At 34.3% G+C, this 60,482-nt stretch overlaps 4 protein-coding genes and 1 pseudogene across 5 annotated transcripts; 2 read left to right on the top strand and 3 right to left on the bottom strand.

The window, feature by feature from the left end:
- Positions 1-11,992: 11,992 nt before the first annotated feature.
- LOC132047578 (nicotinamide adenine dinucleotide transporter 1, chloroplastic) lies at positions 11,993-21,423 on the bottom strand. Its single transcript, XM_059438608.1, has 9 exons — positions 20,988-21,423; positions 20,157-20,252; positions 19,718-19,824; positions 16,154-16,202; positions 15,921-16,030; positions 13,195-13,289; positions 13,013-13,101; positions 12,787-12,881; positions 11,993-12,525 (listed from the first exon to the last, which is right to left on the bottom strand). Exons 1-9 carry the CDS (start codon positions 21,055-21,057, stop codon positions 12,289-12,291), a joined length of 948 nt encoding a protein of 315 aa, XP_059294591.1. The 5' UTR covers positions 21,058-21,423; the 3' UTR covers positions 11,993-12,288.
- Positions 21,424-30,187: 8,764 nt separating this feature from the next.
- On the top strand, positions 30,188-40,021 carry LOC132047569 (uncharacterized). Its single transcript, XM_059438600.1, has 6 exons — positions 30,188-30,763; positions 31,998-32,209; positions 38,487-38,772; positions 38,856-38,941; positions 39,047-39,138; positions 39,253-40,021. The coding sequence occupies exons 1-6, from the start codon at positions 30,407-30,409 to the stop codon at positions 39,513-39,515; spliced, it is 1,296 nt and encodes a 431-aa protein (XP_059294583.1). The 5' UTR covers positions 30,188-30,406; the 3' UTR covers positions 39,516-40,021.
- Positions 40,022-41,426: 1,405 nt separating this feature from the next.
- On the bottom strand, positions 41,427-47,100 carry LOC132047559 (protein DEHYDRATION-INDUCED 19-like). Of its 2 annotated transcripts, none has more exons than XM_059438588.1 (5): positions 46,913-47,100; positions 45,362-45,555; positions 44,540-44,615; positions 43,531-43,786; positions 41,427-41,963 (listed from the first exon to the last, which is right to left on the bottom strand). In XM_059438588.1, the coding sequence occupies exons 1-5, from the start codon at positions 46,959-46,961 to the stop codon at positions 41,855-41,857; spliced, it is 684 nt and encodes a 227-aa protein (XP_059294571.1). In that variant the 5' UTR covers positions 46,962-47,100; the 3' UTR covers positions 41,427-41,854. The 2 variants fall into 2 exon arrangements, with proteins under 2 accessions (XP_059294571.1, XP_059294574.1); XM_059438591.1 differs by having other exon boundaries at positions 41,427-41,960; positions 46,913-47,097.
- A 3,997-nt stretch (positions 47,101-51,097) lies between these two features.
- Positions 51,098-57,538, top strand: LOC132047553 (tlg2p-like protein a; annotated as a pseudogene).
- Positions 55,806-58,849, bottom strand: LOC132047545 (COBRA-like protein 7). The gene is made up of 2 exons (XM_059438577.1): positions 57,763-58,849; positions 55,806-57,239 (listed from the first exon to the last, which is right to left on the bottom strand). Exons 1-2 carry the CDS (start codon positions 58,319-58,321, stop codon positions 55,810-55,812), a joined length of 1,989 nt encoding a protein of 662 aa, XP_059294560.1. The 5' UTR covers positions 58,322-58,849; the 3' UTR covers positions 55,806-55,809.
- Positions 58,850-60,482: the final 1,633 nt, after the last annotated feature.

The raw sequence follows: 60,482 nt of genomic DNA, 5'->3' as shown, positions 1-60,482 counted from the left end.
TTAGTTTTCTAGAGCATCAAGTAACAGCTACATTTTCAAAAGTGTTGACTGTAAAATATTGTTTTTCCCTTTTCTCTCAATAATTATTTAATTCAATTCTACAAAGAAAAGAAAAAGGAAGTGTTATAAACTGTAAGTACATGCATGTTTTATATTATAAATGGAGTAATAAATTGTTCTATTTGAAAATTCAAAAATTGGCAGCTATTGCAAACAGAAAACGATGAATATGTCACCTTCAAAACAACTTAATATCACTGATTATTAGCCACCAAAGACCTAAATATATACAACTGTAGTAGTTGAGAATTTGTTCCCCCCAAACTACATTCAAAAAGGATTTCAAAGTTCTGGTACTATTCTAAGTCAAGCATAAGCCTTTGATTATTGCAACAGTTATATATTCAACTACTTTCCTATACAAAGGAATGGCTAGATTTAATACTCTGTGTAAATTTGGATCACATTCTTATTCATCTAACTATAGATTTACTTCAGTTTTTAAGAACTACATAAGTTATTACAAAACATAGTTTTTTTGTAAAAAAAAGTATTTTGAAAATTGTAGTTATAGAATAATTTTTAGTTTAAATCTGCCAGATGAGAACAAGAGCATTAAGTGGCAATCAGAATCCAATGCTGAATTAGCTGATGTGAAGGATGCTTATTTATGTAGGCAATATTGGCAACTTCACATGTTACCTTTCTGATAATTTACGTTGTTGATTATGTAAGGTGGAAGTGAGACTATTTGAACTTTGACTCTTATATTACAAAAAAGAAAAGTGTATTGGTGAATTCACTGTTATAGTTGAGTGTGGCAAAATTCACTATTTTCAATTGAACCTTATATATATGTATGCACGAGAAAAATAATTAGTGGTAGTATAAGTTAATTTCGGAAATCCACATTTTCCACTTAGAATTTACATCATTCAAATTTTAAATTCACTACTGAGTAAATATGACCTTATTTCAAGATGCTTATAGGCGGAGCTAGAATTATGAATTCTATACAAGATAGTTCTTGAATTTTAAATAATTATTTATATATATTAAGTAGATCTTTTAACACATATACAAAGTGTCAAAGCTACTTAATTTTACCGGAGCCATAAGCATAACTCAGCCACTGCGTTATATTATTTTATTTGTGTCATGCAAGATATTTATTCTTTAGGACTTCCCCTTTTCTTTGAAGGCACTTCCTCTAACCCCTCAGCTTCACTATTAGTGTTTTTCTTCGTTATCTCTTTTATTTAACCCTTTCTCTGTAAGTCATGTGTTCTCAATGCATGTCAAAATCATCTCACTTGCCCAAAAAGGCATAATTTAGTAAAGTGTGACATGAAACCACAACAAAAGACCTAATTTGACTGTTCTACATTCTCCAATTAACCATTTTGATTAATTAGTTAGAATAATGTGAGTTATCTGATGAATTAGTTCTGAGTCCATGTGGAATATTTAAATTAGCGTTCATCGTTTTGACCAAATCAAAGGAAATTAAGGTCTCATTTAGAAAGCTAAAATAATTACAAAATGTCTATCTTAAAAATGTGGCACCACTTACTAATTAATGGACCACGTCTCAGTTGGGCAGAAGGTAACCATCAAATTTGTTGTTAGACGGTTACCTATTAATTAATCGAGTATTCACAATAAATAAAATAACCAAACTAATGCAACAAACTGTGGCTTAATTTTTTATTGGACTTTCCTTTTTCAACCGTAGGAGCAAAGCATCATTAACACCCAAAGGAAACGTCATTATCCCGACATTATTAACTAATTATTAAGAATTTAATTTATACCACATTGATATTATAATTTTTTCAGAATAAGTAATACTCTTGTTTTAATTTTTAAGTTGCCATTATCACTTATTATGAACAATTACTTGCAGTTATTTTTTAGGTGATCTAATAGTAAATTCTTTTAAACACTCGGGGTCGTTTGGTTGTTGTTAGGAGGTGATTTATTCATGTATTAAATCTTGCATAACTTTTATCATGTTTGGTAGAATTTTTATGCTATGTATAAAATTCAGCATACCAAATATAATGTATGGTTAGCTATTTAGAACACAACATAACTAATATAGTTATGAAGAAATTTATGCATTATTTTATATAGGATAGAAGATAAAATAATTAATAAATAAATAAAACCTACATAACTAAACCGTACATAACTAATATCTTCATAACTCTAACCGTAAACCAAATGACCCCCCAATATTTGATTAACCAGTTGGAGATGTCTACTCTTGTTCTATTGGTTAGCAGGAAATTTTATTAATTAAAAATTGTGTTGGGGGTCGGCACTGCTCATTTTTCATCTACTATAAATTATGAAGCCAATAAAGCAACACCAGTTTTTAGCTAACGTTCGAAAATTCAAATAAGTGGCTCGGAACCGAAGCTACTAGGTTAGGAGATAGGTACACATGGAACTTGTGATGTGGTGCGCACGCGTTTATGAGGGCGTTAAATTAGGCTCTCGAAAAGTACACTTGACCTAAATACCCACATTAAATTTAGGATCATAATTTAGAAATTAACTTGCGAGGAAAGGCCAAAACTTATTAAACCAAAATTTTAAGTAGGCGTTTGGCCATAGAAATTAAAAATAAAAATAAAATAAAAAACTTTTTTTGGAATTTTTTAAGTTGAAATTGTGTTTGGCTATGGTTTTTGCAGATAATATTTGATTATTGAAATGTACTTTTTTTAAAAAAACATGAAATATGATTTATACCCCAATTTCTAAAAACTAGCAAACCACCCAAAGCAATTAATAAACATAACTAGTGCGCGAAATATAGCAATTATACTTGAGATCAGTTGAGTGCTCAAAACTGATAGTTTCTTTCCATCAAAAGGCTGCAATTGGGAGGCCTCTTTGGTGTACACAAAAAATGTAGCATATCTAAATATGGTTTTATTGCAAATTTTTCACCTGCTTCTTTTCTTTTAGAGGCTTTTTAGCACATGATATTCAACTGAGCAACATAAGTTGTCTCTGACCAGTGAAAAAAGTTGTATGAACTTTTAGGGTAAAAATTGAGCATATAAACTTTTGGGCTAAAAATTGAAAACAAAAAAACAAAAGTAAAAGGTCCAAAACATAAAATGAAAAAGGTGAAAAATAAGGTTTTTGTTGTTTTTCAAATTCCAAATACAACTTCAAGTTGTATTTGAAATTTTTATGGCCAAACACCATGAAGTGAAAAAATATTCTGAAAAAAAGTGAATAATTCTCATGGCCAAACAAGTCCTCAAAAATGCCGAAACCAAAGTTGTGGAAGAAAACACATAAATATTTCATGGGTAATAAAACTGCTATTTAATAGGTGTCTATTTTTTTAAAATAAAATTGCACGTCTACACATTTCAATTATGTCAGACATGCGGTGATGAACTTAACTTCAGACAAAAATAACTGATTTGAGTGACACAGGGCTGAAGTACAGGCAAAATGTCAGAACTTTAATCATATGTGCCTGAAATTCATGTCGTCGTAAATTTAGAAGTTGATCCTATCATTTAGAAATTAACTTGCGACTTAATGTGGAAAGGCCAACTTATTTTTGAAAAAAGAAAAAAGGCCAATACCAAAATTGGGGAAGAAAAAACATTTTTTTGCGCGGATTGCCCTTCTTTTGGGGTGGTCTTTAAATTTTGCCCCTCATATTTGTGGTCTTTAAGTTTTGCCCTTCGCTTGAAAAGGTGGGCGAATACCTGAGGTTCTGAGTTCGAACCCCCGCTCAGGCATAAAATAAAAAAATAATTTCGCAAGGCAGGGCTAGGGGCGTGTATGCCAGGTCCGGCATACAATCCTTAAGGAAAAACTAAAGTTATGCCGGATTTGGTATCACTAAAAGTTTGCCCCATAAGTCAGAACTTTTCCTTAAGCATAGTTTAGTTATGCCTTATAGGACAGACTTTTAGTTAAGACATAACCAAAAGTATGCCATAAGTAGGGGTGTTCATGGTTCGGTTTGGATCGGTTATTGATTAAAACCATAACCAAATCAATTTAGTCGGTTTTTAAATGTCTAAAACCATAACCAAACCAAATAAAATAATAACCACCGGTTTGGTTATTGTCGGTTGGGTTGGGTTGGATTTTTCGGTTTTATGACCAAGCCTATGAGACTTATCAGTAAAACATTAAAAAGTTGAAAAAGACATGTCTTTTTTTTTGTTCAAACGATAACTTTTATTTATCGTTTAAGGTGGAACATACATCATAGAAATATTTTCACTATTAGTGATAGTGTCATACTCAAGTTACCCAAAGTTGCTAAACTATTACATATAGAGCTAAAAACTAACTAAGTAGTGGCTGCACCATTTTTGTCATCTTAATACACGTACCTGGAAATAAAGTAGAGCATAGGAGCTTTTAGTTGTTGTTGCAAACACATATTAATTAAACATAAAGATTACCTAAAATTAAAATGAAAATATATGAAATAAAAAAACTTTGTGTAATGATCCCAAACTTTGGGGCAATACTTGCATTTTGTCCTCAATTCTCCCATTTTATTAAAAACACTTTGTGCAATGATCTCAAACTTCAGATGTTTTTCTATCATTATCCCCAGGGTTAGGGTCTCGACTACAAAGAGTTGTTCTTTTCTGCCTTTTAGGAGGATTACCCATGGAAGAAGTATTAGGGCATTACCATGTACTTGAGTCGTTATGAAGCAAATCGATGTTACCGAAGTATCTTCTATAGGAACCTCCAAATCTACAACCTCGTCCTTTTTATATGAAAAATATTAAAAGTTTAGGACCCATTCGACAAAAAAAAGAAAGGTATAAATTCGGGAAAAAAAGAAGAAACAACCTAAAATCAAATGGCTGACAAAGAAAGGCTAAAAATTTAAGTTAAAGACATTAGACTCTAACGTGAGCTTCTGTTAGTAAGTATACACTTAACACTTAAAAAGTTAAAAGACTTAAAGACATAGACTTGGACATATTCTTAAAAACAAGGGCCTTAAACAATCATGTGAAATAAGTAGACCAAAAATCAAATTAATGATTAAAAGGTATAAAATATTTATAATTATTTATGAAAAACTAATATTATACATATAAATAATTATAAAATTTATGTATATAATTTATCGGTTTGGTTCGGTTATTTTTTAATATAACCATAACCAAACCAAATATTATCGATTTTTAAAATTTAAAACCAAATCAAATCAAACTAGGGGTGGGCGTTCGGTTTTTCGGTTCGGTTTTATCAAACTTTGATTTGGCTATTTCGGGTTCGGTTTTTTGAAGGTGGACACCAAACACCGAACCAAACTAGTTCGGTTCGGTTCTTTTGTTTCGATTTTTAAAGTTCGGTTCGGTTCGGTTTCGGTTTTTTCAATTCGGTTTTTTTAATATAATATTAGAAGCAATTCCATTTTCACTAATTCATATTCTCAAAAGCAATAAAACATAAAACTGATAAATTGAAATCAAAATCAAACAAACAGGATACACAAGAACAAAAAACTATAATCATGACATAAGATTACTAGATGTTATATACATACCGTAAGAATAATTAAGAAAACACATAAAGGACATATATTAATCCTAAGAGACATCTTAGTTACCTTTCTTTGTTAAGGATATTTGATTTTTTCAATTGAAGTAGAAAATTAGGGATACAAATGCAAAAGAAGACTTATTATAATTGGGTTTTTTTGCTTTAAATTTAATGGGTCTGGACTATTTTAATTTTTTTGGGTAATGTATTAAATTTCGGTGCGCGTTCGATTTTTCGGTTCGGTTTTATGAAACTTCGGTTCGGCTATTTCGGTTTCGATTTTTTGACGATGGACACCAAACACCGAACCAAACTAGTTCGGTTCGGTTTGTTGAAGTTTCGGTTCGGTTCGGTTTGGTTTTTCGATTTTCGGTATTTATGCCCAGCCCTAAATCAAACCAAACCAAATGTTGATTTTTTAATTTGATTTGGTTAAATTTTCGGTTTGGTTTTGGTTTTAACCAAAACCGTGAAGAGCCCTACCCATAAGACAAGAACTTTTCCTTAAGGCATAACTTTGCCTTATAAGGCAAACTTTTAGTTATGCCTTAAAGAAAAGTTATGCCTTATGGGGCATACTTTTAGTTATGTCTTATGGGGGCACACTTTTAGTTAAGGCATAATTAAAAGTTTACCTTGAAAAGTTTAAGAAACAAATATATGCCTCAAGGCAAAGTCTGCCGGAGAGGGCATAGCAAAATTTAAACTTTGCCTTATAAGGCAAACTTTTAGTTATGCCTTAAGGAAAAGTTCCGCCTTATGGGGCACATTTTTAGTTAAGGCATAACTAAAAGTTTACCTTGAAAAGTAAAAAAATAAAAAGAATATATGCCTCAAGGCAAAGTCTGTCAGAGGGGGCATAGCAAAATTTAAACTCTGATTTGCGATTTTTTTAAAATTTTTGACTAAGTGGGGGTTCGAACCCGAAACTAATGAGTTTTAGCCGAAGGGCAAAATTTAAAGACCCCAAATATGAGAGGCAAAATTTGAAGATCACCCCAAAAGAAGCAGAATTGCCTATAAAAAAACAAAAGAAAGTCTAAAGCCTTAATAAGATCATTTGCTGATTTAGTTCGTTTAGAAATCCACGAGATGCATAATCATTAATTAAACTACCTAAAGAATTTGACTCTGGAATTCATAAAAATTAAAGATCTAACACCGTGATAAAACAGCACCTAATCATAACAAGATATCCTATCCATGTGATAAAAAACAATTACTCCTTCCGTCACAAAATATTTATCGTCCTTACTAAAAATATTTATCTTAAAATATTTATCAATTTATTTACCCAAAATAAAATTAAGTAGTCTTTTCCCATTTTATCTTGTATTAATTACATCAATGGGCTAATTTTGTGAGTTCATATACCAACATTTAAGAGGTTTCATCATTAATGGAGTAAATATTTAGTGAGGAAAGAGAATATGATGAATATGTAAGAGGGTAAAATAGTCAAAATGCTATCATTATAAATGCTTTCTTAATGGGCGTGTAAATGAAAAATGCGACAAATATTTTGAGACGAAAGGAGTAATACATTGTAATTATGAATAAGTTACTTAGAATATGACAAAACAAGTTATCAATGTTGTGTTCTATATAATGTGTCTTCTAAGTTGTTAATACTCAACACACACACCCCCCACCCCCACTGGTTAAAAAAAAAAGTGTCCACTTAACTATTTGCAAGCCTCTTAAGAAAATACTAACTTCTAAAAAAAATGTATTTTGACTAAATTAATCCTAATTAAGTAGGTATTGAGATTTGATCACTTAGCATTTAATAAAGACAAATCTGAAAAAATAAAGTTAATTCTTTCTTAATTTGATAAGTGAACACTATTTTATAATCAAAAAATAAATTTTAACTGGACACCCTTTTTGAGCCAGAGTAGCACTTAATGGTGATGTGCCCTCAATTTTGTTAAAAAACGTAAGACCGCAAAAATATTACTTATTCAGCAGGCTAGCCTATCTAAAGGCTAAACTAGCACTTCCCTTGGTGTATTTGATTGAGCACAAAATTTTGGAAAAGAAGAATAATTTATGAAACTTGTAATCTTAAATAATAACATGACATTTTTTATAGCTATAAAAATATGTCGTTAAGGTAAATTGAGAAATTCAAAATCAAAAGTACATTGCATATAATTTTTTTATCCGGCGTTCAGTACCCATTTTAGAGCCCATCCAATTTGGATTCATATTAAAAGGTTCCGCTTCGAGAGTAAAATGTTTCATATCCAAAATGACTCATTCTCAAGACTCAAGTTCAAACCTGTGATTAAGCTAATGGATAATATATACTTACTCCACTTGTGCATCACAATCTTTGATGGTCACTATAGTCTATATAACATGGAACAAAGGCAGTATGAAAAAAAAAAGAGTTGGCACATAACTTGTAGCGTGTAATGGTAACCTCAAAAATTGACAAATTAAATTACAGATAACTAAGAAGCAACATATCGATCCAAGCACCTAAACTGTAGTAGTAATTGACATTACGATATCTCCCTTTTTTTGGGTAATGATAATGAATTCTTTTTTGGTATAGTAGCTTTCTTGATAAGTTTATGCGCATTTTTTTTTTATATAGCTATTATTAGGAGTATTTTTGGATTAATACAGCTGAAAATGACAAGAGAATCCACCATAACTAAAGGAGTTGTTTCCACCCAAAATTAACTAATACATTATCTCTGCCACAAGACTCACAACTAATATATTCTTAATAATAAATACTAAAGGAATTAAAATGTATTTTACCAACCTCTCGTTTTATTATTTAATTATTTCTCTTGGTATATCTAGTTTTAGAAGCCTCACGAGCAGAGCAATAGTGCCTGTGATGGCATTCCCACTTTTTCACAGTTTAAGCAATCATTTCTAAACGGGCATCACGGGAGTTAATTTGACAATAATTAAAACTCTCCAACTATATTAGCAGCAAAAGGAGGTAGGAGTATTATTTTAGGAGTTCAGACCTCACTATAACAACATTTTACTATAATGGTTAAGTTTTTTTTTGGAACCGTTTTTTATATTATAATTATATTAGGTGTCATCTATAACAACATTTTGCTATGACAATCAATAAATATCCAAACAAACGTCATAGTTAAAAAGGGTTTTGACTGTGTATTATTGATTAGGTTAATTAACCTATACATACAATAATAAGTAAGAATTTATAATAGATCTGATATGGTAACTTGAAAATTAAAATAAAAACTTGTTATATTTATTAGTTCTAAAAAATTGAAGAAATCGCCCCTCCCCCAGGGTCTTGCATTGGTGCCCTAAAAAGTGAGAAATAGTGAATCAACTCATTATAAATCATAATTTGACTTATATAGTTCATTGCTAATTATATATTTCTGTCAGTTCTGTTGGTGGATTATGCTCTCTTATCTCTAACTCTATTATTATTATTTCCCCCCTCTAACCACACCCATTATGTTTCTTCTCTTTTATTTTTTTTCTTCTAGAATATTGATAAATCATGATAAAATTTCGACACACAAAAAAAAAACAAGACTAATGAGCATTAAACTAAATACTCTGCAGTGTCCCATTCTCTCTGTTGAAGAAGATATATTTTTCTTATTTTCATGATAATGTTGGTGTCCAGCTTGTGCGCACTTTGACCAATTTTATGGGTATCTGCTATCTCCCACCAATACATATACTTGATAACTTTGTCTACCAAGCTTAGATAGACAGATAAAAAAAAATCACCTAATATCTTTGTTGAGCTATTAAGCTTGTCATGAAAATTGTGTCACAAGTTGTTGCAATTAAGTGGAAAAAATAAAGAAAAATATTATTCATACCTTACGAGGGGAGAGGCAAAAAGAGGTTTTACCGTGTTAGTAATATAGAGCTTTCCCATCATGACAATGCTTTGCTTTGGAGTTGGCCCAACTTATGGGAATGCCAGAGCAAAAGTAGAGAAAATAAGTGAATGTGATTAGCAGTGAAAGTATAGTAAAACCAATTTATATTTAAGACTCAATTAGTATTGTATTCTCTAAATGCAATGTATCTTTTTTGTGTACATTGTAATTGTAAGTAAAATAGTTATGTACGATTAAGGTCTCTGTATACAATGATTACGAGGTCACAATTTAAATCGTACAAATCAAAGTTCTATTGATCTTTTAGTCATTACGGTCTAATTGAATTTCCTTAATTAACTATGTTTAACAGTTTAAGTACGATTATATGTTGAGAAACAGGCAGCATAGTTTTTCTCTCACAAGCTTAGTGGTCCATTTCCAATAACATCATGAAAGCCATAGCACTCCTAACATTTTTTTGTCACTTTTTTTTTCTCACTTTTGTTATTTCTTACTTTTGCCCACCGGCCAGACTTATGATGAGGGGTGTGGAAAGCAATTGACTTCATGTTTTGCCCACATTCTCCTCCTTTTTCTTAAATCATGGAGCAGTAGTATTACAATGACTTATCATGGCCAAAAATTACTTCTAGTAATATTGTTGAAAGAATCTAAAACCTTCGTGGTATTTGGCTAAGTTTATAAGATGGTCAAACTGGCCTATAAATAATTGTTAGCGTATTATTGTAAATCGAAAATGCTTATAAATTAAGTGTTTATAAGCCAAAATCAGTCATAAGTTGGCAACTGATTTTACAACTTACAAGCACTTTTGATTTGACCACAACATTTGCAATTTTATCCTGAATATCTTTGTTAATCTCCGAAATACTCTTCCTAAACTTTTAATTATTTCTTTATCTACTCCCGTCATTTGTCTTTTTTATTTATTTAGAAAGTACTTCTAAATTTATATATTTTGTCGATAGCTCTAATAACATTCTGGTCAAAACTGTTTATTTACACTTTTTTACTAAATACATTAACTACTTATTGTCTGTTTCGATAATTCTATCCAAACATGTAACTGTTTATTCATAAAAGGGATCAAATTCAGCGCCTAAAAGTGTTTTAACACTTGATGCTTATCAGCTACTTTTGATCAGCTAATCCAAACGGGCTCATAATCTTAAGATTATGCATAAAATTGATCCATGATTTTAACTTAAGTGCAGATGATCACTTAATAATATTACTTTCTTATGGAAACGAATATAACAATATGTAGCAACTATATAATAGCTATATCAATATTCAATTGCAACATTGTTTTTTAGAAAGAAGTGGAGAAAGTTGAAGAAATGCTGAAAAGTTGAAAATTCTATATTTAACCTTGACTATGACATACTCTAATACATGGTGATGAGATGTGAGAAAGCAATGTAATTAGAAATAGTATAAAAGGTCTCTTTTAATCATAATCCTGGATCCCTCGAGCAATTAATTTTCTAGGAAGAAACAAAAAAGTTGTTTTTGACTAATAAATGTGTTTTATTAGAGGGAAAAATGAAAGAATTGGATAAAGCCTAAGACTTAAAGCAAAAGGACTATCACAACAACAATTTGGTGAAGTTAAAAAAACAGGAGATCGCTATTCTAGGATACCCAACTTTAAAAGAAAGCAAGATTAATCCTACTTCTGTTTTATATAGGTAGTTTCTACATATGCTTTTTTTTTTTTTTTTTCAATCATTGAACCAAATAATTTATTATACGAATTTACATGACGCATTATGTTGAGTTGTCACCTTGCACATTTGCTTTTTCCTTTTAAATGTAAATAAATTGACATTCCAATAGAAAGTTGGAAGACATTTCAGGAATAATATGACTTTGCACCTGGCAACCAATCATCTAGTGGGGGTTCTTTTATGCTAACAGTTACTCCCTCCGTCCCATAATACCAGAGATATTTGTTCCTTGAGGGATAATTTGTCCTTTTTCGAAAAGGAGACTCCTCCTGCTTAAGGACCTTTTAGAAAGTCTAGAGACTAGTTGTAATGATATTCCTCAGGGCCCTATCTCTATACAGCAGTTCATAATATGCAACAAGCTATAACTGGTAACACTTTTTATAATCTTGTGGTGGGATTAATAAAATCGCTTCACTCTTAAATAAAGAGTTTCAAGTCTTAAATATAAAAAAGATCTTAAAAGAAAGTGCTTCCTCTTTTAATGAACCTTATGCTGCATGAAACCAAATAAAAATGATTCCCCTTTTAATGAACCTTATGCTGCATGAACCCAAATTAGTTAGGACAAATAATGCGGGAACTGGAGTGCAGGTGAGAAACCAAAAGAAAATTCTAATAACCTCCTACTGAAATCATCATTTAAAATAATCATTTATCATAATATCATAATCATGAAGCATCATCCAACTGCAACTTAAATCTTAGGGTGCTGAACATAATTTGCTTTTTTCTTGAACTTTTACTTCTCCTCTTGTCCTTTCTCTTTGCCTTTGCCCACTCCACTTATGAAGGAGGAGGAATATTATGAACAAAGAATCCCGAATCATAAAATGCACTCAACAGTTTTTCTAATATTGAATATCTCAAAGCTCACTATAATTTCTAGTCTTCCTACATTTCAACTCCTTTTATCATCGTCGTCATCATCATCAATGTCAGTGTAAGAATGGTATAGCAAATTTGTTTCACAATGACCAAAATGATTTTTCTATGTTGCTATGACAGCTAACAAGAAATAAGATACACAGCCGATGAAGAGATCGCTGCAGACGAATCAGCAGCCCCGCTCAGGGACTTGATGAACTAAACTGCCTTACTATGGTGAATCCCCAAGTCATCATGACATCCTACAATGGGTGAGGATGAGGATCAGGGGGAAACAAGGTTACAAGGAAGCGGTGAATCATCTCAAAACTGGTAAATGTGATAACAGCTGCAGGGGTAGTCCGAATTAGGTTTGTTGCACAGCCTCGGTAAAAGCCTGCGATGCCTTCTTGATGAAAGACTTTCTTGACGCAGTCAACTACACCAGAGTACCGTTTTTCAGAGTGGCGCCCCTGTTCTTGAAGCCTCGAACGTACAACCTACAATGAAAATTCAAATGTATGATTTTATGCACTTATGTTTCTGTCATACACTCCACTAAGCTTTTCCCAACACATGCAAAATTTATGTTGAAGTGTTTCAACCATAAATTGACCCAAAAAAATAAAGCCCGAGGTGGGAAGAACTTGCCTTGCAATATTTCTGTAAGATTGTGGACCAAAACATCATATGGTACACCACTTTATGTTTCAGTAAACCATTTAAAGTAAATTAACAATGTGATCACCGTAACAACATACCTCATGTGGATATGTCAATGTAGAAGCAAATATTTTGGAAACTGATGATGCAACGGCAACATCAGGGGCCCCAAGTTTATTCGTTGAAGTGTTAGCTGACATCATCACAACAAGCCAGCATATTCAGACACGATGTCATCCTTTCCAAGAGGTGGGAAAACAAATGTAAAGATACTGAACTAACTAGAAGTGAAAGGAAACAATATGACTAGAAGTGAGTAATCACCTCGCTTGGCCAAGTAAATCTTAATTTTCTCATAAGTCGGAAATTGGATAGCTACGTGACTAACACCAGCCAAAGCAGGCACCAGACCGCTGTCCACCACAAAGCAATACAAGTCAGCAAAAACAGTAGACAAGCAATATGATACATTCAGAGCAACAACTTTTAAGAAAGCAAACACTGACCTGTACAACCCACGAATGCCCTCTTCATACGCTATTCTCCTTAAAGCAGATAATGTACCCCTGTAAGGCTCAAAACCTGTTCTCATTCCTTGAGTCTGCAAAAGGTTAAGGCAAAAATGAGTAAGAGTGAGAATATGATTAATGCTTTGTTTGGTGAAGTGCATTTAGAAACATATCTTTGGTAGACACATCTTTAAGCATTATTAGATGGCACAACTAATTGAATTGACAATGCTGATCCAGAAGAAAACGATCCTTTTAACATAATTTTTTACACCAGAAGTACATGAACATTAATTAATCAAATGGTGTAAAACTTCTCAGCACTACATTAGCTACATTGTCCCCATAAAATAATAAAAACACTGAATGCCATGGAATGCTGTACTTCTTGTCAATATACACCCTCCAACTTGGGCATGAAAATGAGGCCAGGCCATGCAGCTGGCAGAGTTGAGCTTAGCTTAGCTAGCAAAGGCTCTTCCCGGGATGCCTAACCTGTCATCCTGTGAACACCCTCAACTGCCCAACACGCCTCCGCACACTGGCTAATTCTTACTCTCGAGAAAAAAACTGCTGTGTTTGGTCTTCTCAACATTAAGATCTTGAAATTCATTTATTCAGTGATTTTGTGATTGCACAGTCCCTAATATATATGCTCCCAGCTCCACATGACCTCCTTTCTCTGGCACTCCACTAAATTCAATCAAAAATGCATACCTTCTATGTAGAAAACAAAAGATAGATAGCAACGTAGCCACCAACTGGTGGAGTATAAAGGGTGAGGTGGCAGATGACTGCCTAACAATAAATGCAATGACTGAATTACTGGTGGTGCAAGTGGCATAGAAGAGCAACTACAACTGCAGAGAAGAGATACGAGACAGCTTTTTTGTTGTTGGCCCAGCCCAAACCTGCCTGCGCCGAATGGTACCTTCCCACCTGGGGACTCATCCTGTCCCATTGGCATCTCTACTCCAAGCACTTGCTATGACAAACAACTTTGAACAACACAAACTTTTTAGGCTGCAAGAAGGCCTATCTATTTTCTTTTCCTTTTTTAAAATGACGATGGTGTCGGTGCTCAGACCAGATTAATCCACCATGTACCTGCTACTTCCCACCAGCACTAGCAACTCTTTCCACCAAGGCTTAGAAAGATTGAAATAACGCATCTAATCTAACGTTGCCACTGCTGGAATTCGAACCTTGGTGCCAGGGTGGTCCTTCATTTCTAAACAACGAGTAGGCCATTAGCCACCACTTGGGGACAACGAACATCTATCACTCACTCTTTCTTATAAAATGCAAGACTGGCTAATGAGATCTTCAAGACATATCAAGACATGAACCTGCTTAAACTAAACAGACTAATCCGTAGGGCGTGAAGTACTATTTTCTATATTTGAACTTCAAGTAAAATATTAAAATGTTTGATTGTAATTCCAAGTGAATATCAAACTCACATATCTTCAACTTTCACAAACTTCTTTTTCAACTGAAGTTCAGACTTCCACAATTTTTTACCAATTTCTACTTCATATGCTGCCTCGTTTCATTTTGTGCGTCTTAGCTTGACCAGGCACGGAGTTTAAGAAAGTGAGACTTCTGAATCTTGTTGTCTTAAACTAAAGATGTGTATAATATACCACATACGCTTTGAACCTTGTGGTCTTAAATATGTCATGAGAGATGTTGGAAGTGGCCAAAGATTTACTACATGTAAGATGTCATATACTTTTTGAAACAGATTAAAATGGGAAAACACATAAAGTGAAACGGGGGAATACTTTTCTTTTCAAATTCAACTCGAGTGTTGTCCAAATGCCTACTAACCATAAAAGAACAGTGAAATGAGGCTCACTTAGCACTGAAGACACAATTAAAAAACTTTACGAAAATAGATTACAAGTACATGCATGATGCAACAGCAGTCAAACTTGGGAATTTTAATGTAAAATAACAAAAACAAGTGGAACCCAACCATGCAGAAGCAAGGAGAAGAAAAAGAAGAATACAGAAGAGGAGTGGATCTAAAGCAATTAGACCCTCACTGAGATAACATTGTATTGCATTCATTTATTCTGCTGTTAGCCGGCGACAATCGTGCATAATCCACCCCAAGACTCAACGGCACGATGGAATTATTAGGTGTACAACTCTTAGGGTATGTTATACAGTAGTAGCAGTTTTTGTAGTCTAACTGATCACCTTGTGAGATCACTCGGTCAAACAAATGTGCCATAAAAAGCTAAAATCACACTCCCCCTCTATAAATTAGTTACTAATAGACAAGGAGATAGAAACATGAACATGTTCTGTTAGGTGTACAACTCTTAGGGTATGTTGTACAGTAGTAGCAGTTTTTGTAGTCTAACTGATCACCTTGTGAGATCACTCGGTCAAGCAAATGTGTTATAAAAAGCTAAAATCACACTCCCCCTCTATAAATTAGTTACTAATAGACAAGGAGATAGAAACATGAACATGTTCTGTGCAAGAATCTTCTATTTTCCATTTTCCTCTTCTAGGATAAGGGAAAGTCATAAGGCCCTATCAGCTGCTTTACTGTTTGTAGTTTCTGACGAACTATTGTTCCACTCCACATCACAAGTCGATACCAAACAATTTAACGAAGTCGCTCCAATGTCACATATTTACCTCTTTCACCAAGTCACACAAATAACAAGGACAAGCTACATATCAAAATTAGATTCATAAAACACCTGAAGACGTGTCTTCACAACCCACAGAGGATTTGTTGCAATTGTGGTTGCCGCTCCAGCACCGGAAGCAGCTAACATGTTTGCACCTACCGAAAGTTGATGATTTCCATCTACAACAACCGCCAAATGAAAAGCATTAACCACAGGGTGCAATGTAGCTTATCAAAAATTAATTTGAAAAGCTAATGAGTCAATAGAAAAACATCTTTGAGGAAAGAAGGTCATCTACTGACCATCTGAGCCAAGAAAGCTTTTCAGCTGTTCATATATAGTAAAATACACCTGCAGAAAAAAAAAACGTGTGAGATCACTCTTGACATATTCTTAATTATGTCTCCAAAAACCTAGGAAAATCATGATCAAATCTCTAAAATGAATGTAATAAGAATTGAAGCATGAAACTTCAGTTTTAATTAGTGGAAGAGTAACACTAACTGTAACCCTCCCTCTGCCACCATGTGTGGCTAACACTTAGAATTGAACAAACGATAAGCCAATATGCAAGGTATGCAGGAAATACTTTAGAAAGATCTTCTCAGTGAACTCAATAGAACTAAGGAAATTTAGACGCATTGGGAGAGTGCTCGAATTACCTTACCCAGTCCATCTGCCCATACGAACAACAATGAATTGGGCAAAGATTATGACTAGAAGCAAGAAAATCTGAAGTGAAAAAACAACCATTTTCTAAAAAGACAGATACCTTTCTATGAAAAGTGAAAACAGTTGACCTTTTTCTGTGAACAGTGTCATCCTTTTTTCTCATACGTCCATATCCTTCTCTTACTCCTACGGCTCTCCACTATTTTTGCAACCACTGTGAGACTTTGCAACAAGTAGCATCGACAGTATTTTTTTACAAAAATAAATTCCTTTTTGATAGGCTAGCACCAGCTGTATATTACATTTAATTTACACTAGATGTTTAGTACGTCCTGTGCATTGGTAACTAAATCTAACGATCAATCAACCCAGTATTGCTGGGATCGGCAATATGAATCTTCTATGGAACTTCTCTTTGTAAGCAAGCAAAAAACTTATTTTTATCTATAACAAAGCCAGGCACTAAGATATTGCTGGACTATAACAATAGCTGTTCTCGCCTTCTCAAAAAAAAAAAAAAAAAAAAAAAAGACCCTCCCCCACTTACATAGTCTGCCCAAGTTTGAGTTATTGAAATCTATCCTAGCCTCCTCATATACATTTGGCAAATTTACCAGAACATTAACAAGCTAGGACATTTATGTACTAGAATAAAACAGCTAGATGTAGCTATACCTCAAAGCATCATCCACAACACCCAAAATATAGAATGTTTATCCAAAATCCTTGTCAAGTTCCTTTTTCATCTTATATCCTCTCCAGCCCAAAAATCCTTCTTTGACGGTCTGTCATATTACTCATGTCGTCCCCAAAATTCTAAAAACAGATTCCACAGTTGAGTTGCAAACTGCCAATGCAAGAAGAGGTGCTTATTGTCCTCATTCTCCTTTCACACATGTAGCATCTACTGCTCTGCATACCTTTTCCCTATTGTTGTTAAGAGAGAATGGCTTCACTAACTATGACACAACTGAAGCATGCCACCATATAGGAAGCTTTAGTTTCACACAATCATTTTCCAAGACCACTGTAGTATATTGCAATTTCCCGCACATAAGTTATGATAGATGATTTCATACAAAAAAAACCATTTTTGGCAGTCCATATCAAAGAATCTGAAACCTCAGAAACTGTTTGCACATGTCCAAGGTTTGCCAAACCAACATCATCCTTTCAATCTCCCACAATAGCAGCTCCCTCTAAGGTATAGTTCTCACCCGGTATATAATCTACATTGAGCTATAGTGACTCTGTGTGTAGTGTGTATGGCCATGCTGTACAAGTCGTAATTTATTTCTTATGATGAATGTTGTAACCATCTTCTCCTTTGATTATCGCAAAATTCACCTGAGTAAATGTGTTAGGATTCAGCTACTGCTATCACTCATCTCCTTGGTGCACCATGAATCTTGTTCACCCAATTTAATTTTTCCTTAGTTCCTTCTCCTCCTTGGTGTATTCAACAACCATTTGAAAAGCCGATTCTTCTGTGAAAATTCAAGTTTCTAGCTCCTAACACATCTTCCTTCTTTCTTAACATTACTGTCCCTCACATCCCTGAAAATATTTCTTTACCTTGTCGTCACCCAGTAAGAAATTCCTTCTGATGCTGTCCAAATAGATTAAAACCTTAGAAGGTATTGGAAGCAGTGACATCATATAGGTTGGCAATGAGTGCAGGACACTGTTTATGCTACTTGCCAGCCAGTTAGAGACAAGAATTTATACAGTATGCAAAACAGCAGCAATACTACTATTGCATTTAGTTTTGCCTCATTTCACCTAAACAACATCGTACCCAGTGTCATCCCACCTAAAGTATGTAATAATTTGTTGCTACACTAGCCAGCAAATACTCAATGGAAACAGACATACGCATTAGTCGTTTCTATGTTGGACCACCGGCATGTATAGAGCCAGCGGAGGGGATTTGGGAAAGCCATCATAGGTTGCTTAGGATGAGGACAGAAGAGAAGCTGTGTAGATTTGGTTTTGATACATATATATAAGGTAATCAAATTTCATTAAGAAAGGGCAACAATCACCCCTATAGAAATGGAATACCAGAAAGTAGAAAACCTTATGAAAAGATATGTTTCTCTACGAACAACACCTAATCTCCTATACATATAGAAAACTTGTGTGTGCATCAAAAAGAAATGAGGGATAAGAGGCTATTCCTCAAGTGTAGAAAATTCCACACAGAAGACCATTCATCAAGTGTACAAAATGAGGAATAAGAGGGTATAAATATATGTATGTGGTGTGTATGTCTGTATATATGGTGATATTAACCAGAAGGGAGAAGAAGAAGAGGAGAAATTAGAAAACATGATGCAAAGGTGAAAATGGCAGGTGAAATGTTGATCAAACAATCAATCAACTACACCTCAATTTAAAATTAGTTGTGCTTGGCCACATATGAATCCTTTATTTCCATTCACTTATTTGTAAGGTTCAGAAAGTAAAGGTGGCCACTGGAACAAGATGAAAGCTTCAACTGAGAAACAGCAGAACGACAAGAAGTCAAATCAAAAACAGAAATTTTTCACAACAAATTCAAGAGGTTGGACTTCAACAAAAAGAAAAGGAAGGTGGATAGTTCATGGACTAAACCAAATAAATGACAAGGGAGAACAAGAGATGGTGGAGATCTGCATTCTGATTTCACTGAAATCATTCACCAGGACCAAAGATGCTCACATCAGATTTCTAATTGTGTTCAAACCACATACGGACAGTAAAAGAATGTAAAGACAATACACTTGGTATATAATCACGCCCTAAGTGCAAGGAGATAAATATGAAATTATCAAAAACAGGTGAACTTTTGGGGAAGTCATTGCACAATGACATGATCTAAATGTGTTGGCAAAAAAAGGCAAAGTAAACCAAGAATGACCGTGGAACAGGTCATCATGATATAATAACAGGATAATCAGAGTCCAGTGACCTTCAACTCCCTAATCAACCAATTAATAAAAGAACGAATAATAAAAAGTTAAAAGTGCAGAAACTGAGAGAGGAAAATGTAAGTCAAAATTAACAAAGCTATCCGTCCATAACAACTAGATTCTCTAGCACGAGCCACATAGTTAACATCCCTTGCTCTATCCAGATAAGAAAATAAAGAGACTACACAGTGAGAAGCTAGCTTGATGATAAAGTTAAAATTGTAAAATAATCTGACTCACCGCCCAGTTTGGAAGTAATGCTAGCACTGTTGGGGAAAGCCCTCTGTACATTCCACGCAACCCCTCCCTTTGAAATATCTGCTCCAAGTTTCCAACTATAAGACTACCTGATCAGAATAAACGAAATCAGCAGCTGCAGATATATTCACCTCATAAAAATTACTGAGCTTTTCCTATGTTTACGTGTAACTTGGTGGTAGATGATTATCTGTCCCAATATAAGCATGCATGAGTAAGTGTCAGTGGTGGATTTACAATGTCGGCAACGACTGCTTTCCACCCGAACTGTATATTAGTTGAACCATTTGGTAAAATTTACACTTATACTGTATCTACACATATTGCCATGCAAACAGCACAATCAATTGTGTGCATCAAGATTCTCAACTACATCAAGAATCAGTTTACCAAAATCAATGGGAATAGAATAAGGCATTACCTCTAACATTAGCACTTCCTAGCTTTGGCAGCCCATGAACCTGCAACCTAGTCTTAATAACATCTAAAGGGCACACAAATGTAGCCGCAATTACTCCTGCAACATATTAAAATTTCCCAAATCAGAGTAAACACTTGGATCATCATTCAAAATTCCATTTATTGAACTCGTAAATCTTCAAAACTAACCAATCGTACATAAAACCGTCATGTCCATACATGCATTTACACTCTATTTGGATGGTTGTTACATATTGTTTCATATTGTATCGAATTATATTGTATTGTGTTGTGTTGTATCGTATCGTATTGTATTGTCTTTTATGAATACAACGTTTGGATAGATTGTATCATTTTCCGTCGTTACATAATATCACCCACATTAGCAATTTGAAGGATAAACCTACAAGAAAAATAGGGTACGGGGTAGAGCTACTATAAAAAGCCAGGGTAAAGGATAAAATAGGATTATTCAACGATAAGTAAAGACAAAATGATAAGGTAAACGCGATCACACCAAATCCTGACATAAAATGGGACATTTCGTCGTTACATAACGATGGATTTAACGATACCATACAATAGAATTTAAGTAACAATCAAAACAAACATTGCATTTAAACTAACAACACAATACAATACAATACAATACAATACAATACAATACAATACAATACAATACAATACAATACAATACAATACAATACAATACAATAGGTAACAACCATCCAAACTAGCTGCTAAGCATATCAATAAGAGCCCAAATTAGAATTTAATTGTTAATTGGAAAAAAAGATAGTAAAAAAAGAAACCCTTTTGTTGTAAATATTACCAGCAGCAGCACCAGCACCAGCATTGCAAAGAACACCTTTGGGAGTAGGGCCATGAGTATCAACGCCCATTGCTAAATCTAAGTAAAACAGGTGAATAGATATCAAAGACTTGAACTTTATTGCTAAGGTCCTCTCTTGAGAGGCAAATCACACAAAACCACAGTCGCATGGCCAGTGGATATAACACAAATTAAACAATTTTCAGCACCCAATAATAATTCAAGATTGAATTGCCCCCAAACAAGTTTTTCTTCCAAACAATATTAAAGGGGCAATTCAAGATTTAATTTTTTGTTTTTAGAAAAGGGAGTTTGTTTGGATACGTTTGTTGAGTGTCGATTAGATCAAGAATTGGAAATCGGAAATCGACATGTATGTTGGGCCAATTTTGGCAGCTAATTGGAGAGGGATAAGGTCACAATATAAGGTTCATATGGTACGGATCTTTGGTCCCACTTTTTGTGACGGTATTTTGACTTAGGCACGAAATTTAACAAAAAAAAAAAGGGATAATTTTAGAATTTATGATCTAAATGCATCATAAATATTTGTGTGGATATAGAACATTTAATTGAGTTAAACTAGATATTTTAGGGGCCGTTTAGTAGAAGGTATGTTTTATATCCCAAAGATTAATTTTTGATCATTTTTGTATCGTGATAAATTTATACCTTCTACCAAACAAAGATAAAATGATCTCATGAGTATAAGTTATATACCTTCTTATACCACTTATCCACGTTAGGATTATTTTATTCATTATACCATTTTATCAGATAAAAATGCTTAAGATGATAAATTAATCTCAAAATTATAATCTCGGAATAATTTTGGCTATGCACCAAACGATCACTTAGAGTTACGTTGATAGAGCACTAATAATTATAAAAAATATTATTCTTTTTATACTGATTTTTTTTTTTAAAAAAAAAGGGTATAGTATAAATTGTGACAGAGGAATTATTTGATTTGGATGAAACCACATACCACCTGCCTCGCACGCTTGCGATGTCATCGACCACAAAATCACTCGGATGGGTCCTCCTCTTTTTACTTCTTTGGGATATGCAACACACAATTTCTTTTTCTTTTTTCCTTTTGCAATATTATATTTTGCACTTTCTTGTCTGGCTGCTGCTTTTGCACCAACAAAGTGATTTCCATTTCATTCTAATTTTAAATGTTCCCCAAATTGTTTTCTAATTGCAAGTTTCTTTGCTATAGTTTTTAGTAGTTGTTTGGACAAAATATGGTTATATTTAAAGAAAAAAAGAATTTAAAATCAAAATTGATACAAAATATTTAAAAAGTTAAAAATTGTGTTTTAAAGGTTAAATTTCTATTAGTGAAAGTCATATTTTACTTAAAATATACTTCAAATAATTTTTTTGTTATTTCAAAAATTAAAGTTCAATATATATATATAAGAGTCCTTTGGCCATTAAGCTCAATCTTCCTTCTTTGTTCTTTCTTCATTTTTCTTGGTGATAATCTTGGATTTATAATTAGAAAGAAAGAATAGAGTAATACACTGAATGTTTTAGAGTTAAGCAAAATTGTTGGTATATGCTTGACTTAAAAAAATGGCGGAGTCTACAAGCAGTTTCGGCTAAAAAAAAAAAAAAAAAAAAAAATCACATGACCTAATTCAAAGCTAGAGCAAGAGGCCATGGTCCATGTCATCGGAAAATCATGCAATGATGATATCTTCCTTTATATTGAGCTTAGTTAAATATCATTAACTTTACTATTTTCATGTTTTTCTTTAATTATTTATTTTACAACTCAAAATATATTATTTACGATATTTATGTAATTTAAAAAAAAAACTCACCATAGGGACATGCGTAATGCACGTATCCAACAATTAGTATAAGAAAGAGTAGTACACCGAGTGCTATCGAGTTAAGCAAACTTATTGGTATATGCATGGCTCGTATATGCCTAAATAGACAGTCTACGTGAGAGCTTCGAATAAAAAATCAAGATACTTAATTCAAAGCTAGAGCAAGAGGCTCGGGGTCCGTGTCATGTATGAATATATGATTACGATGACACTTATGAGTAAGTAAAGCCAAATGTTTAACACGAAAACATAAAAAGTGAGTGTCTATCTAAATGTTCTATTTCAAATTTGTAGAATAAACGACTAAATCATAAATCATAAAAATCACTCACACATCATATTGTGAATTCTTAATTATCATCGTTTTCTTTGCAAATGAATTTATTCTTGTTAATTATCAGCTCTTATCACAAATAAAATGTGAAATAGGGCATTCATTGTATATGAGGCAAATTATCGCTCATTACATGACTATAACGACACCCGATTACTTGCTATCACGGAATACTAAGAACGTAGGTGGTTGTTTTAATATTACAGTTGCCTACAAAAGCATGACACTGTACATATAAAAAATTATTAAAAAATAACATGAATACACACAACATATATAATACGCAGGAAAGAACAAGCAAGATAGTCATAACTCACAACTAATTAAGATGGGTAAATCACAATATAATAAATAATATAACAACATAATAATGAGGGTACCAGAACTGCGAGTCACTTTGACATGATATATTATTAGAGAATAAATATATTATTATGATGTGGATTTAATATTTGCTAGCAATAAAACACACATAACTTGTGAGAATATCATTTATACCTATAAATATTCTTCAATTAGGCATCTTGAGACGTGCGTGTATACATACAAAAGCATAAAATACAATTAAGGTACATACATGTGTACGTACAAAAGTATAAATAAGTAATCATTTTATTTAAAAATAAATTAAAACAGTTCTACCAATATACATCATGCAGTAAAAGTTTTATGGATTATGTAGGTATACAACAATAAACGTAGACTCATCTAGGCGGCTAAGTGCGCATATTGACACTTGATTTTTTTATACACATTTTAACTAGAAATAACAATACTTACAATATGAGGGAATCAAGAAACGTCGTGAGCAAATGATTCAACGGTGATATTCAATACAATAAATAAAAACAAATAACAAGATGATCATATTATTCAGAGATTATTTTTAAGAATTAAACGTACAATAAAGAGAGTAAGTACATATCAATGCTAGAGATACCGTTCAAGAATGACGTAGTGACAATGTTCAATGATGAATCCAATTTTCATTAGAAGATACCCACACATTGATTACAAGTAAATTGATTATTGATCTACATTATCGGAATCTATAAATGATTCTCCTATTCACTACAAACGCTCAAAATCCTCTCACATTGTTGTTGACTTAATGTGTAATCAATTCAAATTAATATTGAGAACATTAGAAGAATGACACTTAAGAATATGTAACCATTTTAACTTTTACGCATAAAAGCAAAAGGAAAAAAATGAAAAAAATTTGTTTCACTACATTTAATCATTTTACAGTGCACAATAATACTATAAAACACAAAATCATTGAATATAATAAAATCTTGTAAATGTCAATCAATAACACGTCACGAATAATAATAGTGAGTAGTTAAGCATTAGTGAATTTTTAATGAGAGTAAATTCAAAAATTGTTGACAGTAATTAATTTAGTGTAATTCATTCACTATCACAAACAAATCTTAAAGTTGGACACATTCTTAACAAGCACAACGTTACAAGTGAAAAAAACACAAAACAATAACTATATGTTGATACATAAATTGTTACACCCCATTTTTTAATTAAGAGAGTATAAATATATTGGTGATTCCTATTTTATTATTTTTTCGCCACCTAATTGATTTTAAGGTGAATTAGGGCACCTAATTATTAACTTAAGGTAAAACTAACCTCCGTTAATACCGCTTTTAACCAATCAGTGATTCTAGGTAAGGGTTCTATATTATCCTAAAGAAGTTAGGCATCCTTTAGAATCCGTTAACTTACGGTTATCCGGCCAAACTTAGGTTAATTATTAAAGCTAAAAATGGCTTACAAATATTGCTAAAGTTTGAAGAAAATGTAATAATGTTGTTTAAAAATAGGATTTACAAAAATAATAAGTTGCATGAAAGATATCTTTGAATACTATTTTAAAATAAAATTTATAAAGGTTATTAAGATTTTGAAGGAAAATATAATGATGCTATATAAATAATACTTGTGGAAAATACAATAATTTACTTATACATAATAATTTTCAAAGAGAAGGTTTTAGCAAATGCGAACTAAAAATTATATTATATGAATAGAAAATCCTAGACTTATTTTAATATGATGGAAAAGGCATGGGTCTTCTTTCTTTCATTTACTCTATTTAACTATATTTGGCCAAAAGAAACGTATAAACGGATTAATCTAAAATGTTTAAAATTCATATTGATGACATTTTAATTTTTAAGATAGTAATAACAAATCATGATTCCTTAGCTCAACATATGTAATAATGCTATTTTGAAAAGTTAACCATTCTAATGAAAACAAATATTGTAAATACTATAAATAGTTTTAATCATAAATAGAAGAAAAGGAAACTGATGGTATTAATTATTAATTTCCCTTTAACTTAACTACCCGTTATTAAACTAAAACCCACTAATTCGCTAAGGTTCATCTAAATTAAGAAAATAAAATAAGATAAGATTAGTCATACAAAGCCAAATCAAATTACCCAACAAAAAATAAGATAGGAGAAAATTAAATGAAACTAAATGGACTCGGCCACGTTTCGATTTTAGGCCCAATAAATTTCTTTTATATTCTCTTGCTTTCCCTCGTTTTTCCATTTTTTTTTTCTATTTCAAGACGGTGGGTCGACTCGAGAAGAAGATTTCGTTGGGCTTTGGCCCAACGCCGAATGCGGAGGATGACGAGTCCGAGCGACTCGTATGCGGTAGTCATGCATAAAACAAAAAGAAACAGATTAGTATACGATCAATGAATAATGTTAAACATATGAAATATAAACTCAAAAGAATTCAGCAGATTATATATATATGCCACACATATTTAGGTATACATCCCGTATATTCGTATGATTACAAATAAAGGTATACAAGAATATACACAAATATGCATAACCAAGTAAGCACAAACTTGCAATACACACACACGAATTTAAACCAACCAACCGAAATTGACAACATACTATCGGAATTATTTTCGGGCAAACATTCAACAATTCATACTATCCCAACACTTAGCTTCATATGATTTGGAAATTCTAACTATCACGTTCCACACCGTGAAGATACCGATTTATTTGCATACACGGTATAAGAAATACATAGATAATCATGTTTGCTATTTCTTAAGATTCAAAATGTTAGAATACAGACAATAATCAATCAATTTGAACCCAAAACATTTGTTCATTGGTATTTCTAGCAATCTCATAACAGATTATAAACATTCCAATTATAAATCTTAATGCATAAGATTAGTTGATCCAAGAAATCAACAAAACACATAACATCTCATGAATAACAAAAGAAAATTTTTTAATGAATCATCCAAAACTCACAGTGGGAATTTTTGTTAACGAATCCGAATTAAATGATGACACATATTAGTCATCGACAACACATTAGTGGATTCACATCAACACAATAATGAACTAATATATCAAAGAGTGATTCAAACAAGCAAATGGGATACAAACTAAAGTAGTTTTGTACATCTAAAGAACTCTAAGTTAAATCATCTAATTAATGGATTATAAGTGACAATCTAACTCTAATTGCATCGCGACAACAATAAAAGTAGAACTCCTCATCATCAAATGCACGACAATAAAGTAATATCTAGCAATAAATATATAACCATATCCGAATAAAACGTTACACATAATCCATGATTATCAAAAACCAACAACTTCAAAAGATAAGAGAAACAAACTCAAAACCAACCATCAATGACCATCCCAAGAACATTCATATTACGTCTTTTTAGACTTAAACAAATAACGCAAGGTGTTATACAACTCAAGCGAAATTGGACTTATGATTTATGTTTGAACACACCTTAATTAAGTACGCTTTAAGGACACCTTGACTAACAACAATTAAGATGAAAGCTATACTAGATCATATAACATTTAAAAAAAAATGGAGTTATATATCCCACATCCAACTAGATTTATCTCTCATGTGGTAATCGTTAAACTTATATGAAACATTTCAAACGTCACGGATGTTGTGCGCATCAACATAAACATGAATAGACAAAATCAATCGAACACGGATCCCTAACAAACCTATATGACTATGAACAATAACGTTTGAGTTAACGTTGGTCATTCAATCAACGTATTATGAAAACTAACATCTTATCAAATTCTTTTAATAGATAAATAAATCAAATTACAACTCCCACATCTACTAACAATGATCCAAAAGAAAATCCTAATACCACCATTTAACTTCTTATTAGCTAAACATGACCATTAAACTACAAACATAAACGCACAATATGAATCCTATCAAGCTAACAACTCTATCTAAACAAGTTAATCCACTAAACAAAGCCTTAATCTGGTCAAAACAAACGCGGTGAACAACAAAACACTTACTAAAAATTAAAGTTAAAGGAGGGTTGTTTACCTTGGGGTTTGCGATCTAATCGAAACGACCAACTTGGATATTTCGTGTATTCGGATTTAATATTTGACTCGATATTAAAACAAGATTAAAGTCTAACAAGGCATCTTTTAGTGCATTTAAACGATGCAAAATCATAGAGGAAGAAACGCTAAGGCTTTTTCAGATGGTTTAGGTGGCGGTCAAAAACTCCCAAAAAAATCCCCCCTTGAACGAAGTAAGAAGCGACCATTTATAGTAGATTTCTAGGGTTTTTCTGGTTCGAAAATGGGCGGGATTTTGAAATCTAAAATTCAAAATCGAGTCAAAGAAACCTGCTAATCCGAACGTTGGGGTTCTTGTCGTGGCACTGATCAGACACAAAAGGGGAAGGAGACAAAAACCCCATCATACTCAAAAAAAGAAAAAACAGCAAAAGGGCTGATAAAGCCAGACTCGAATTCGCAACGGACAATAAGCCATTAAAGCTTCAGATCAAAGCAAAGAGACCGACAGAAGGGTGAAACCTTTTTCACCTTCACCCGTGACATATCATTAATTTTTTTGGTGAAAGAGGAAATGGATTTTGCTAAAATGGGGAGAGAAAGAAGTCACGGATAGCATGAAAGCGGTGTACGATTTGATTACGCCATGGCTAAAGGGGTTTGGATCTTGGTTCAAAAATGGAAGGGATGAGAGAAAGAGACGAGGGAGAGGAGAGAGAAGAGGCGGCTGAAGATGTTAGGTTTTTTTTTTTTTTTAGGTTTGATTTGTTCCGAATGAAGGAAAGAAAAAAGTGGGCGGTTCAAGTTATTATTTTAAATGGTGAATTAAACATAGGGGCCGGTTTGAGATTGGGAATTAATTAGAGTATGGGCTAATGATCTGGCTAAAGATATTGGTCTTTCCTCCTTACTTTAATCATTTTTTGGGCTTCTAATATATACTATGTGAAATTGGATAGTAATTAGTAAATGATTTAACAAAGTAAAAATTGATTTAACGAGTACAAATAATGAACGATGACGGACCATTTAAAATTTGTAACAAAGTAATGAAAGTAAATAGTAGTAGAAAAATAAAATAGTGAAAACGAAATACTTAGCTCGTTAATTAATTTAGAAGCTCCGTAAAATAAATTGAAATAAGGAGAGACCCGGGTGTCAACATAAATTATTATTAATTTTGAGAATGTTCCACCGAAAAATGCTCTACCATCAGTTCAAATTAAGAAGAAGAAGAATAAAGCAGCGAAGAACATCCACTTTATTCCTTCTTTTTCACTATTCCTGATTCTTTTTGTTCTCTCTTTTCTTCACTAAGAACTCTCTCCATCTGCTCAAAAGCTAGAAAAAAAACGTGGCAATAAGAGAAAACATTGCTTTAAGAACGAGACGAAATGTGAACTACGATTAGAGAAAATTTGTAAAAATATGGCAACAAGTCAAGATTCATCAAAGAAAGAACTATGGAGTTCTATGATCACGAAGAAGGTAACAAGAATCCTAGTTGATTCAATATATAATATTACATAATACGGGAATTTTCAACATTAAGAGGTGCAATAATTGCCTATTTGTGAAAGACAGTGTCTCGGTTCAAAATTACTATTGGAAAAAAATTTCACAAACTTTAAATTATATTTCGCTTGAATTAATATTAGAAAAAGGAAATTAAACAATAAAAATGGAAAATAAATTTGGTCCATAACGATGATAAAACTTTCTTCAACTCTTTATTTGTAAGATGTACTTTACGTATAAGCACACAATATCAAAGTTCACTTGTAAAAATTAACTTTTCAAATTTAATTTCCCATCATTTACAATTCACACCACGCCTTATCTTTAATGCCCAACATCCCAAAGTCTTTAAAGCCCAACAAGAAGTCACACATTTTGTTTTGATGACTTATATATTCACAAGTCACATATTTGTCAAATTAGGGGTTAAAATGGTTACGAATGAAATAGCTGCTTATATTGACAATTTGCTTCAAATTTGTGGATTATCTATGCATTTAGCCTTTTATTTAGAATCAATTTTTTTTTTTTCAAAAGAGGAAAAAATGTGGCAAAACTGGAAGTACCAAAATGGCACATGCGAATATTCAAGTACCGAAGGGGGTAGGTAACATGGGCCATCACAGTGTCTTTAATTGGCTGCAGCGCAACAGTGACACACGTGTCACAAAACGACTGCACATGAAAGTGCAAACTCAAAGCCCCCCACTTTTCTCCTCTCCACAACTCGGCTTCTATTTCCTTTTTCTTTTTAAATAGTAGTAGCATTTTGTTGCGGAAAATTCTAAAAATATACAGTCAAAATAAAATTTTAAGGCACCTAATTCAATATATAATATTACATATACAACATTATATACGGGGGGAAAACACTATAAATAATATATTCCTCATGTATAAAAGTGTATAGAAGATGTTTACACCCAAATATTTTTTTCGCTTAAATTTTTTATTTTTAGTTTCCGATCGCAAAGACAAAGCCAAATAAATTTAATTAATTTTTTCGCTTATTTATTTTAAGATAAAATAGATACCAAAACTATTGCCAATGTTACTCAATCCAAATATTCTTAAATATTTTGCTCAATACATATAGGACGTAATTTCCTTTTTTAATTTTGCTTTTATTTATTTTTCCGCCATCAGAAACTCCGAAATCATCAACAAGTCATCGACGCCGAACAACAAGTTTCAACCCTCCACAAAACCTCAAAAACCCTAATCACTCAGATTTCAATACCTTGACACACTTCTCATTTCAACAAATCATTGCTAAATTTCACCAATTTACGCACAAAAAAAGAGTTTAAGCTCAGCTACTGCTCACAAATTGAGACTAATAATGTCAGGTTCTGGAAGCTTCGCGGTATCGCGAAGCCACAGCGGTGACAGATTTTATAACCCACCAATGCGCCGACAACAACAACAACAGCAGATGCTATTACAACAACAACAACAGTTACAGAAACAACAACAGCAGCAACAGTTGCAGAGAGCTACAGCTAAAGCTGATGTGGCGGCAGCTACTGCTGACGTGGCGGCGAACCGTACGGATTCGGATGATTCGACTAGTACATTGTCTAAAACGCCCTCCGTATGTTCGGCTTCGCCGCCAAGGCCGCCGCCTGTAAATGTGACTAATTTGGATCGGTTGATGGAATCTGTTACTCCTTTTGTGCCAGCTCAGCATTTTTCTGAGGTATAACAAGGGTTTGAGTTTTTTTATAGTTGGACAAATAAGCTAATACATTCATTTACAGCAACATTTTATGTTTTCGTAAATTTTATGCTTGCAAATGAGGCTAGAACTGCTTATAGATTTCAAGTTCTTATTTTTCATTGCACGTTTATGTTGTAGACCAAACAGGAGAGCCCAACCCAAAAGACTAGTTTGATAGGTGGGAGAGCCCATTTAGCCTTTAACCGATGAGGGACAATTGACACATAACATTTTCTCTTGCTAGTTGGAGCGGATTGGATATGGAATATTCATATCACCCGAACTAAACTAAACTAGTTCGGAATTGAAGCGGAGTAATTGTACTCTCATATTTAGGAAGGAAATGCTGTTTGATTTGCTTTTAAGATACATTGTCTAAGTTATAGGCTAATGCATTTTTTTTTTTTTTTTTAAAGTAACACAAGCTTTTAGAGGAATAATTTTTTTTTTTTTTTGCTCTGCTCAAACAATCATCATTGCTTGCAAATGAGGCGAGAGGTGCTTATAGATTTCAAGTTTTTATTTTTTGCTACTCGTTTCTCTTACTAGTTGGAGCGGAATGGATATTAAGTATTCATATAGCCGAACTGAATTAGTTCGGGATTTAAGTGTAGTAATTGTTGCAAAGGCCGTTGATTTAGGAAGCGAATGCTATTTGATTTGTGTTACAACCCAGGGAGAACCACACCCTAAAAGCTAGCTATTAAGGTGGGATAGCCCGAGGCTATATAAGCCCACACCAAGCACATACCAGTACCGATGTGGGACATAACATATCACCACGCTCCGCAGCCCCGTCCTTGACGGTTGTGCGCTAGACATTACTAGTCGCGGGCGAACACTGGCATACCGGCGTCACCATCCAAGGCACGACGGCACTAAGGGGTTGATTCTAATACCAATTGTTATAACCCAGGAAGAACCACACCCCGAAAGCTAGCTATTAAGGTGGGAGAACTCAAGACTATATAAGCCTACACCAAGCACATGCCAGTACCAATGTGGGACATAACAATTTTCTTTCAATATTTTTAAAATTTCTGATTTACATTTCAAGATTTTGTTTTTACTTCACAGTTCTCATACTTAGGAATCAAGTGCAATTAGATTTTTGATTGGTTTGTATTTATTGTGTGATTTATACGTAGTACTAAGAATGGAATAGCATCAAAGTAAAGAATATTTGTTGATTTATCAAGCTTTGTATGGACAGGTGAATGTAAGAGGCCGTAGAACTAGGGAAGCAGAGTCAACTATGTATTATTGCCTGGGGGATCTCTGGGAATCTTTTAGCGAGTGGAGTGTCTATGGTGTGGGCGTACCAGTATTGTTGAATGGAAAAGACTCAATTATACAATATTATGTACCTTTCTTATCCGGCATCCAGTTGTACGTAGATCCATCAAAGCCGTCTTCACGCCTTAGGTAAGTCAACTTTTGATGCTCTTTTTGTTTCTTCATGCTAATTTGTCTTGCCAATTGGTCTATACTTATTTGCTATTTCTCTTAATGCTTATTCTGCTTTCAAATGCCATCTAAATTGGTGTCCACTTAATTATTCTTCTTAGTTTTTTCAATTGCTTAGTCCAGTCTGAGTGGACTACAAACTGTTTCAATTGGCTAATTTGTCTTTCTAACTGTTTCAATTGGCTAATTCCTTGACATGAAGATATCAGATTGTTTCCATTTCTTATCAAATAGGAGGCTACTCCTCAGTTTTTTTTTTTTTCGTTGAAATTGGTAACGACTTGTATTAAAAGGAAAACTTAGCTACAAAGGAAGCTGAATTATAATCTTTACAACAAAAGTATAAGGAGCAGCCAACAAAAAACTTACACTTATCCTGTTAAATCTACTAGGTCTCCTATCTCCCCCCACAAATTTTCTTTACACCAAAAATAGAAGAGACTTAGGCCTCATTTGTTTCCACTAAGATTAAGACATCTAAATCTGAATATTAAGATGTGCATTAAGATTAAGACGTTTGAATCTGAATGCACATCTTAATATTCAGATGTGTCTCTAGATCTGAACACTGAATGATTAAGACTGTTTGTTCTCAATAGCTGAATGTGCATAATTTATCTTTTAAACGTAATCAATATAAAATTTAGATAAAATTAGGAATTAAACATTATACCAATAAAAATAATATAAATATCTCATTTCAGCAAAATATAATTATATTTTCATAGAATCTAATATTTTGAATATATACAAATAGAGTAAATTTTATGAAAGTGATTACTGAAGGAATTCTTTAACTTTTAGACATTATATGACATATTTTTAGTGGTTTGTTCTCTATACCTTAGCCAAAACGAAACAAAGAAATAAATTAATAAGGAAAATAGATGAGGAATAAAGTTGAATGAAGATCTTCTCCAGAACATGGTGACAATATTATCAAGTAATAGTAGTATATGCCTAAGTTGCACGGACTCTTCATTTTTGCTGCCGAACCCGTGGCTACACGACTCAGTTGCGGGTGCGGGATTCGGTCAATCCACATCAGATGCTTTGGCCAGAGTCCATGCACAAATTTTGTTTTTTTTTGGGGGGGGGGGGGGTACCTTCACCTCTTGGTCAATATTTGCTATTTATAGATGTTTTCTTTCTTATAGGAAGTAGGCATCTAAATTAATTATTAGCATGTTGATTCTTTGACAATTAATTTATGTTTTTTTTTAAAACTCCCATCTTGGTAAAATGAAAGATTGAATTTAAACAACATACATGCAAGTTTTCCACATATATCTCTCAAAATTTAGAATATCTTTATAGCTCTATTTTTATAATTTGAATTTTTTTAGCCGAATCCCACCACTCATATCCATACTTGGATCCGTACCCCCGAATCTTAAAATTTAGATCGAATCCGACCCTCGTACCCCATGTGTGTTGGATACCCGCACCCAAGTCCGAGCAACTTAGGTAGACACACATCAACTAAACAATTAAGGATTTAGAATTTTATCTGTCAAAGAGGAAAAAGGTTTTGGTTGCCGATTGATAGTTGGATAGGAGAGTGAGGCGTGAAATTGTTTTGCAGGGAAGAAGACGATGAAGCGTGAAATTTGGCGGAAATAGTGCTGAATTTATTTTAAGAGTCCGAATTGTGTTAAGACTTGGTTTCAACTGTGATTGATTCAGATCCATTCAGACTCATTTAGAGCTTTTAAAAAGGAAGAAAACAAATGCACTTAATGGGCTGGATCTGAATAATTAAGATTCACGCTTAAAAAACAAACACACTTAATGGCTGAGATCTAAATGATTAAGATTCAGACCTTCATTAAGTGCAAACAAATGAGGCCTTAGACAAGGCATCCTAATTTTCTGGATAGAACTGCTAGTATCCTCAAAATATCTAGAGTTCCTTTCCTTCCATATTGTCCACCATACACAAGCTGGGATAATCTGCCACCAGTCTTCTTCTCCACTTCTCTTCCCTACACTCTTCCAGCATTTGAGAAGCTCCACTAGTAGTATTAGGCATAGTCCAATTAATATCAATGGTACAAAAGAACATGTGCCACAAATTTGTAGTTGTCTTGCAGTGTAAAAAAAGGTGCTTGTTGGTTTCACCATCTTGACCACATAAGGAACATCTTGAACAAATCTGAAGACCTCTTCTTTGTGATTTCTCTTGGTCAGGCATGCCCTCCTTCCAACCAACCAAACAAAACAAGAGACCTTGAAAGGGATTTTTACTTTTCAAATGAGTTTCCTGGGCCAAATCTCAATCAGGGGTGATCCATGGTTGAGGTTCCAGTAAACAGACTTAACAGAGAAAGTTCCTTTGTTGTTCAATCTCCATTGAGTCTGTCAGGATAAGCTGAAGTTCCTCCAAAGGAAGCTAAGAGTTGGAGCATGTTGGTTAGGCTTTCAATTTTCCAATCATTGAGAGTTCTTCTGAAAATAAGATCCCAACCTTGAGGACTCCAGACCTGACTGATTTGTGTTTGAGCTTGGAGGCTTATAGAGTATAAGTCAGGAAAAGTGGATTGTAGGTTGTTATGACCAATCCAGTGATTTACCCCAAAAGTAGTTTTCTGCCATCACCCACTATGATATCTGCATTAGCCCAGAATTCATTCCACTGGATTCTAATAGATTTCCATACACTTCAAAAGCTCTCCTATTTTCTCCCTCCATATTATCCACAATAGTGCTTATGGAGCAACACGCAAAGCCGGTGTCTTCTTTTTCATCCTCTAAAGGCCCAGTAATGCATTCTTCAGTCTTCACAGTAGCCTACATAGTCCATTGTATCCTGAACCATCTTAAGATCTCCCACCATGGACGTGCTGCTACCTGACAGTGCAGTAAGAAAGGACGAGTGTTTACACATGAAGCACCAACTAGTATATGTAATCCTCCTCTTCCTCTAAGTTTTTGGCCGTCAGATTCACATCTTTAGCTGTCACATGTGATGATTGTTCAATTGCCGCATAATGCTCAGAGAAATGAACCATTGCAATAGAAATACTCCAAAAGTATAGCAACAACCTTTCATTTTGGTTCTTTTCATTTCTTTAAGAAGTCACCCCCTTACCAAGAGACTTTAATAACTGCGCATACCAAAAGTTGGGTGTTGAGATGATTAGGCCGAAAAGAAGCTTCGGAGGGAATAGGATTCACATGAAATCATGGATTTTATGATGTTGAAGTTTGGTTAAGGCACTAACTGCTATTCAGTAGTCATTTATGGGAATATCTTCTTGTTGCCAATGATGCCTTAAAATAGAAGGAGGGATTGTTATATTACTCCGTGTAAATTTGCTTAGGATAGAGATTTATTCTGTTGATAACTTAAAAGGTTTACTAAATTGCATGTGATGTTTTATATTGCAGTCCATTATTTTGTCCACATCATCTATCTATGATCTCTAACTCTTGGACTGATAATCTCATATAAGTGTTGTGGCTGTGCGATGTAACAACATACCCAACATACCCAGTGAAATCCCACAAGTGGGGTCTGGGGAGGGTGGTGTGTACGCAGCCTTACCCCTTCCTTGTGAAGGTAGATATATGTTCATAGAAAATTTTATGCTGCTTCTTGAACAAAAAAGTTAAAAGCATAGATGCTATATTTGGTTGCATTCGATGAAAATCATTTGGCCAATTTTCCATTTTCTAGAAGCTATGGATGCACTTAACCTGTAACATAGACAAATCCGTGATTGTAAATTCAGTAATTAACTAATTCTCTTATAGTAATCCACAACTGTAGAAATGTGGACTTAGCGAAGAACAAAACACAATGGGTGCAAATTATTCACTAGGTGACACGGACTAGTTGAAACTAAGATTAGTCATTGCCACAATTATATTAGTTCCATGTATGACACGAATCTTGTTAAATTTGGTTGGAGACGACATGACATTGTTGAGATCTCTACTTTTAAGTCAAATTGTTGAGCAATGAAATAGAACAGTCCCAAATAGAATCCAACTAGTTAGGACTGAGTCACCAATTCAAAAGACCAGTTTGGATAGAGGCATAGTTATTGTTAGTAAACTACAAGTATGTCTTGCATATATAATGACTTCACATTTTTGCCGTGATAGTGTATTGAGAATACCAAACTTCATGGGTGCATTAAATTGTTTAGGATTTACCTTCATGATGGTTCTTGGTGGTGTTAACATTTTCCGGTTTTGCAATTGAATCAGCGAGCGAGCATGCATTCTAACCATATGCTGTAATGTTATGGAGTTTTTTCTATACTAGTAAAGCACAAATATGTCTTGCATATTCTGTCTTCGAAAATGAATTGAGGTTACAAATTTGATGGATGCCTTTAAATATCTATCTTGCTTGGTGTTGGACTGTCGGTATTAAAAAGTTTTAAAATTTTTGGACTGAATCTGAGTTGGTATGATTCCTGAAATCTAGACCTACGAAGATAAATCATAAAAGAAAAGTGAGACTTATCTGAATAATGCATGCGACATCCTTAATGAGAATCCTTTAAGGCCGCTATGGTTCCTGGCGTTCTCCAAAACAGAAGATTATTTCTTAAGCAAAACATTGTGTTAGTATACTCATATGAGTTAATATACTAATCAAAAACAGTAAATGCTAGTGGTTAATATACTCATTTGACATCAGCAGTGCCTTTATGTTTCACTTGAGGGTTGTCGGATACTTTCATTTGCCGGTCGTCAATTATAGGCCCAAAAAAGAAACCTTGTTTGTGTAAAAATATCTATCAGAAATGAAAGTAGCAAGTAGCAGTGATATACAGCGTTTCACTGGCTTGCTCTCTCTTGATCATACTCACCACAAACTCAAGCTTGTATTGTTAATGACAAAAATATCAGGTTATATGATTAAAAAAAAAAAAAAAAATACTCCACTAGGTAATATTATCAAATTGCACTAGTTAAATCTGTTGTGTTGATTAAAATCTGCTTGTAACTTGCTGTGTGGAAAAACTTCTTGGAGAACTAGAAGTAACCAAGCAGCAGTAATCCCTGTGTTTAGCTGACTCATTCCATGAACAAATCAAAGTTCCATTTGATCTTTGAATTGATTCGTGGTCAGTTGATGTATGCTACTTGTAATTGCTGCTCTTTCTTCTGATACTAGTTAATCTTAAAAAGTTATAATGAAATGATAGAGTAGCATGTTGTTTATGTTGCAACCACAAGTTTTTTATCACATTTGCCATGACTTGTTCGAGCACTGTTGAAATTCCAGTCTGGATGCCCTTTTAGCTTCATTATTATTCAACTACTAGCGACATTTTAACATCTTTCACATCATCTCACTATCCATTTAAAGCATTTTTTACTCGATTGAATTAACACCAGTCCTGAAAGTAGATGCATTGTGCTCTCATTATTTTACTATTACTTTCTGCTCTGTGGAGGGTGTGCTATAAAATGCGACTGGATGTCATCCTACAAGCTTACCTGGATAGGATACTCAGTGATTCTCTTGCTTGTTAAATTGTTTCTGAGGCACCCATCATTTTCACAAGTTTCTGGGCTAACTTCTGCAACTCATCTTGGTGCTGCTAATCCTTTTTATGAAACTAAACTTTTGGGTTCCAAGGCAAACTTTTGCGTAGACAACTATGGGCCTTTTATCTGTTTGACACTTTCCATAGGCTAGCGCAATGGTTGATGTTAGAGATTCATGATCTGTTTCATGATATTACCATTTCGTGGTAATCCAACAGACATGCCAAATTAGCGCAGGTTTCCAATGTTCTGGGGTTTATTTATTGTGATACCTGTGACTTGTGAGATGGGAACCTGAGCAGCACCTGAAAATGGTTCAGTGAGAAACAGGGTTAGCTTCAGAACTTTAGAATCCACTTTAGCTACTGAAGTGGCTAAAGTTACTTGGGACTTGACATCATCCATATATGATGGTGAGACTTGTTCTTTTAGTACTTATCTGGACCTGTTCTTCAGGGAAACTGTAATTCGAAGAAGCTTGTTAGCATATTATGTATTTTACTTATCAGGAAACAAAAATTAATGTGTTTGGTTCAAGCAGATTAACTGATTGCTGCAAATTATCAGCCTTTTTTACTTGTACGATTGTCTGTTATTGCGAGTATTAATTGGATATTTTAGCTAATGTTTCTTTTTTTTTTCACCTAAAGAAAACTTCAATGTGCACGGCTGGGTATTTAACATGCATCCTACCTTATATCTTGTGCTCTTTTGTTTTGCCCAGGAGGCCTGGTGAAGAGGGTGATGCTGACTCATCAAGGGAGACCAGCAGTGGTGGAAGCAGTGACTGTGAAGTGGACAGGCGGTCCAAATCCTCTTCCGATGGGCTGTGGAACCAGCATAGCCTTGTAAATCAAAATGCGCAGCGACTAAATAGACTGTCGTTGAGAGATAAGGCAGTCACGGGTTCATCGAGCGATGAAGCTGAAATTTCTAATTCTCTTGGGCAACTCATGTTTGAGTATTTGGAGCATGAGCAACCACACCATCGGAGACCATTGGCTGACAAGGTACATCACTTTGTTAGTGTTTGAAAAGAATCCGCATCTTTGTCCTAAATGGTTTTGTTCAGCAATCTTGTCTTCTTTTTCAGATAGCAGCTTTGGCATCTCAATTTCCAGAGCTGAAGAAGTGCAGGAGCTGTGATTTACTGCCTTCTAGTTGGATATCTGTAGCTTGGTGTGTTTACTATCCTGTAGGACTTTTGAGTAATCTGCAACATGATCAGGATACTTGAAGCTCTTATTTTGCATTTTAGTTTGCCACTGACCCAGTATATTGTAGGTACCCAATATATAGAATACCTGTGGGTCCCACATTGCGGGATCTGGATGCTTCTTTCCTAACCTTTCATTCTTTGTCCACACAATCCAGAGGTACGTGCTGTCCACTCTATGTTGCACAACAGACAGAATCATGTATTCGTTTTATGCATGTGTGTTTCTACTTCCCTGTGCTTATTCTGAAGTACTGTTTATGTCATTTCCCAGCTTTGAACGCAGTTCAACCACGCTACCATGGTGCAACTGGCAGGAAAGTTCTTGGAAATGTAAATGCATGCTCAAGAATTTCTTTACCGGTCTTTGGCCTTGCTACATACAAACTGAAAGGCTCAATCTTGAGTCCATGTGGACCTCACGAATCCGAGCAAGAAAATTGTCTATTGCAAGCTGCAGACAGTTGGCTTCGGCTCTTGCAGGTTATCCTTCCCGATTACCAGTTTTTCCGTGTGCACTATTCTCCATGGAGATGACACAGCTCTTGATGCTCCTAATTGTCTGCTGATCATCGGGGGAGAAGTTTAGATTATCAGTTTGGTTAAAAAGTTCTGAGATCTAAAACCCCAGACTCTGACCAACTAAGCTTGGTCTATGATCCATATCTCCGTTCAGCCTCCCATTCTAGGGGTGGGAAGGTTTTTGTTTTGAATTGGAGAAAAAGCTTAGACGGGGCTGAGAACTCTCAGATAGTGAGTCTATTTGACTCTCACAGTGGAAAAGTTGCTTCGTTGTACTTTATGATTGTTTCCTGAAATGTGGCAGGAATCCTCATCCCTGTTTACCCTGCCTGTTTTGCTTTGCTGGGTGGCTAAAATATTATGATCTTATATGGATAGGGATGTGGTCTTTGTTCAGTCAGGAGCAGAAGTTCTTGACAAGTGATGGTGATGAAAAATTTGGAACCTGTATTTTGGATTGCACATACAAATTGATATAAGTACTTATAGTTTTGTCAAATTTATACAACCAATATGCTGCATTTCTGATTCCAATCTCGTGATTTCTTTCCTTCTGTTCTTCAATTTGCATCTTTAGATGTCCATAGGCTTGAGGATCCACGGAACGTCGTGCAGTAACTCAGTTGCAGAAATGCTTGCCTCTGGTCTATGGTACCAAGTATTACCAAACTGCTATAGATGTTCATGCCAAGAGTTGCATATGCAGCTGAATGATTTCTGAGTTTGTGTTGAAGACATTGTGCTGCTATTTAATAGATTATGATCAAATTTATGGGTCATATTTTTCTTTTTACCTCTTCTCTTGCATGCTTCGTAGAGTCTTAACTGGAATGGTGCATGAGAGTTGGTTTTTCTGTGCAGCAGGAGAATTTATTCAATAACTCATTAGTGGGAAATGCAATGGTAGGAGATTGACCTATCAATACCTTAAGTTATACAGTAACCATACAATATTTTGTTGGGTTTGTAACAACGGTGAAGCTTTTGGGTATAGGAAAAGAATGCTCTTCCATGACCTAAAAGATGGTTTTGCCTTTTTTTTTTCTTGTTTGCATAAAGCTAATTCTTCTTGTAAGTTTATCTATATCTTATAAATTCTACTCATCTCTGGATAACAACAGTCGGAAGAAGTAGAACAAACGAACTTTTAAAAAGCTAGTCAGTTTCATATACAAGGTCGCAAAAACTAGTGGAATCGTGAGAAGGAAAAGAACAAGTTACTTGCAGGATACTCCCAATTTATTTTGGTTGATGAGATTAAAACAAAATCAGGCATAGATAAGCTGGTGCCAATATTTAGTACTGTAGATATTTTGATTGGATGCACTAATCCAATATAATAAGCAACTTCCAACAACTTGAATTCATGGATTAATTTTGGTTAAAGAACTAAAAGGCTTTGAGTCAGAGCTTCGACTAATATTTACTCCGGTGAAACAAAGTTAACCTGTTACAAGGCATCATTCGTTGTCCAATTTTATTTCTTAAAAATAATTTTGCAAGTGTCTCAACTCTCTCCTCTTTAGAAAATCTCACAAGCCAAAGGAAGGAAAAGAACAAAACGCCATCTAACTCAGGTTCTGGCATTGATCTTGGAAGCAGCATCTATCCAATTCTCTAATTCAACACTATCATGGCATAATCTATTGTTTGCAGAAAGTTAAGTGTCCAAATCTGACACCAGTCCTCCATGATAGACAGACTGGAGTTGTTTGCTAGAGAACAGAGTTATGCAAAACACCTTGAGTCTTCCCCATCCCAACTTATAGAACTCATGTTAGATAAACTCTCAACAGAACAATCAATTCATAACCCCATTGAACCTTTTTATCACTCTGCTTTGAGACTACATGAGGAGAAAAGAACATGAAGCAAGGGACTACAACAATAAAGCTGAAGAAAGTTGCACATGATAAGTCATCACAATGAATCGAAAGAATCACATCTAATTTCTTTTGCAGAATGTGACAATGACCATAAGCATGCTTCTTTATAATCAATCATTTTGGATCTGACTACAAGAATGAAGAACTTCTATTTTCAGTCAGGATAGTCAAGAAGATGATGGAGTATAAGCTACATAAGCTGAGGAAAAAAAAGAAGGAAAAAGAAATAGCATGCCAAAGTCACGTCAATCGAAACAGGTTCTTATGTTAAAGCATATTAACTGGACATATCTTCGCATAAGCAACCACGTCATCCAAATGGGAGCAAGTCAATAGGAGGCGAGGACAGCTTTAACTCCATCTAACAGCTTCTAGCTGCTAGTAAAATTATCAGCATATCTCGAGGAGCATCTTCAAAGAGCTGTGCTATTTAGCCATAGAACGGAAAAGAAGCAGCATGGTTCAGTCTCATAGACAGTCGTCAAGTATGGTGGAGAACAATAGTCCTTTCACAAATTCAGATCTCTGGACCTTCTCTTCCTGATCCTTGTCCATTGAAGGAAATGCTTGCGAGCTTCTTTGACAAGTATTTGAATGAAATAAAAAGAGTCAGCTTTTTTAATCCAGGCACATAAAAGTTAGGAAATAGCAGGAAATAAAAAAGCTGATGCGTACTTCTTAGGATAACATGTAGCAATCATCCAGTCAAGAAAAGATACAGCTAAAGTTCTCAAAACAACTGAAGTTCCAAAATTCAACTCCATGGACACTTAAACCAAAACTTTTCTAGCTTTCCAAGCAAAATATTTTTGGAGAAAGACCAATTATATGTTAAGTAATACACTATCATCACAAGATTTGCTTCCTGCTATGTTCATTTCAAATATCATAATTTCTAACTATACTTGAGTTACTCGTGAAAAAAAAGATACTGATCTTGCTAATTGAAGGAAAAGAACATCAGAGTTAAAAATAGACCAGCTTCTTTGTCGGTTAAGGTTTAGTTCAGGAGGATGTTTGCTACAGGGCTAATGAATTGCAAATGACAAGACAAATTAGAAAAAGGAAGGCGTTAAAAGGATGATAGGACAAACTGAAGAAGGATGATGAAGGTCAAGAAGAAATCTGGCCACAAATAAAGTAAGGGAGAAAAGGAGGAGCAAACTGTTGGATGAAAGCATCAGGTATCAAATTTAACCTTGGCGTACTTCCTGGTGCTAAATGGATTGGGGAGGATAAACTTAAATGGTGATACAGAAGCTCTCTGACAAATTTAAAGAGAAGAATGCATCAATCACCTTTTTTATTGCCCTACTGTTCACCTGTGATAAGAAAGTGAATAATTTGGGAGAACTCACAACAAAGGAGTTCCATGAGTTCTCGAAGTTGCCTCTATGTTAAAAACCTTCTGACTGAGGCATATTACCTTATAGCAAATGGATCCAGAGCCTTTTACCGCAAGTAAAATACAAAATCCAACAACTTAGCGATCAGGGATTGGTATTCCTATCCGACTCCCTACAAATGGTTGGACTTGGTTTTCTCTCACAATTTGAGATATATGTAAAGCACTCCTATAAATCCAGTACAGGCAAAATTTCTAAGGACACCTCAGTTCTCAAATTCATCTAACTTACTGCTAAGCTCACTTCTTGCATAAATCAAGAAATGCAATGGATACAATTACAATAAGCAGCAATCAAAAGAATATCCAAGCAACAATGGCCAATGCAGATACTCATTCATTTCCATGAACTCCACTTAATGAAATTTAACCAGAGAGAAATTAAGGGATTTATTATTGCTGAATGCACGAACCTATAAGTAGTTAGCTATCTATCAAGCCTGTGCACTCCAGTAATCTCAGAAATCAGTTCAAGTCTGGTTCTAAATTCAAATTTAGTTACAATCTGTTGTTCGTCAATTAGTTCGCAATGACAATAATTGACAAAAAACAAGCTTCTAATAAATGGTAGAATATTAGGCGCTTAATCCTATAGATCCAGCTTTCTTTTGTCCACTAATTTGTCCTTTTTCTTCATGATAATAATTAGGGTCATTTGATATTCGCAGATGATAAGAGATGACACAGAGAAACAAACCATGAAGAAACTGTTGACATTAAATCATAGTAACCTTCTTACCTTTCACCAATATGGTCATCTAGGCTGTTCCTGGATAAACATGCTTCGGCTGAAGTGCAGGGCTGTCTTGTATGAAATCTTTTGGCAGCCTGCTGATTGCCGACAAATGATAAAAGTAACTGGTTGTTTTCCGTATTTGAGGAAGGACTAACATGGCTGGACTTCTTTTCCAAGTAAGCACTCAGCAACTCTTTCCTCAGTAAGGATAAGGCTGAGACAGATCTACCATTTTGATGTTTCTTTTTGCTAAGTGCTTAAGCTTGTGTTAAGGCGAATCAAATTAAAGCTCAAAATGCTCTATGATAAACAGAATATAACACTTCTAAAGTAAAGATTGATGCAAATTCATGCTCAAGGAAGTAATTCCAATAAACCAATTTTTTTTAATTGAAAAGGGAAAGATGGCAAAGTTGATAACCTTTGGAAGCAGCAAACTTATTTTAGTGCTTCTTTATTAGAAAAACTTAGTTTCACTGAGATAAAAAAGAAGGAAGGGCATTTATCACTTCCTTTGATGCAATGACCGAGGAAGATGTTGGGAGTTACGAACTATGCAGACAGTGCAAAGAGCAAAAATAAGAAGCTTGACTATTTCATGACAGTTCACCATATAAGCAAATATCAAGGTCATTATTCCAGACACCAACATAGGAGATTAAATATTATCTTTATAATATTTTTCAAATACATCAGGGAAGGACAAGGGGAAGAGAGGAAAGGCATGCTACTAACAATGGGGAATGAACCCTCCACCTCAACTGTGGAAGGCAGGGAGCTCACCAAGTGAGCTGGCGCTCAACCCCCAAAAAATCGATATTATCTCCTCAATTAACTATAAAGAATAAGTACGAGTTCATGATACACTTCAACCAAGAGAATATGGAAGTAGTTAGAACAGTAGCTTGATTTGCTATTCTCTTACAATTAGCTATGAAAAGTCAATAGCTCCTTACACTATCTATGACTGTGTAAAACTGATAAAATGGAACAAAGGAAGTAAAGGATATTTTTAATATACTTTCATGTTGCACGATGACATGTGTAGCCATATTCGTTCGCACCTTGGTAGCACATAGAGGACATATCTGAAGACAAAGAAACACTGATTATGAAAAATTCAGACTTAAAAAGGCTAAGGCTGAAAAATACATTGGTCATCAGATAATTTCACGCAACACTGAAGTTAGCTTGACAAACCAATTGAAGGTTTTTGTATCAAATTCCCAACATTACAAAACTGAAGCACGGCGCATAATCGGCGTAGTTAACTTTTCCCTGAATCCTGATTAGGTATTTTATTTGCCAAGCCAAGTATCATCAAATAGAGAAAGAAGTACTATTTTGGATTTCAGCTCAGTTTAAATTAAATATAAGCACCTTTCTCCCAAATCCCTCTCATTTGCTCAACAAGTGCATAGTTTCATGCTGGTTGGTCATCTTTTATTGAGTGAACAGTCTAATTCAAAAGCTTACAGGGAACATTTTATTAATTTATTTAGGTCCGCACCACACTCTCTCGCTTGCAACTGATTTCTTTTTCACGAATACCTGGAAATATTTCTTTACGATAGGTAGGTGAAACTCAAACTCAATACCTCTACCTAATTTAACCGGCTAATCTAAAAGTCTAAAGTAGTCATGCAATCAACAACTAATGACCTTTAAGGTCTCCATCAACGGCACATGTGAAAATAGCCTCTGATGGTTAAGTCTCCCAATCCTATTTCACACCCTTCAAGAGCAACAACTCTTCTGAAAATTATCAAAGAGAAAGACAAAGCCAAGAATCCTTCCAAACATGAAAATGAAAGAAAATATAGGTAAGGTTTACCCCGGTCTTGGCCTCTATGCGATGCTCGCTGTCAATGTGACAGCACAATCCAAGCATATCGAAATCTTCTGAACAAAACGGGCATGCCAAATCCGTCTTTACATTATCATTGTTAACATGTTCATCGTCACGCTCCTCGTCCTCATCCTCCTCTTCGTCCTCGTCCTCATCCTCTCCAACAAACACGCCACCATCTATTTCAAGATTCAACATGATTATACCAATACAAGTAGAAACACACAGGAAAAAAAAAAATAGAACATAAATACTACTACCTCGCTTACCTTCACAAGATAGGGGTAAGGTCTGCGTACACTCTACCCTCCCCAAACCCCACCGAATTATACTGGGTTTGTTGTTGTTGTAAATATGACTACCTCGACCTAAACTGTTTGGCACTTTTTATTTCCAAGATTCAAATTAGTGAATTTGACCAACATCTTAAAATGTACTTTTCCATGTATGAGAAGAATTAGAACAACAAAAATTACACTTCCGCAGTTTCCACATATCTGATTTAAATTTCAAAGAATAAACTAATCTTGTTCGATTCAGCTCCTAAACTCAGCAAGATAAATAAAAAGTCGCATAGCAAATTGAGATGGAAATAGTACACTGGTTTCCATTAACAAGAATACCATTAAAAAACAGTAAGATTCAACATGATTATCGCAATACATGTAGTGCATACAAGTAAAAATACACAGAAAAAGAAAAGAACAATAAGTACTACTACCTCAACCTAAACTCTTTGTCACTTCTTATTTCAAAGATTCAAATTAGTAAAATTCACCAAACAGCTTAAAATGTAATTTTTCACGTGAAAAGAAAAGCGCCCACCTACCCATTAACCTTCTACCCTAATTATCGACCTCCACACGTATGTGAAGAACTAGAACAACTAAAATTACACTTAATGCAGTTTCCACATATGTAATTTAAATTTCAAAGAGTAAATTAATCTTGTTCGATTCAGCTCCAAAACAATCAAAATATTGCAAACAAAAATGAGACGGAAATAGCACATGGATTTCCATTTACAAGAAGACGATTGAAAAACAGTACCCTTTAAAGATTTCAAGATGATTATGACAATACATGTAGTGCACACTAGTAAAAACACACAGGGAAAAAAAAACAATTAATACTACTACCTGACAAAGGGAGGGGTAAGGTCCCAAGACCCAACTTGTGTGATTACACTAGCTATGTTGTTGTAATACCCTCCCGAAACAGGGGTAATTTCAGGATTACACCCTCCCGAGCTATGTTGTTGTTGTTGTTGTTGTTGTTGTAATAAATACTACTACCTTGACCTAAACAGTTTAGACACTTTTTATTTCCAAGATTCAATTGACCAACATTTAAATGTACTTTTTTCATGTAAAAGAAGAATTAGAACAACTAAAACTACACTTCCCACAGTTTCCAATTCCACGTATGTATTATAAATATCAAAGAACTAAATTAATCTTGTTCGATTAAGCTCTAAAACAATAAAAAAATTGGCAGGCAAACAAATATTACAAGACTAGGTTAAAAAAAGAGTACCCTTTAAAGCAGAAAGAAGAATTTTCCAATCGTCATCTTGATCATCCATTTAAGAAGAGTTTACCTGCACAATACAAGAAACCTAAAATCCTATAAATACTTATAGAACCTGTGTGTATACACAAAAAAGGGTTTAGGGCACTGTTTAGGGAAAAAAAGACAAATTGGTTATGTGTGAAAAAGACTATTGAGACCAAAGAAGAAGAAGAAGAAGAAGAAATAAAGAAAATTGGTATTCGGGTCGGGTACAGAAATACCCGTGGACTCCCGCGTTTTCTGGTCAACTCTCTCCTTCGAGTACCTTGGTTGGGACGACTTAAGTCTTTAGCAGCCCAAATAATATAACCAGCCTAACCATTTGTTTATTTGGTGACTTGATTTGATTGATCTTACATTTTTTCATTATAATACTATTATTTATTCTTAATTTCTCCATTTTAATATTACTAGTTTTATGAACGTGTCTCGCATTATCCACAAAACTAATCTGGATACTTTTTAAAAAAAAAAAAAATCCGTATCGGTTTATTTGGAAAAAAAATTCGGGTCGGGTTGGGTTATTTTAGTGGATAAAAAATTATTTGAGGGTAAAATAATTTTGAATGGCCCAGATGATGCCACATGGTATGTATGCCATTAGACATAAGGGTATAATTGACCCTAAAGTATAACGAAGGGCATGAATGAACTATTTTCCAAAATTCAGGGTTAATTTTGGCCCTTTTTCATTAAAATAATATAGATAATATGTCACCCTTTCTTTATTGGAATTGTTTGAAGTGTATGACAACACTACTTTATTTTCAAAACTTTACAACTTTCGATAGTTTAATTTTATTAAGTCATTCATTATCTTTTGGCTTAATGCATATGCAGCTCCCTAAATTTACCTTTTTTTTCTCTTTATTTTGGCACCTTAACTAAATATTGTTCCTATTGAACCCCTGAACTCGTCCTCTAGTGTGTCTATCAAACACAATCTCTCTTACATAGTATTTTATCTTCAATGTAGCAACATGCTAATATATATTCTAATTTAATTACGCCATCTTTTAGCTAAGATTAACAATAATTGAGAGGGAAATAAAGAGTAAGCTCTTAATTAAGCTGGCATTGGAAGAGCAGAAACCGATACGTCCATGATCTAAAGAATAGCTTACCACACGTCTAAAATATTACTTCACCTTCATTACCAATTTAATTTTTGCTTTTAATAAAAATCAGATTTAGAGGGTTTAATAGACACACTTGAGGATGAGTTCAGGGGTTCAATAGAAACAACACTTAGTCGAGGTATCAAAATGAAAAAAAGAACAAGTTTAGGGGCTGTATATGCATTAAGCTTATCTTTCTGATGTATTGTTTGTTCTCTTTTTTAATTATTATTTTTATGCTTTCTTCAATCATTGTTGATATAATTTATAAGTCAAATTAATTTTTAAACTGCGTGCCATTTGTCAAGTTCAATATTATAGCATAAAATGTAACCAAAGGAATAGTGCATTATATTGCATTCTATTTTCAGAGCTGCAATCAAATTTATTTATGTATCCACAACTATTATGTTGGTCTTGGAGATTAATTTATATTGAGTATTTACCTCTATTATATTTTTGATAAAAGGTACATTTTGCGATCTTTTTTATTTGATGCTCCAAAAACACTGTAAACATTTGGAGATGCAAGAAAAGGACTTTATTTTTCTTTTTGTCGTACCTTTGTCTTTTTGTTATTTTGGCTTGAAGTATATTGTAAATTTCTTTAAAAATTAAACATGAGAAAAAACTTTAATTCACGATAACACCAATCGTTATTTTACCCGAATAATTTGAGCGTAGATAATGGAAATCGTAGATAAAATTAGGTATACCGCCGTCCTTGCAACTTCTAGTTGATGCTTTGACGAGTAATTATTGTTTTATGAAAAAAAAGTTAACCACTGTGAGCATGTTAGATTTTAAAATGAAATGTTTAATGAAAGTACATTAAATGGAGTACTTTTATTAGATCCTTCAACGAGAAGTTTAAAGACCTTTTCGATAACTTAACTTTGTTATACCCTAAGACAAAACGATTTGGACAATAAATTTCTATGCAAAGAAGACAATCTTTGTCAAACAAATCAAATTCTTTTTTTTGCGCGGATTGTCCATTTGGGGTGGTCTTTAATTTTTGCCCTTCAAAGTGGTGGTATTTAATTTTTGTCGGCCCACGTTTCTTGAGTTGAGGTTGGTTGAAGAAATAAAAAAAAAAAAATTTTAGCAGGTAGATTTGTCTGCTTAGAGGCGAGTACCTTTACTCGTGCCAAAACTCGCCTTTAATCCAAACTCTACCTTGAGATTTTTTTTAAAATTTTTGAGGCGGGAGTTGAGTTCGGCAAACCAAGGGGTTTTTAGCGAAGAGTAAAATTAAAGACGACCGATTTGAGGGCCAAAAATTAAAGACCACCCCTGGCGAAGGCAATCCTGCAAAATGCCCAATCAAATTCAGTTTAATTTATGACGATATACCGTTTTTAGCTATTATTTCTGTAGACAGCAATACAGGTTTTAATTTAAAAAGAAAATTGCAAAAGGTATTACTACCTTATGAATTTATAATATATATATAGGATGTTATTTACTCAATAGGATTACGTACAGGTGTTCAAAAAGTTCAACTCTTTCTGTAGAGACTATATTCTGTTGCAAGAAAATTAATATTTAGAATAATCCTTAACTAAAGTGGCAGTATAAAGACAAATAGTTGGACATAAATTATTGATTTGGTACTTGAGAGTTCAATGAACTCAATATGATGAAAAGAATTTCAAACAATGTTTGTAATATTTGTAAATGTTAGTAATTGTTTTGGCCTAACACATAGACATTCACTTTAATTAGGCCTCAATTGACAGGTAAACATCCAACTTTGAAAATGTACATCTAATCACCTTAATTTGGGTTAAGTTGGTCAGATAAACACCTTAACTTTGAGAATAGTACATCTAATCACCTTAATTTGGGTTAAGTTTGGATAAACACCTTTAAAAAAAGTGTTTATGACCACTTAAGATGTTTGAAGGAAAAATGTGTTTATGACTACTTAAACCAAATTGAGATGTCTAGATATGCATTTTCATAGTTGAAGTGTTTATTAGCCAGTTGAGGTCAAATTAAACTGTCTATCTATGTATTATGCCAATTGTTTTTGTACTAATGTTACACTTAAACCTGTAAGATGTATTTCCAAAAAGTTGACCTAATATTTTACCTGATTAAAAAAAATTGACCAAATTATTTTTATTTTCATCGGGTAGGTCGATAGAATTAACCATAAAAGAGTAAAAGACAGACTATCTTTTAAAAGTGTGGAGGGAGTAATTCAGTTTTAGGCATAAACTGCATGAAAAGAAGAAATCTTTTCACCATATATTTTCATTTTTTTTTCTTTTCTTATCTAAGTTTTAAACATTAATAAAATTCTATTTCAAAATTTAAATATTCTACATAAAATACGACGAATGAAATAGTTTTATTTTGTACGATTTATTCATTTTTCAACGTTCATTTCACTTAACTATTGTTTTCATTCATCAAACTGTTTTATTACTATCATTTAGATCATATATAAAAAAACAAATTAATAGCAAGTACAGAAAATAGAAATGAAAATAAGATATTAGAAAGAGGAGAAAATATAATTAGTTGGGCATAATTTTTTTTATTAATCCGGGCATAACTTGTGAAATATATGCGAAAATATAAATTTATGTCCTGCGAAAAAATTATTTGTTAGGAGGGAGAAAAATACTTTTTTTTTCTTTGCGCGGATTGCCCTTCTTTTGGGGCTGGTCTTTAGTTTTTGTCCTCAAATTGCTAGTCCTTAATTTTTGACCTTCGCTTAAAAAGGTGGCGAAAAATATCCCAGGGTTAAGGTTAACGATTAAAAAAAAAATTTTGTAAGGCAAGACTTTGTAAAAAAGTCTCTCTTTTATGTAATAATTTTTGCTTTAATCGTATGTCAAATTTTATTGCATAAGTTTATTTCGAAATTATTATTATTTTTTATTTTTTTAAATCCAAAATAATATTTTCGATCAAGACAAAATTAAAGACTAGCGAATTGAGGGACAAAAAATTAAAGACCAGTCCGTATGAGGGAAAATCGTGCAAATCTATATATATATATATATATATATATATATATTTCCAAGAAAACACCTCTACAAGTACTTTTTTTTCTTTCTCTGTGTTATAATTTGTGGGTTAATCACTTTGATCTTGATCTTCCAATTCTTGAAACCATGGCGACAAGAAATAGAAGTAGGGTGTTCCAAAGTTACAGGGATACGTTGAATGAGAATCGTATACCCTTCACTACTTCTTCAAATGGTGCAGTTATTGAAATGGCAACTACTTCTTTTCTCAATTCTAAAAATACTTCTTACACTCCTCTTAGCACCCAAGAGGATCTTGGTCCTTCTACATCCAGGTAATATATTTCTCTTGCTTTCTATTTTCAGTAATTTGGATAAAAATTATTTTTCTTTGGATGTGTTTGGTATCTAATTATTTTCCTGTATTTCGTTGGGATATAAGACTAGGTGTCACATAGTAATCATATACTCCCTCTGTCCCATATTAGTTGTCCACATTATTAAAAATATTCGTCCCAAAATACAAAACCAAGATAGAATTAATTAAATTTTTCCTATTTTGTCCTATAACATTAATTGTTTTTGAGAGTAAACAATATTGATTAGAGTCTAATTTATTGGAGAGAGATAAGAGTAGTGTAGTAAACATACACTTTATTTATGATTTTATAAGGGCGTGTAAAGGGGAAAGTGGACAAGTAATATGGGACGGAGGGAGTAGTACCATATAGAGGATAGAGTTTTGTTGATATTTTTTAGAAGTATTTGTGACAATGTGTATGTATTGGTTGAAGTAAGTGATGTATAAGAAGAGTTGAAATATGTGCAAAGGAAATGTTTTCAACTCATAAGTGATAGTAAGTCATTTTTCCACTTTTGGTATAAAGAATTCTCTTTGGAGAAGATATTGGAAAGTGATTTGGATTAGAAGAACATTTTATAGGTAAACATATTCTGCCATAAGGAACACATAATGTTGATCTTGACAAGTCTCTCACCCTAATAGTTCTTAGTGGAATGAAAATGAACGATTGTTAGTTCTGTTTAGCCTCATCAATACTGAGGGATTCACTATGTTTTATTTAGTTTCGCCTTCTGTGTATTCTGGTTGTCGCTGTAATTTAGCTATTTTATTGGTTTTTCATTTATTTTTTGGAGTAGAAAGTCCCCATCTGATGTACTTCGAATTGTCATTATTACCAGCTATGAGCTAGATTGCAAATACAAAGAAACCTGAACTTCCCTGTGTCTATTATCTTCCAAGAATCTCAGTGAAGTTGTGAAAATATGAATTTTCTCCTATTTAGTTGTTGCCATATGCAATAAGTGTGGCTACTCATCATTCAACAAACACTTCTATTTCCAACTTTCTTTTTCCTGCTTAACATATCGTGGATGCAATTGCTATGACCCGGGCTCAAGATGCTACCCTTGACAACTTATTTTCTCCCCCTCCATCCAAAATTTGGCTTCTCTACCTTTATGTTTTTCCATGTGATTAACCTTATTAGCCGAGCTATGCTTACAGTCAGTCAGACCTGCCTTGCGTGAGAAAATCTGGACATATCCAAGTGATTTAAAATGCAATAAACAAAAATGGGCATGAGATAAAAGATATATTTCATTAGAATGGGGAGCAGATGCAATGACGCATCTTTAAAACATTTTTCAAAAATTCTTTTATCTTCCTTCTCTATGAGGTAATCCATGTAAAATCTGATCAATAGGAAAACATGAAATATATGAAATTTGGAGAACATTGATCCCTTTACCCTCTGTCGCTTTTTTGGAGTAGAAATGGTTTGCACAACAAATGGACGGCAAGTCTCGACATTTCTCTCACAATATCCGGAGACCTATGTAGTGTAGTAGTATTTAATTGTTAACAAAGTGTCAGCAATTGCAATTGGACTTATTCTCGTAAGACTGTTTTTGTTCTTTTTAGATAAAGGATATCATCATAAGAAGCACTAAACTTAAGATGTGCTCTATGTACTCTTTTCCTTCAATTTTGTTTACTTTAATTCAAGTTGTGAGGAGGAAAAATCTCTTAATGTTAAATATCTTCCATTCTTCCATAGGGATGCATTTACAGTGGGCTTACCTCCAGCATGGGTTGATGTTTCTGAAGAAGTTGCAGCTAGCATACATCAGGCTCAAGTCAAACTGGCGGAGTTAAAGAAGTGTCATGCTAAAGCTCTGACTCCATCTTTTGGTGATGCAAGAGAAGATCAACGTGTGATAGAGGTTCTGACTGTGGAGATTACAGATATATTAAGGAAGTCAGAGAAGAGATTACAGAAGCTTTCAGCAAGTGGATCTTCTGAGGATTCAAATGTTAGAAAAAATGTACAGGTAGAAATCTGATGATTTTCTTATGTGAGAAGTTCAATGTCTTGCGTAACTTGCAATATATTTGACTCAATTTGTAGTGATTTATTGCATCTTCTTAACGTTAATAGTTAGATATACTGGCTATTTATTTTCTTTTCAAAATATAGAGTTAAATCTTAGTTAATATGGTTTTGAGCTCATTGATAATTTTGTGATTTTAAATATTTTGTTAATTCCATCGAGACTATGAGGAATTTCCTTTCAGTGAACTCTGCTGTCATAAAGCTGTTTTAGCTGCCTTATAGCTGTTTTATTTGAGTACTCATGAAGTGATATTTCTTTTTCCAGCGTTCTCTGGCTACAGACCTCCAAAACCTTTCTGTTGAGCTTCGGAGGATGCAATCGTTGTATCTTAAACAGTTACGGCAGCAATCAGAGGTTTGTTAAATACTTTTAGGAGCCTGTTTCGCTGTTCAAGTAAATGGAGCTAATACTAGTGATACAATAAGAGAATATAATGTAGTAAGAAAGCGGTCGAATCTCTAATAATGTGGATGGATTCTGCATTTAATGCCTAATTAGACGCTCTTAATTTTATTTTTCATACAATGTTTAGATAACAGGCGGATCGTGTTAGACCTGTGCTTATATATATTGTATTATATTTCCTGGTGCAGGGACACGATGGGCTTGATTTGGAGATGAATGAAAAGAAGTCTAGCTTTCTGGATGATGATTTCAATGACGTGGTAGACTTTCTAACTTTGTGGTTTCGGGTGGTTTCCTGCTTATATTTGCGTAATGGTGATCCCTTATTCTCTTGCTGGTTTCTGAATTCTGTTTGTTTTGTTTGTGAAGTTTTGGGCTTTTACAAGATTACTAAAAAGCAAATTAGTCAATGGAGTTTTGAAACCCTACACGTCTTACTAGGAACACAGAGGCTGATACACTACACGAAACACATTAACCTATTGACTAGTCGTGGATTTTGAGTGGGATTTTATCATAATTGGGGATTACATTTGAAGAGGTTGTATGCACATTACCATGTTAGATGATATTACAGGCACTATATTTCATGTGGTCGTTTTATCTTTCAGGGGTTCACTGAACTGCAGATGGCCACTGGTCAGAAGGATGAGCAGTTCACGGCAGAGAGAGAGAGAGATTAGACAGGTCACCGAAGGACCTTTCTATACTTTTATATGTTATTCTCATATAGAATAACAAGTGCTTTCTTTTCATTTTACTGACATAAAGTCTTTGTAGGTCCTCAAATCAGTTAATGAGCTTGCCCAAATCATGAAGGATCTGTCAGTCCTAGTGATTGACCAGGTTTGAGTGTACTCCTTACTTGTTTGCCGGAGTTCTTTGCAGCAAATTGTGACTCATCAAGTTGAAATCTGTTGCAGGGGACAATAGTTGATCGGATAGACCACAATGTTCAAAGTGTGTCTGCATCAGTAGAAGAAGGCTTCAAACAACTACAAAAGGTCTCTCTATTGCTTTCTCTCTCGTTATGTGTCTCTCATTTATACTTGCATATAGGCAGTCCTCATATCATTTCATGTTGATCTGGCACCATGTGAATTTATGTGTTCCTTTTGTTTTTCTATTTTCTGATTCTTGGTATGTGTTAAGTTGATTTTGTTGATGCCTTGGGCGATTCTGCCTTATTATTTGGCTAACTGTATGCCCCTTTTTGGAACTGCAGGCAGAGAGGTCTCAGAGGAAGGGGGGAATGGTGAAATGTGTGACTGTTCTTGTTATCATGTGCTTCATTATGCTAGTCCTATTGGTCCTTAAGGAGATTCTCTTATAAACTTTTCTTCCACTTTTCCCCCCTTTTTCTTGGTTATAACTAGGGTTGTAGTTCTTTGGATGCCAAAATTATAGTTTGCTTACACCTGTTGGGAAGTTTTCTGGAGGAAGCCCATTAGCTCACTACAGGGGTAACATGTTGTAGCGGTTAGTTGTACATATATTTGATGACAATTGAATTTATGCGCTGGTTTGCAACTTGTTCCTACAAAAATGCTGGTTAATACTTGTAAATGATAAAAGGTGTCGTGGCATTCTGCAATGAGAAAGTTGCATTTTTTAATAAGGGCAGTGAGAAAGTTACATATTCATGTGATTAACACAGGCAACACAAGGAAAAGGCACGTTGCTTCAAAAACTAAAAACAAAAATTCATACTTGAATCTTGTGTGCGTCCCATTGGAAGTATGATTGCTATATTACCATTTCAGGAATGATAAATGATACAGTTCACAAGGTATATATGTTATCTAATTCCTTAATACTCTAGGTTAAATAGCTGAAATTTGTACTGTAATTGGTGGATGACATTAGGATAACAGAATGAAAGAATATACGTGCTCCAAGCATAAGAGAAGCAACGTTACAAAAGAACACGGGAAAATCATATTTCTAGCCACAGTGATAGTTGCAGAACCGTGAGGACTAGCATGGTTAGAAGCAGGGTAAAAGCACTAGAGGCTAGAGGGACTCTGCGATTACTACCAGAAGGAAGTATTACAGGAAGGGAGCACTCCTCTCCATTGAAGTAAATTTTATTTGGAAAACCATCACCTGCTCCTACATTGATTCCAGGTGTGGTCTTCTTTGTGAAAGATATGACGGATTGCTCGGTACCAGGAACTGGAGGATCTTTCCTTGGATTGTTTCCTCTTCTCTCTGCAAGAAGGTAAGTTAAGCCTGAAAACCCCTGTATAAATATTGTATTGTTGGTATCAGGCATGATGGTTCCGTTGAAAGAGTACGCTTTTTCAAAACCTTCGATGGCTTTATCCAACTGTACAGCAGCAAACCAGTCAACAATGTGAGTGTCACCCCAATTAAACAGTGTTACTCTGGCTGTCCATCCGCCCCGGAAATCACTAAGCAAATGCCAGTTTATGCTGACTCCACAGTTGTCTCCGCAAGGTAAAGGATTTGGCAAATCTTGTCTTTTATTAAAGTCCTTTGCCATTTCAGTTCGATTGTCAAAGGGCACCAGAAGAGCCTCTGATGGTAAAAGCAGTGGTGGCTCGGTGGCACTGCACACATTGCTGGGGCTCGTGTTGCAGCCACAGGCGCAAGTGTTACAAGGAACAACAGAATCGTTGAAGAATGCAGAGAATGATACACAACACTTGGGCTTCTTCAAGGTTGAAATGCTAATGTTGCAGGTTACTTGCCAACTAGCAACAGCGGCTGTATCTGAAGATAGCCCTGCTGGATTAGGGAAGAGGCTAGGGGATACTCGTACTGGCGGCCCACATAGATAACCAAGACTGTAAGTACCATTTATTTTCCAGTTCTGTGGAGGGTGGATAACACTCATGTTAAGGTCTGGGGACATCTTGTATACTTGCATTACAAAAGCTGACTTGGACTTGCTTGCATCCATGAAAGGTGGCAAAATGGTTCCATTTCGACAACAGAAAGGAACCATTCCTAAGGTTGTATCATTTGTCTTTTCCAAAGGAAGGTCGATGATTGTGGGTCTCTTTTCACAGTTCAAGGCCTTTGAAAAATCCATGCCCTTGTAATATTCCCCCTGCTTACCAAAGATGCAGTCCCCTGTATCAACAACCGTTGGATAAGCGCCCTTCATGCTATAGATGAACTCGTCTCTCATCCATTCCCAGCTTAATTGCCAGTTATCAAGACGGCTAGTGTGGTTGTTATTTGAGATTGTGACTTGTGCCCAGTAATTGGATTCGGATGAGCTAGTGACATCATACATTATGGTAAGATCACCCTCTTGCCGAGGCTGGATTTCGTCCGAGGCCGTGATGTTGGATTTGGCGCTTGGGTCTTTGACACAACAAACTCGGGTCCGATTTCCTGCAAGATAGAATATACGTGACATCAATAAGTTTGCTTTGAGCTACCGTGATCATCCCACCAACTTTGTAGCAGGTGCTAGAGGTGGATCATGATTTAAACGTGATTGTTCAACCTTTTAAGGGTTTTGGCACTAAACTCATCCTATTTTGAAATTTATGGGTTCAGATTTAGTATTGTTAGAACTGTAGTGATTTTTTTCATATATTATACTTTGTACCAAAAATACCGGGTTCAGATGAATCCAATGTCGAAAAGCCACATCTGCTTCTGGCTGCAGATGTAGCTCTATCCTACTATATCTATATTAGTTGAAACATTTTAGAGAATATATACTACACTAGTGGCACCCATCATTGCTGTGTTCAACCTTTAAGGTCCTTAGCATTGAACTCATTATACTTTTATCGCTACACTTACTACCTACGGACTTAAAATCTTGGATTGGCATATAACATGATCAGTTTGAAAAATCCAATTTTTATAGTTGTTAAGAATACGAAAGACTACTAGATTTGGCTACCTTGCGATATTGAAGTAGGACACAAGAAGCCATCATTAGCCAAACTGATGGAAGAAGGCAAGGGGACAGCAGGAGATGCAACACCATACTGAGTGCCAACCAACTCGATCCGAGCCTCCATCTGGTTGATGTCTCCAGCGGTCTGAATCGCGGATTTAAGGTCAGTGGTAGGAAAACCAGCAAAGACAGTTCCATTTCCCACATCACCAGGCAGAGTGGTTCCATCAGCAAGCACAGCTTGTGAAGCAGAGACCAAAAATTCACTATGCTGGAAGCCGACAAAGACCTTCCAAGACTTGAGCTCATCAGGACTATTGTTAAGGATTGTGAGTGTGGACCTGAAGTTGTAGGCTTGGTTGTTGGACTCTGATGCCAAAACGGTCGGGGGAATAGGAAAACCAGAATTGTAGTCGTAAGTTATGAATATGCCATTGCAGTCTCTTGCGTTGTTGGAGGAAGTTTGAGAAATTGAAACAGGAAGAGAAATTAGGAGTATCAGTGGGAGAAAGATTAATGAAGTGGCCATCATATTATGGTTTCTTTTGAGCTCAGAGTTCATGGTTCAGGGAGACAGAGCATGGCTTACCTTAAAAAAGAAAAAGAGACATTTGAATTTGTCTTAACAAAAGACTCTTTCTTGTTTGTCTTGGTGTTATGGTTCATATATAGAGTAATAATTTACATGGGAGTGGCTGGGCGGCTTTGAGTGCTTCTAATTTACTACTAGTAGTATTAGTAGAAGCTAATCGAAGCAAGCAAGAACACCTGCATGACCAAGTTTTATTAGTTAATGAGACCGCGTTTGACAGGTTCAGAGCGGCCAAAGGGAAGCAAATCTAATACTAGTAGTTTACACAAACCTCGACTATTTCACATAATACCTATTACCTTCCACTGGTACAAGTATCCAATAACTCTGCTAATCTATTAGGTTTTGAAACAAGATGGTAGAAGACTTCTTTTTAAAAAAAAAAAAAATCTTTTACTTGCTCTGCATCTATTCATTACAAATATACTAAGGTCCTTCAACTTGAATGTCATCACATATGATGTTGTCGAACCATATTATCATATCATGACATATGATGTTACCTGATTCTTTGGCCAGATATATTTGTTATTAGTAGAAAGTGTTTCCCTTGTATTGGTTTCACTATTCAATGGCTCTAACATATATCTAGCTTAAAATCAAGCCAAACTCTTATTTATCCGAAATGATTTAACATATCCTAAGCATTAAGAAAATAATTAAGCTGTCAATTATTCATTAAAAACACAAAATTAAGATGCCAAAAATATGTTACTTTTGACTTTTGTACGAACAATCAAATCAAAATGTATTTGCGTCTACAATATCTAGTTAAAGCTTTTAAATACTTTTCTTCTTCATCCGAGAGGGATGGCTCAGTAGTGAAGAAATCACAATTTGAATCGTACAGTCATGAATAAGAAATATTGGTCAATTGCTCCTTAATTACTTCTTTGTTATGTGAACGTTTTTACCATTGAAGAATAACTTCTAATGTTACTGGCAAAGAGAAAAAGATAGGGAAAAAATAAAGATGAAATGATTATATAAGATTGATTAGAAAATAAGTGCCGAAACATAATGAAGCACAATTGCTGAATATGTCAACTGCGTAACTAGTTAGCTTCGTGATAAAATGACTCAGTATAATTAACAAAAAAACAAAAAAAAAAAGACTGAGTAAAAGCGGATTTAATGAGTCAATCTACAGTAAATCATGCTTCACCAACGATTTAGAAGTATGAAACCTGTGCTCTACATAATTTAGTTTATAAACAAAGGCACAGTAAAGGTGACTCAATGACATTCAGATTTGAATAAAATTCTATATTTTTTTGAAAATTAAAGAAATAAAGAAGATCATATTGACCGAGACACATTTGACTTGGTTTTCTGAAAAAAGGGATGGATTGGGTAAGAAACTAAGAAAGGGACAAGTGCATGAATAGCGGTATTTAGGACCCTTGAAGATTATAAAGTTTTGGTGGCTTACCACCTAACACAACTTTGATACTGTCAGTGCCCGTAGCTGTCGTGACAATTATAAAGTTTTTGAGGTTTAAAATCAACTTTAGACTCACGAAAGTGAAGTTAATCGTCATTTGCCAAACTTCGAGCTTGCATATGTAATTTTAAGTTGGAGACATGTTCTAACTTCGTAATAAAATATCGGAAGGTGGCATTAGTACGTTCCATATCAAGTCTTTGCTTTGAAAATACAGAAGTACTAATCTCATGTTGATTTTTTACACATTGATTAATTCTACTGAAAGACCTACCAAACGGCACCTAAGTCAAATAATACAATTTTCTTTTTGAAAGTCTGATAATACACTTTTATGGGACAATGTTATCTTTGTAAGTATGATTAAATTTCATTAAGACTACTTTATATGTAGTTGTAGGTGTTATATGTACATTTTTACTAATATATCGTGCTTATCAGGATTCGAGGGATCAAATGCCTAAAAGATGGGAAAAGTAGACCTTGAGAAGCCTTTTGAAAATTTAAAAAGAATTTGGGGGAAGAAAGAATATGCTTGTTAGCCTCGTCAGTGACAACTCATTATATTTTGCCAATTTCTTTCAAGACCTACCAAGCACTAAGCTCTATAAGATATTAATATTAAATCATATGCTCATAATTACCTACATCCTGTTTGCTAAGTGACATTAGAGTTAACAAAATTCA

The sequence above is a fragment of the Lycium ferocissimum genome, chromosome 1 (assembly GCF_029784015.1).
Source record: "Lycium ferocissimum isolate CSIRO_LF1 chromosome 1, AGI_CSIRO_Lferr_CH_V1, whole genome shotgun sequence".
Classification (NCBI taxonomy): domain Eukaryota; kingdom Viridiplantae; phylum Streptophyta; class Magnoliopsida; order Solanales; family Solanaceae; genus Lycium; species Lycium ferocissimum.
The sequence above is the reverse complement of the archived record's forward strand: the minus strand, read 5'-3'. Positions and strand labels throughout refer to the sequence as shown.

Excerpts from the sequence above, each read along its gene's own strand:
- LOC132047578 (XM_059438608.1), bottom strand. The coding sequence starts at position 21,057 with ATGGGCGTTGATACTCATGGCCCTACTCCCAAAGGTGTTCTTTGCAAT. Across the intron at positions 20,253-20,987 it reads TGGTGCTGGTGCTGCTGCTG|GAGTAATTGCGGCTACATTT; the intron begins GTAATATTTACA and ends AATATGTTGCAG. Across the intron at positions 13,102-13,194 it reads GGCATTCGTGGGTTGTACAG|CGGTCTGGTGCCTGCTTTGG; the intron begins GTCAGTGTTTGC and ends TGTGGTGGACAG.
- LOC132047569 (XM_059438600.1), top strand. The coding sequence starts at position 30,407 with ATGTCAGGTTCTGGAAGCTTCGCGGTATCGCGAAGCCACAGCGGTGAC. Across the intron at positions 38,773-38,855 it reads GGAGACCATTGGCTGACAAG|ATAGCAGCTTTGGCATCTCA; the intron begins GTACATCACTTT and ends CTTCTTTTTCAG. Across the intron at positions 38,942-39,046 it reads AGTTGGATATCTGTAGCTTG|GTACCCAATATATAGAATAC; the intron begins GTGTGTTTACTA and ends AGTATATTGTAG.
- LOC132047545 (XM_059438577.1), bottom strand. The coding sequence starts at position 58,321 with ATGAACTCTGAGCTCAAAAGAAACCATAATATGATGGCCACTTCATTA. Across the intron at positions 57,240-57,762 it reads TCCTACTTCAATATCGCAAG|GAAATCGGACCCGAGTTTGT; the intron begins GTAGCCAAATCT and ends TCTATCTTGCAG.
- LOC132047559 (XM_059438588.1), bottom strand. The coding sequence starts at position 46,961 with ATGGATGATCAAGATGACGATTGGAAAATTCTTCTTTCTGCTTTAAAG. Across the intron at positions 45,556-46,912 it reads TCTTCTTTCTGCTTTAAAGG|ATGGTGGCGTGTTTGTTGGA; the intron begins GTACTCTTTTTT and ends ATCTTGAAATAG. Across the intron at positions 44,616-45,361 it reads GCATAGAGGCCAAGACCGGG|ATATGTCCTCTATGTGCTAC; the intron begins GTAAACCTTACC and ends CTTTGTCTTCAG.